Here is a 72,089-nt window from a genome sequence, read left to right as displayed (position 1 = left end):
GTTTTTGCTAAAAATGACAAGAGAAAAAAAAAGAACGACTAGGAAATAACTTGCATCGCCTTATAACTTTTTCACTTGAAAATCTTTAATGCAATAAAGAAAAGTCATTGAATTGCATCAATTACTGTTTCATGAGACATCAGTCTTTTCTGTTACTACCAAAATTAATGTAGCAGCATATCTGTTCTTTCAAAAACCACGACAGGAAACAAGAATAACAACTTTAAGGATTCAGAGGTTAAATGTGTGACTTGAAAAGTGGAAACAAAGAGTTTGATTTTTCATAACCTGGAAGAGCCTATTTTGATACTACACTGTACTACCATGATAATTGTTGAATATGACAATGAAAAAAAAAAATTGTTAACTAGAGGAGACAGATTGTAATGCTTTATTTTGAGTGAAAAGTGACAAATGTAGAAACAAAAGACAGTTAAATCAAAGTCATGATCAGCACAAAACTTTTTAAAAGTTGGAGTAGAAAGCATTTATTTTTTCTTAAACTTCCCTGAATTGCGACTGGCATTCACTGCATTGTGAAGATGAGAAAAGGTTTGTGTGCATCTAATTTTTGCAAAACTTGGCTCTTCACAAAATTTGCAAAAGTTTCATATGTATGCAAATTTCCAGATACAAAAATCAACATTTGAAAATCTCAGATACCTTTGATATTTTAAAATGAAATCAAATACTGTGGAAATTCTTAGCAAACAAGTAGTTTCCACCTACATTGAAACTGCACTATTTATAACTGATGCAACACAAGCAGCTCAAAGGTAACATGACTTATTCATAAACAACTTTAAAACAAGAGTGACATTTGTTTGAAACAAAATGAACATAAAATTCTTTATAGAAATGAACATGATACTTACAGCTGATACAATTTCACTTAAACAAAAAATTAGGTAGAATACATTCAAATGCATTTTTTATCTAATTTGTCTGCTGTTAGCAAATAATAAAATCCAAAATGGTTCAAAATTTTGTGTAGGTTGACTGCACGAAAATAGCAATCTGACATGGAAAGGATATCAAATAGTATATGATTTGTGAATGCAGAACATGTGTATCAGGATGTGAAGATGTAATGAAATGATGAAGTTTTTAATAAGCCTCAGGATACCAACACAGTAACACTACACTAACTTTCAGTGATTTTCTGTAAAAAGGGAAAGCACAAGAAGGACATGTGAATTAAAAGATATACATTGTACATGCATCTTTGCAATCAGCTGGCCAGATGCAGGCAAATGATTGATTGAGTTCAGACCACGCTCTTTGCAGCAATTTCAACCTGTGCCATGACGTGTCATCGCTATTAATTTCGTTGATCTTTCATCCTCACCACTGGGTCTCAGACTGCGACTTGTGGCAAGGTGATTGATATAGGTCTATCACTCAGGGGCTTCACATGGATGTTACAAGCCCAATCTTCGAAGGTAACAAGTGTACTTCAAGAATCTCACCCACGATCTCATCTCTTCACGATACCCAATAGAATCTCATAAACTCGCTGCTCCTAGCGGGCTATCAAGTACTGATATATGATTACCTTTTGGCACACAAAGACAATTCACGCTACTGACAAGACGGGCCTTTCTAGATCCTGGCATGCATGACCTTCGTGGATGCGGTCGTTGTCATGGTGACCCCACAAGGTGTCATGCTCTGCACTGACCGTCCCATTGATGATGGCTCGATCGATGAACTCCAGGGTGCAGGGAGTGGTCTGGCCGAGGCAGGGAGGTCTCTCCAGCTCAAACAGCAGCACGTGGTTGGTGGCGGGACTCACTTGGAGCAAATTTGCGGGGACAAAGAGGGTGACTTGCGGGCCAGCTCGGGGCCAATAGCGGCCTAAGTTGAAGTTGTTGATGAAAGCTTGGCCCTGATCGTATTTAGTTATGAATGCACAAGACAGAAAGGAGAGTTAATACTATTGTAATAACTATATAAGATCTTTTAGTTAATGTTGAAAACTGTGTACAGGGGTCAGGGCATTTGATCATATTTGTTTAGCGAAAGGATGGGTATCTTGTAGATACCGAAACAGCCAATGTGTTTAACACAGAAAGGTACATCATGCAACATGCACATCTAGCTGTCATTTTGCAGTTGCATCCAAAGATGCATGTGGTGAAAGTTAAATTAAAATTTTGACCCTGAGTTACCCACAGATTAAAGGTAAAGCCATGGCAAGGCAATGATTATGATGCAGACCATTTTGTAGTTTTGCAATATTGTTTCACCATTGAAATATTTAACATCTTTAAGGCAAAATACAGTAAAAGCCAACATTCTTACATACATTTTATCAAAAGGTAGACCAGATATTGGAGGGTATGAAACTGGGAACCACACAGATGTCTGTGAAACCATTCAAAGCTAGAAATTCAGACTATGTATTAAACTTCACATGTGTTTCTCAGTATACCGATCTGTCACTATCTATCCATCTATCTATCTATCTATCTATCTATCTATCTATCTATCTATCTATCTATCTATTTATATATCTATTTATCTATCTATCTATCTATCTATCTATCCATCTATCTATGTATCTATCTATCTATCTATCGGTCTATCTATCTACATGTATCTGTCTGTCTATCTATCTTTCGATCCATCCAAAAGAGATATAAAAAGTAAAATAAATATATAGCTATGCAGACAAAATGCACCATTCAATCTTACCTTCGTCCACCCACTGGACTTCATGAATGTGTCCATTGGTGGTGACGTCACGTTGGGAAAGGCCCCGACATAAAACGATGGGACAAAGGTGTTATTGTCACTACCAATCAGCATCCTTTCCTGCACCAGATTTCCTGACTTGTGGTGTATTCGGTTGTATATGCTAACAAGCTTGGGCAGCACATTGTCCAGATCAAGGGAGTAGATTTTCCACGATTTTAGGATTTCGCCGTCGAGAGTGACATTACCCACAATGCCCTGCAAAGGAGCACACATGGAGATACATGGATACAGTTAGATAAAGGACTTCAAAATTGTATGATTTTCTTTTTGTGTGTATGTGTGTGTGTGTGTGACCTCAACTAAATCTTAATTCAACAACTTGACCATGTGGGGAATTCTAACTTGAACCCTACCAAATTTTATATTTACAGAGCACTGTTCATTTCAACAAGAAAGACACTAATGCTGCCTGTTACTTCAAAGGACATCTTTCTTTGCTCATATTCACACAGTATCCTTAAAAAATTACACACAATAGAGGGCAGAGGATTACTGTATACACCAAATATTTAGTGAGATTTTACTTTCGTGAATTTCACGAGTTGGGTGCTATTCACAAAATTAAAGATGCGAAAATATTGACTCTGATCTCGATGTGGATGTGACGTACTCGTGTACATTTCTCTGTTCAGTACTCTACTCCACGATTGCTAATTTACCCACTTGCAAAATCGTCAGGAATTCCCGATTCGTGAAAATTTAGACTCCCGAAATATGGTACATTGGCATATACAGTACTAGACTATGTATGTCTTGTACATACTGAGTTGGTATGAATATAGTTCTATAAGTTCTTTTTTTATTAATGCATGTATTCCTACCTTCGGGTCATTCAATCCTGAGCCATAGTTGACGTGTCCCTGGTTCTCTACAAGAATGTCAAGGGTCATGCCAGTACTTCCTGTGATTGTGATCCTTGTGCAGTTCACTCTGTTCAACGTCCCAAGCCATGTCTGCAATAAAACAAGTCAATACACAGGATGGACATATGGTATCAGCATCATGGAAACTGCTGATATATATACACACAAAGACATACAGATATTCACACAAAGATATACAGAATGCTTATGTAAGTGTATTCCCAGGGAAGTGTAATTGTATGAAAGTAATATATTTGAAGCAGACGTGGAAATGAAATGAAATGAAATGAAATGAAATGAAATGAAATGAAATGAAATGAAATGAAATGAAATGAAATGAAATGAAATGAAATGAAATGAAATGAAATGAAATGAAATGAAATAAAATGAAAAGTATTGAAATAAAATGAAATGAAGTGAAATGAAGGAGGTGCATCTGTCTGCACTCGAGATGTATAACAGTTTGTGTAACATGCACAAGTCAACATTTTCAAGTACTTGCCAGACGTGCATTATTGCACACATGAAGACAAAGACGAAGACAAATGGAAGAAGAAAACAGAGAAGTCCAAGAGCATGACGCAAAAACATGAACAGGAGAAAGAAGACAAAGTAAAAGAAAACGGAGAATACCTAAGGTACACTGTGGAAGAGCAAGAGTAGGAGAATGGGGAAAAAAATACAAAGGGAATGAACAGACAACGATAGAGAAAAGCAAAAAGACCAGAAAGGAAAAACCAAGAAAAGGAAACTGAAAGGGAGGGGGAGGGAAAGGTCACTTACCCCATTCACCATTACATAACCCCTGTCTCTGATGCCTTCGATTGACAGGTTCGTTGGGTTGTTGTAGTCCTGCTGGAGCTGAGTCCGGTACAGCATGAAGCCTTGGTACTGGGAGTGATAAGATTTGAGATGTACAGTTGTTGTTTTGAGGTCAGGGATTAGCCAAGTGTGAGAATTGAATTCTTGACCCATGGCAATTCATGGTCACTCTGGAGTACAGATGATTAGCTACATGTGAGAACTCAGTTCTCAGTCGTTGACATTTCACGGAACATTTTGCTGTTATTAAAAAAGAAAAAGGTGCTGATTCTTTAACAGAATGTTTTAAGGCAGTTACACATACACTGCAAAGCCAGATATGTTCTTATGATCATATGCATACAAAAGAGACCTAGTCTTGAAAAATGAATGGTAGTAATTCTACACAGGGTTTTTTCTCTCTCTATCTTTAGCTATGTACCGTATGTCCAAAAAAAAAAAATTACAACGGGACCCTCCGCAATGATAACTTTTAAAATAGTGAATCAATCCAAATACAATTTTAGGGTACAAAACTATAACTCATTGCCCACATCTTACAGAAAACCCCATCCGATTTGCTTCAGTGGTGAAAGAGAAATGAGGGATTTTGTAGAGCATGTCAGGAATCTCTTCCCTCCAAGTTCTGTCTATTGTGTTTACACACAAGAGCATCCAAGTGCTAAAGAATCAGATTCATGACATGCTTTACAACAATCCACATTTCTCTATGACTGCTTAACCAAATTGATTGGGGTTTTCTGCAAACTAGAGCTAAGATGTTATATTTTAAGACCCTGAAGTACATGGGAGTATTTAGACAGTTCAATCATATTGGGTGTTATCAATGCGAAAATCTGATTGCAATTTTTTTGGGGACATACTGTACAGTAGGTTTGCATGAATCGCTATATATCATAATAGACCAAATGAGAAGGAACCAGCTTTGGATTTTTTGCCTACTTTGTACCAGCCAGTTTCACTACTTAACTGAGTCAAAGCCAGTTCGTGGTAGAGATCCACAATGAACTCTGAACCTGACTGAAATACCTCCACCTCCATTTCTTTCTCTTTGGTCTGATCAATGAGCCTCCAGAAAGACACACACTACAGGGGGACTCCCTTTGTAACAAAGTCATCAGGAGCAGCAATTATCTCTTACTATATCAAAATTTCGCTATAGCCGAACAGCAAAGTATACAAGGATATTTGGAATCATAACTTTGGAACCTGAATTTTGTAATACTTCTATATCACAAAAAGAATTTTGTGGTAGCAGTGTTTGTTATTATGGGAGTACACTGTATGAACAAAGAGGGAAACATTTTTGTTGAGCATATATTATACATTATCAAACAAATATTTTTGAATTTAAGAAAATTAGCCCCACCTCCCACCCCCCCCCCCAAAAAAAATAAAGAAGTGCCCTCACTTGTTGCATCTCCTCCATCGTGATAGGGAAGTCAGTCGAGATAGGTCCGTATGGACACAGCTGGTCTAAAACATCAAAAATGGTTGCAGTAAACTGCATGTCAATCGTCCCGTAGGCGTACTTCTTTGTAGGCGATGGTATCGGTCCAACCGGTATGGGGCTGTACTGCAATGTAAACAGACATCAATAGAGTAAAATTTGAGCTGTTCTTACAACTTTGGCTTCATCGATGTATGTGAAATATGTGTGTGCTTTGACAAATTCTAACTTTTTTTTTGTCTTCATTTCATCACAGACACTACAATGACATTAAATTGTTAAATAAATAAACTTATGAGTTTCAGATGCAAAAGTCACATTCACACCTGTGCAAGGAAATAGAACATGATTCAAAGAAGACCAAAAAAAAGAAAATACCATGGGGTCGATCACAAACAGATACGAGCTTCTTTCATTAACTCTTTATGTGCCATGGTGGAAACCCCCTGTGTGCCACGTTATTCTTAGACACGAAGGTAGTCATGCTTTGAGAAAGAATTCTGTTTTTCCAATTTGTATAACTTCTACAAATTTCTGTTAAGATGGGCATAATAGTAGGCAAAGTTAAAGAGGAATGCCAAGCTTTGTTTCGATATAAATTGTATGACGTCTCTATCTTCAATTTTTTTTTTGAATGACTAGTTGCTACATTACTGTAATGCATGACTTTTGCACATTAAACGGAGACAGAAACTTAGAATGCATGAGCAAATCTAGTTGGAAACATCGCTTGATAGTTGATCACCACATAGAATGCAAGCTGTATATGAGAGGAACAAAAGCACGAGAAACGCTTTCATTGTGCCGCGGGATTAGCAGTGATTAGCGGTTTATTGATCGGTCTTGGCGGCTTTGTTTGTTGAGCAGAATATGCGAAGTTGGCACGCCGTCGACTGAGTCGGAGGTGCGAACGTGGCACATAAAGAGTTAAAAGTAATAAAAGCTGTATAAAACTGAATTTATCTTTATTTTTCAATTTGTAAAATAGGTAGAAGTCCACCTTATTTCTAGGTACACCATACACACAAAGCTTATAGCAATATCTTCGCAAAATAGAAATAAAAGGATCATTATCAAATATACACATGTAACTGGGCCTCAAAAACTTTGTAGGAGTGAAAGTGGGCTGCAGGTCAAAAAAGGTTGAGAAGTGCAGGCTAGGAGCATAACTGAACTTTAGCTACTCAGTGGCTATCAGTGTAATAGTATGCTGCATTGTACTTTATTCAAATTTACATAACACCAGCTCATGGTGTCTACATGAGAAATGTTACACGGTGTAAAGAATGATACACAGAGTAGCATCCTACCTTACTGATGACCTGTCTGATGGCCATGTATTTCTCTGTCGGGTCACCTGCTTCCGTCAGCGGGGCATCGTAGTCATAGCTAGTGGGCTGGGGCCGAAAGGACGGGTAGTTAGCGCCGTTCCAAAAGCCGAAGTTGGTGCCACCTTCAAACATATACCTGTACGAAAAGCAGCAGAATCATACAAGCAAGTGACTGCATTTACATCGCAGATCACCCAGCAAATGGTCATACTCTCAAAAGTCATAGAAATTATATGCATCAATCACAAACAAAAGTGTCCAGCAAAGCTTTGTACTGATAAAAGAGTAAAATTTTCTCACTAGTCAGGAGTTACAATCTGCCATGACTGCTGTGGTCTTTATGATTCCATGGCACCACATATTATGTCTTGTGTCGTTCCAACCACTTACGCCACACTTAAAGTCCCTCCCACTTTGTAATGTCTGTAGTATAAAAGCCACGACATGGTAGGTATGCTGTTCTTTCTTTTGAGGGTTTCCTCTCTATCAAGTTGATCAACATCTAATTTGATATCAGAAAATAAAGTACATGAGCTAGGGTTATGTAATGTACTTGAATACACATGTATCAAAGTATACAATATACAGTTGTACTCACAACGGTTAAGAAGTGTCAGTCAAGTAATTAGATAATGAATCTGCAGATTTTACACAAATAAAATTACACACATCATCTTTTCCTCTCTCACACTGATCATGAGTAGTAGAAATTAGAGCTAATAAGCCAATTTTTAGATAATCAAAATGAAATATATCGTTCTTGCATCAGGCACAGCAAAGTCCCCTCTACTCATTGGTTATAATAATAAGTACTCACATGTTAACACTGGCTCCAAGCTTCAGGAGAGCGTCCAGTGACTTGGCCACAGCTGATGATGAGACTGTCTGGTGTTTGCCTTCCCAGTGGTCAAGCCAGCCAGTGTAATACTCTGAATTGACCTTGGGAAGCAGTAGGGTGTAAGACAACAAATTGTCAATACACAACATTACAATTTTACTGACACAACAAAATTATAGATCAGAATCATATTGAAGACACACAACAAAGATATTCTACTACTGTAAAACGAGGAATTTTCGCGTGCATTTTAATTTCGCGAATTTCGCGAGCGCCAAAATTCGCGAAATTAAAATGCATGTGAAAGTTTTTGTCTACACTACATGCATTGAACACCAGTGGCAGATCGCGAAAATTTCATGCCACGAAAAGGGCTGTCGGCTCCAATTCGCGAAAATTTCATGCCGCGAATACAATATAATCATGTTTTACAGTATTGTATATAAACCACACGAGTGAAAACAGTATGGATGCGTGGAAAATTTATTCCCTCCACCGTTGGTTTGTCTGTTTGCAAAATAACTCAAAAAGTTGGTAAAAGATTTGATTGAAACTTGTGCAAAAAGTTTATGACTCAAGAAACAAATGACTAGATGTTGGTAGTGATTCAGGAATTTACATGGATTTTCAAAGGATTTTGTATCTTTTTTTGCAGATAGGGTCAATGAACTCGAGAGGTCACGCTGCATGTATTTCAGGTTTGCATATGCGCTCTTTACATAGTGCCTGATCTACTTGTAGGAGGCGCCGTGCAGCTGCAAGCTGATGATGTAAACAACGGCTTCTATAATGGGAAACTGGATGATTTTCATCATGAGTGTATGATACACTACTGAGTATAGGTGGGAATTAGCTGCTTGGTGGAGGTTTGCACACTCAGAGTGCTTTTCTAGTTACTATGTCTGATGGACTGGTTTTGCTACAACATGCATTTCCCATAGACACCTGCCAAACTATACTTGGGACTTGCCCTCAACAGGATAATCATTTTTTCTCCTTACTTATGTTATCACTATGAAGAAACTTGTCTTCCTTCATGGAGAAAGGTACTTGACCAATCTTTGTCTTTTGTGTTTTCCGTCTCAAAATTACAGTTCTGTAAACTGAACTGTTCACACTAGATATGTATGTTTATTTTGGCAATACTGATCACAAGACTGTTACAGCTGTGTGAGACTTTGCACACATCATCTGTTGCAAAAAAACCCCAACAAAAGCAACAAAACAACAACAAAAATGTTTTTATGCAGGTTTACTCATTGTGTTGAGCATTGAAGTCTCTGAAATTTGCAATGTTGGAGTGTGAATTGTACGCAGAAATGTAATCAAAATTCAAGATGTATGGGAATACTAAATTAAAACACCCATTCCTTGGCGTACTTGAAATACACCTGAATTTTCACTTACCAAAGGACCCTTTGGCTCAAATTTCCTCATTTCTTTGAAAGCTGAAGATGCATTTGTGCCTAACAAGAAAAAAATAAAGAGATTTTAAAAAATTGTTACATGTTCTCTGGTTTCTTAGAGAATGCATGATAATATAAATTTGTATGAAAACTAAGCGAAATGAATTCAAACAGACTGTATGACACTGTATGACAGCTTAGTACCACAAAACCCAAATTATCCAAATGTATTGCTTACATCATGACATATGTGACAGTGATGGCAATGACTTTTAATGACTGCACTAAAACTGTCATTAGTGTCAAGCATTTTTATCTGTTTTCAGTAATCAATCGAAATTTGACCTAATTGTAAAGTAAGCAAGCCCACTCGGGAGTAGCAATGTGTATTAGTCCAAAATGAAGGTCATGGTGGCATAACAGGAATTCTTTTTTTTTTTTTTTGGGGGGGGGATTAGGTAATCGCTATTCATTGACGATTTGTCTGTAATCTGTTCATCTGCAAGGAAAGCATTCCTGTGTGTGTGCCAACTGGCAAACAAGGCAGAGAAATATCATACACATACACAGTGTTAGCCATAATACAGAAACAGCACTTGTGTTTATGAGCATCAACAGACAACAAGGCTATTTTTACCTCACTTGTTTCATTAATGTTAATAATCCACAGGGAAAGTGCATTTGAACATGTACATTTATGGAAAATGTGCAATATAAATGTATTATTATTATTTTTATTATCATTATAGTCAACACTATCAGTATTATTATTTTCATTATTATCATCATCATTATCATTATCATTATTATCACTATTAGTAGTAGTAGTATCGTTATTATCAATATTACTATTTTTATCATTATCATCTTTATTATCTTCACTATTATTATCATTGTTACCTGCGCCAAAGTCTATGGTGGCATACATGTCCTGCAGCGTGCCGCACTGCAGCATGTGATCGCCCGGTCCGTCGGTGGTGAAGAGGAGAGCACTGTCACCAAGGTTGGTGCGGAAGAGATGGTAGAGCATGCGCTGGTACTCGTGGTCGCAAGTCTCATAGCTGCCATACTCATTCTCCACCTGGATAAAGAACAGGCGGGGGGAGTTTCCTTAGAATTATCATAGTCATGAAAAAGTAGAGAACGTATGTATAATGTAAGCTGGATGAATCAGGAGCTATGAAAACATGGCAACAGCTTCTACTCCCAACTTCTGTGGCTCTAAATTATAGAAGAATGAAAAAAATATATAACGCCCCCCCCCCAAAAAAAAAAAAAAATAAATAAATAAATAAATTAATTAATCAATTTAAAAAAAATAAATAGAAAAAAATAAAAGAATGATAAAAAAACAAATAAGTAAAAAAAAATATATATATAAAAATAAAAATAACTAGAAATGTCGCTTTGGCGACTGGTATGCCTCCGCCATAATGCATGATTTTCCCAATAGGTCTAGATAGTACATGTGGACAATGTGTAATTACATTTTCACAAAATTGGCAAAATATTGAAATGACAAGTTTGTCACAAATGTGTTGAATGTTCACCTTCCTTGACCTAGGTTTAACTGGATGAATAGGAGAGCATGTATCTAGGGATTTAAGGACTTTAACTTGACTTTGACCCATTCATACATTTAGGCATTGAGTAATTTTCAAGGTACAGGTGTGGAGAAAAAGTGCAATTTCTGAATTGAATAGTAAATTGTTACCATTTTCATCTGGCCCTTGACCCTAAAATTCATAAGATAATTACTTTCAGGTAGAACATGCATAATATGTACATGTACTAAGTTTCAAGATACCTTGAGCCACTTCCGAGATATGGAGGAAAAAGTTAGTTCAGCACTTTCACTTGATCTTTGACCTTTTGACCTTTGAGGCAAAAAAAAGAAGAAAAAAAAAACTTTCCGGAGAATTTCTATTAGGTTACACACGCATACACCAAGTGTAAAAAAAATAACCCTGCTGGCATTGCATAAATATGAGGGTAATAGTAAAATTTTGAAGTCTTGCACTTGACCTTTGACCCCTGACCTTTGACCCCATGAACCCTACATTCTCTAGATAATCACTTCCAGTCAGTACATGTATATACTATGTTCCATGAAGATACCTTGAACAATTTTCCAAGGTACAGAGAAAAAAAAGAAGTTTTAATATTTTTACTTGACCTTTTGACCTTTGACCTTTGACCTCATGACCCAAACTTTCACCAGAGAATCTTAATTGGGTAATACATGCATACACTAAGTTTCAAGAAAATATCTTCAGGCATTCAATAGAAATGGTGGAAATAGTGAAATTTTATGTATTTGACCCTGACCTTTTGACCTTTGACCTCATGACCCAAACTTTCACCAGAGAATCTTAATTGGGTAATACATGTATACACTAAGTTTCAAGAAAATCTCTTCAGGCATTCAATAAATATGGTGGAAATAGTGAAATTTTATGTATTTGACCCTGACCTTTTGACCTTTGTCCTTTGACCTCATGACCCAAACTTTCACCAGAGAATCTTAATTGGGTAATACATGTATACACTAAGTTTCAAGAAAATATCTTCAGGCATTCAATAGATATGGTGGAAATAGTGAAATTTTATGTATTTGACCTTGACCTTTTGACCTTGAGCATGTGCACCCAAAAGTTGATAGGCACAACTTCACCCCCTAATACACATACATGCCAAGTTTCATTAGGATACCTCAACAGGTTTCGATAGTTACCTTGTCCACAAAATTCATTACGGACGGACGGAAGGACGGACGGACGGACAACCCGAAAACATAATGCCTCCGGCACCACTTCGTGGCGGAGGCATAAAAATAAAGCTACCATTCCCACGAATACCCAAGCAGGAGTTCCCTGAATGGGTGAGGGTGACCCTCTATTGGCCCCACATCCCAGCTCCCCCACCCCCACAACAATAAAAAAAGTTAACTCGTGTGGCATCATAATTATTTTCTTTATTATCTTCAATATTTGATCTAAAAGTGACAAGATTTAACCAAGATTAACCCACATCCTACAAATATTTGCTGCTCCTATGGGTAACACATTAATCCTCATCAATATTCAGCAGTGGTCACTGATCTTCCCATTTTGAGAGCTTGCCTCATCACACTGGGCCTGATAACTCTATTACTTGCTTTCTCTACAGCCCCATATAGTAGTAAAAATGGTAGTGGACAGAAAAGAAAAGCAAAGAAGAGATTTTGGAGGATAAAAATCCCTTTAAAATATATACACACCTGCACCATAATGATAGGGCCTCCATTCGCATACAGGTATGGCACCAACTTTGGTAGGAGGTAATTCATCCAAACGGTGACTTGCGACATGTACACTGCAAGTTTCATATATGAAATATTATCAATAAGTTTTACATGTTTACTCTATTCATGACATTATAAACAATGGTTGCTCTTCACAGGCAGAGAGAAAGCTAGAGGTGACAGTCATAGCCGTGACTCAGAAATGCACACTGGATTCAACTCATCATCACATTTGCATATTCACTATCAGTCTACTATTATACACAGATTTGAATACATTAGTATTAAAATCAGTCCACATTTAATAGTTAAGTTGATTGGGCACTCACTATCAGTCTACTAGCATAGATATACACAGATTTGAATACATTAGTATTAAAATTGGGTATTCACTATCAGCCTACTAGCATAGATATACACAGATTTGAATACATTTCAATTAGTAAATCAGTCCACATTCAATACTTAAGTCTAATGGATATTTACTATTAGTCTATTAGCATAGGTATATCGGTACACAAATTTGAATACATAAGTTAATCAGTCCACATCTATCGATGCGACTATTTTGATGACGTGTTTGATATCAAGTAAAAGATCACACTATCAGTCTACTAGTAGATATACATGGATTTGAATACAATAGTAAATCAGTCCACAGTGTAGATAAAAAAGTTTGATGATAATTTTGATATATTTAAGTCAAAGATCACCGAATATCATATTCATTATTGATCACACCGTAGAAAAGCCTAAGTCTGTACTCATTTCAGATTCTTGACATGGCAATGGTGAAAAAAACAACTAAAAAATGCTTCTTTACAAGAAAATATTGACAATCATATTCAAATATATGTATAAATGTCCACTCACAATCATTTGATGAGCGTAAGACAATGTCTGGTATTTTCAGAAGCCAAGCGGGAAGACCACCCTGGGATGGAAAAAAAAAGAAGGATGAAGAGAAAACTTGTGAGCTGGAGTGTGGGATCCAGAATCGGCTGGCATGGCCTCTGGCATTTGATACATACACTTACTTTATGTATGTAAATGGTAATTGCAAGTACATCGTAGGGGCCTTTTGGTAACTATCTCTATAATTGTAATGATAACTGTATTGCCTACCAAGTCCCACTCTCCACATATGTATGGTCCAGCCCTGAGAATGACCGCCAGGCCAGTGTCGTTGACCATCTTCAAGAAGGCGAAGAGATCACGGTCCCCGGTAAAATTGTACTCCCCTGGGGAGGGCTCATGGTAGTTCCACATGACGTACCTAGTACACACACATCCACACACAAAAGGAGAACAGAGATGGATATCAAATATTAACTGAAAATTGTAAGAATGTTTGTAGCTGCCGGTCAAATCGTATTACTTGTTTTATGTATCATATATTGTAAAAGTGGAAATTTTTCATGGTGTTGATATTTTAGCGCATTTCGCAAAGTAGCGTGAAAATAAAAGCATACAAATATTTTTCCTTTGCCATATGTTCCAGTACTTATTGTCTTGATTCCATGGAATTAAAAACATGCGTAACTCTTCTTACTGGGCCGAGCAAATAGTGTCCATCATCGCACTCTACCTATTTTGCAGAATTTTTAAGATCAACTTTACCCAGCAAAGTTAATGCTGAAGACAAGCATGGGTTATTTTAATGTATTTTTGGTTTGCCTTCTTACGTTTGCAAAGCATTGAGACCTGCCATCTTCATTTTGTCAAGTCGGTCCTGCCAGTAAAATGCTGGAACACGGCTGTAGTGAAAGCTCCCCGAAATATAGCGAAATGGTTGTCCATCTTTCAGAAATGTGTTGGTGTCATAGTCAATGGAGAAAGATCGCCCAGCTGGTGAGGCCTGCAAGAAAAACAAACAAGCACACAAACAAATGACAAACAAACAAACAAAAAAACAAACAAACAGGAAAGACTTAGAGTAGTAATTCATAGAATAAGTAGTAAATAAATAGTACTGGTAGTAGTAGTAGTAGTAGTAGAAGAAGAAGAAGCTCAGAAGAAGAAGTAGGAGGAATTAGAAGTATTACAACACTTGCGGTAGATTACTAAACATTAGAGTAAAATAAATTTACCCTGTTTGCCGTAGGCTTTGTACAGGGTGCCTATTTTGTGGCAGGGGCCATTTCACTCATTAACTCTTCATGTGCCATGGTGGAAACGCCCTTTGTGCCACATCATTCTGAGACACTACCTGTTTCATGCTTTGAGATAACATTCTGTTTTTCAAATCTATGTAACTTCTACAGATTTATGTTCAGGTGGGCAAATAGTAAGTAAAGTTGTAGAGAAAATGCCAAGCTTTGCTTTGATGTATCATTCTATGACAACTCTATGATTGTTTTTCTTTCACATGACCAGTAGCTACATTACTGCAAAGTCATGACTTTTGCACACAAAACAGTGACAGAAACTCGCACCTCTCAAAACCAGTACAGTAGAGAACATCTCTTGATAGTCAATCACAACATGAAATGCAAGCTATACGTGAGAGGAACGGAAGGGTGAGAAATACTTTCATTGTACTGCGGCATTTGGTGATTTATCGATCGGATTGGGCGGATTAGTGCGTTTGAGCAGAATATGCGAAGTTGGCATGCCATCGACTGAGTCGGACGTGCGAACATGGCACATAAAGAGTTAATGAAAAGGCCCAATATAGGAAACGTTTTACTTCTCATAAAATAACACTTGTGATACGCGATACGACTCATCCTATCTTACCTATGAGTAACTCCTGATCCTGCTCGTGTTCTACACTCCTACAGTGAGAATTATAAATAAGCAAACATGCACATGATTTTCATTCGCTGATTTTAATAATATTGATGAATGAAAGTGTCCCTGTCACAACTGTTATTGAATTAGGCACCCTGCCAAAAACTGGGTATTTCACTCCACGCAGTATAGTAGGACTAGAATCTAATAGCGGAAACCACACACAGCTGCTGCGCTATAGACATAGTATTATTGGAGTGTGCAGCTGCAGTGCTGCTAGCTGCCGGCACGGCAGCGGCTCGATGAGCAGTGATGAGTTCGAGTGAGCATTACTGGATACAGTACACATTATTGAATGGGTAGGACTACGCGCTCCTCCTTGATCGAAAGAACTACAAATATTCAGGACATTCTTACCTGTTTAACAGCTAGAACAAGTATAAAGATGCAGATAAGTAGTTGCGAAATATGTGAACTTGCTGCACCCATGCTGCCCTTCAGAGTTTAAGTTGTAACGTAAGGAGTCGATGCCAGCCGATGTGTTTCGGTGGGTGGGTTCACCATGCAGAGAACATAGAGCTGTATAAATGGCAGAGAACGAGTAAATCACATGATGGTTATGCATGTCACGTGATGACAATAACGGTCATCACCGGAGTTCACTTGCACTGAGGCCACTGAGATTTGCTTGCTACTTCCAAGTCTGTTTCGATAAGCCACTGCCTGGAAGCAAACTTTTTGAAGAACTTGTTCTTGATTTTGGTACTTCGCCCAAAGGAAGGAGGAAATTTAACTTATTAATGAGCAATTATTCCTCAACCATGGTTATCTATCTCAAATTGGGACCACTATGAAATTTTTGACACAATAGTAAATAACTTGTGTGTAGCAAAGAAAGTTCCTAAATATGTTTACTCAATATAATGATAGAGAACTGTGCTTCAACAAAACCGATTTGTTTTTGGTAAGACCTGTCGTTAAATCCAGACTCAGAAATATGGGATACATCCATGTGAGAAAATTTTAAAAGTTCTATTGACACTCGAGTTCGTTCCTTCTATTTCAAGCTATATTATAGAGTAATATAGCACTAAATGATTTTTTTTTTTTTTTTGCGCAAAATCAAAAGGAAGGACTCCCCCAATTGCACATTCTGTCAGAGATTGCCAGAAACTGTTATTCACATATTTATTAAATGTCATCACGTAAAAAACGTTTTGGATGAGATAATTAATGTAATAAATCAAAATACCAAGAAAAATTACAACCCCTCCGTTTTGTTTTTTTCGGGTTTAAAGATGATAAATTTATAACTTATTTTTCCTCATCTTTAAATATTACATTTATTTGTGTAAATTCAGAGGTAACCAACCCTCATTTTAAGCATTTAAGGTGTCCTTAAAAACATGTAAAGAACTTGAGTATCGCATTGCTAATAAGAATGGAAAACTTGTACTTCATTTCCGTAAATGGAGATCTGACATAATTATGATGTCACAAAGGTATGTTATTGCGGTAAGCACTCTGAATTTAGTACATTGAAGCGATATATTGTTAATGACACTGCCATATGCGCCGATTTGTGGTGCCAGTGACAGTGGGTGTGGACCCCCTTGGGCGTTTGGGGGCATCCGCTTGGTTCCACATATAAAATGGTTTACCCATTTGTTATGTATACATGTTTCTGTATGTGGAATCTGGTGGGTTCTCCTGAGGGCGTCCTAAGGGCGACTTGATGCTCTCTGTTATTTCTCTTAAGCTGTTTTTCAAATAATGTACCATTGTATATAAACGTTCTTATTGATTTTATTCTATGCTGCTTTGCTTTGATTTTTTATAATCTGTTGACTTGATTTTTTATTATCTTTTATTAGTAGTAGTATTTTTATTATCTCGCATTTTGATGTGATGTATTTGTAATCCTGTTAATTTGATCAATAAAAATTCAATGAAAAAAGTCTGTTTCGATAAGGAAGTAAGAAAATGCATAGGGTTTCCAAGAAATCGCGGGGCTGCGTTATAGACGAAATAGAATTCAGAACCGAGTTAATTTCAAAAATACATTGCCTTGAATATACGGGCAACTTTGTCCGTTATGGTCGCGATGTGCAGAAACGATGAGAAATGTTTCTCTCATATATAAATGCTAATGAAAAAAATATATATAGGCCTAATCATATATATTATATATGATTGCTCATGAGCCTTTGAGGTCATATCAAACATTAAGACACGACTAGAGCTCCTAGATCTATCTGTTCCCCTTGGCAGCTAGTAGGCCTACGAGCCTATCATAAGATATATTAGGTTTGAATAAGCCATTTGTCCAATTTTCTGTCGGGTTTTGTTTTCCTTATACAGCACTCTAAGAACTATAGGCCTATCGTGTGATGTAGGGCCTTATATGGGATTTCATAATAACTAATGGGGCGTTGTAAGAGAGTCGATCAGTTGAAATCGATTGCACATAGCCATCTGTTGAATTGCAAATCTTGTGATATAGTGCAATTGCAGGTTTCCATTGCGAGAAGCGAGCTTGCAATCAACTTACAAGAGTTCCAGCTGATTTGGGGGAATTTGCAATTATTGATTGCAACTTCCCTGCAACTCCCACTTAGGCGTGTTTATAGACTGATGATCGAAGGCAAAATGAATGTCTTTTATAAAAATGTATTATTTAATTACATTTTTGGTAGTTTGGGCTTTAACCCTACTCTGACGGAGGGGGGGGGGGGGGCATTTTGGCCACCCCCCCCCCCGTCGTCGTTTCACGTGATTTTTCCGCAATGCGTGATGCTCGCCGCGACATTTTATGACTTTTTTTCTTTCAAGTATAGCGCAACTTTTGAGACCAAATTTGTTGCTCCCGAGCATACCGTTTTGAAGCCACTCCCCTTTGAAAAAAAAAAAATTGTCAACCCAAAAATTGCTCAAAAACATGATTTTGTGTACAAATCCAATGTAAATTGTGTTTTTGCAATGAATTCATATACAAATAAATATTTTCACTTTTAATGGCTGATAATGATTTACTTTAGCCTGATTATGCTTTAAAAAGTTTATGCGACAAATTTAGACAAAAAACAACAAAATAAAAAGTAAAAAACAAAGAAATACATAAGAAATTCAATAAACAATTTAATACATAAGAAATAATTATGAAGCCGATTTTTTGCTTCAATATTATTGTTGAAGATATTGGAAAGAATATGTTCACCAAAAATTAGAAGTCTTGGAGCTTTATTTTTTTATTCAGAGGCAAAAAACATATTTTTGTATATATTCTGAGCATAAATTAATAAATATAAAATACATAAATTAACATTTGAAAAATCTAACTATACAGGATTACATTGGCCTCTACCTTAGTGCAAATTTCGCGATCCACGACCGAGATCTGAAGGGGGGGGGGGGGGGACAAAAAGCCCCCCCCCCCCCCCCCGCTGGTTTCAATTCCCTCAAAAAACCCGGTGGGATTGAGCTCATGCAGCACACCAGTAAGGTCAATGATAGCGTTGACAGCAGACACGTCACGAGAGTTGAATGAAGATGGGGGAGGGGGTGGGGGAGCAAGCTTTGCACAATTATTTGCGTATCAAAATTGTTATCTTATAGACCAACTTGAAATGTTTCATATAGATATATATAGATTGGATAGACCTAATATCAAACAAGGCAATGTAAATCATTTAATTGTATAAAAAATGCAAAAATGACATTTCTTATTTTTGATTTTTGGTATACTATAAAATGGTATGTAATATTATTCGAAGATATTGTAGTGGGATATCATTCCTAGCTTATTTCATCATATGTGTGCCTTGCGTTCCTTCACTTCTTTGCACGTGTATGCACCGAAGTTAGTTATCAAAATATGCAAAATTAGACATAACATGCTACCGTAATTGATAAATAATTGATACATGTTTGTGTTTCCTGCATCTATAGCTTAACGTGTCCAGTCGGAGTTTCAAAACAATAAATTTAATAAAATCACTTTCACTGATGATGTGATTTGATAATTATTGTCGTGATTTTAGTTGTGCGATGCGATGATTAAATCTCACTGACAAAATCGTATTTCTTGATCAAATGTCCCTGACAAGATATATTCACTCCAAACAGTAATCCCTCCTTTCGATCAATATATTAATTATGGCACACACACACACACACGCACACTATATATATATATATATATATATATATATATATATATACAATGTATATATATAAAGAAAGAGTCTCAAGTACGCCATGGATCCAACGATTACAAAAAAAAAAATTATTACAAAATTTTCGGTCTGCCTCAGACCTTCGTCAGTGCAAAGACATGTTTGCACTGACGAAGGTCTGAGGCAGACCGAAACTTTTGTAATAAATTTTTTTTTGTAATCGTTGGATCCATGGCGTACTTGAGACTCTTTCTTCTAATAATTACAACATTCGAAGTCCAACACGTGGAAAATTCCAAGATGAACATATATATATATATATATATATATATATATATATATATATATATATGATTTAGCGGATGTAGAAATATTAGTAGAGCATCTCATCAGCAAAGTTTCATGAAAATCGGACAATCCGTTCAAAAGTTACAAATTGTTAAAGTTTCGGTACAGTAGCTGGATATAGAGGACTACAATATTTTGTGATGTCAAACATGGATAACGATGTAAATTTTTTCTATACAGCATGATAAAAAGTAGAGTAATATGTTAGAAGGAATTTGTACTTTCATAAAACATCAAAATTTGAGGACTTTTCTTTTATTTCCTTCATATTGCTTTCCTGATGTGACATCAAGAATAGGTTTATCATTGCAGGCATGTGACTATTCAGCGATCGCGGTACCAAATTTTAAGAGTCATATAAGTTTTGAACGGATTGTCTGTTTTTGTATGTTTGTTTGTTTGTTTGTTTGTTTTAAGCTTCACTCATGTGTTCTAATCATTTCTGCATTCATTATCTTTTTTTAAATCCACATAGAATAATATTTGGGTTTCATTCCCCTACAACCCCGGTTTAATGAACAAAACATGTGTTAAATTAATGTTGAATTTCCAGTGAGAAAGAAAGTCAGAGACAGAAAGAAGAGAGAGAGAGAGAGACAGAGAGAGACAGAGGAGGGAGGAGATAGAGAAAGTTGTCATGTTTTAATCTGATTTGATTTGATTTGATTTCTGAATTTCTTTTTCATACATAAATGTAATACAAAGTCATTTGAACGTATTAATTAAGAACATAATTATTTGAATCTATGACAGTAATGACAGTAAAAACAGATAAATAATCAATTCCAATATTCAGCATTATTCTATCACAATGCAAAATTTCACTCTTGATGTCTCCTACTGTTTAGGTATCGTTTTCATTTAACTTGTCTGAAACATTCTCCTGAAAGAATTGATGCCGTATTGTCTGTTCGCGTAGCAACTCGATTAACCAAGGTTTTATTTTTTCTGATGTTAGAGGTAGCGTTCTCTCCATTCATTGTTCCGCACTTTCGATCTTTTCAACTGAACTTGTGACCGTGCATCACAAAACCAACCAAAAGTTGCACGCACGCACTAATTTTGTGTGACGACTGAAAATCGGTGAAAAGGTTCAACCCAGCCAATATTGAGTTTTTTATATTTTCTGATAGAGAAAATCTTCTACATTACACTAACATTTACGCTAACGAAGAGAATATAGTGTTTTAAGCAATTTTTTCTGAAACAATTTTTTTAAGAACAGTGTGAGTAGGTGTGTCTGTAGAGCCCCCCTTTCATTTGATAAAACCCTCGGTCCACAACCTTCACTTTCAACTCTAGTAACTTTTGAAAGGATGATGCTACTGCTTTGAAAGTTTACATTTATCATCATTACATAACAAAATGTGTTAATAAAGCCTGCTAAATTTTAAGTTAATCTGATATTCTCTTCATTGTAGTTGCCCCAGGAGTTAACATGATATTATTTGTTTCATTCCTCAGACAGCCAGACACGGATCGGTGAAGATTAAGTGCTTGAAAAGATCCTATACTTCATTGCCTTTTTCTTAGTTAGCATTTTCCAGAGTGTGTGCTTTCTTTCCAATACCAAGATAGGTAAGGATAGTCAATTTGAAATGATCTACACACTGTGCATCATTTTAAAGCTTAAAGTCTGCTGTTTCAGAATCTGCTCTTAATAAAAAAAACAAACGCGTCTGGCGAGTTTATGTTGGTTTTGTGATGCAAGGGCAGATAGTCGTGACAGGAACGAAGAGCCAGCGAATGTTGCAGTCGTTTACTTTAATACCTTCAATATCAATATCGAGTTTTCGACCTTTTTACGAGTCTTACGGGAGATCAACATAACACACACACATACACACACCCACACACACACACACATATATGTATATCATACATGTGTATATGTAATATGTATATATATATATATATATATATACATATATATATGTATATATATATATATATAATATATGTATATAAATATTCATCATATTATATTCCACTTACTACTAGTAACTCTACTGTCTGAAAAAAGGAGACTCTTATTTTTGAGCAGCATGAATGAGGCATACGTGAAGCATTATTTTGTCATCGCCTGGAGTTAATTAGTGTTTTTAATTGAGTGATCTAGAATTTATACACGAGATTAAATCATGATCATTCCTAAAAGCGGATTATTCTAAATGGTTGCTTTTGTTGATAACTCATTTTTTTTTCCCTTCACCTTAATAACCTCCTTCACCAGGATTTTGATCCATCAATACAAATACAACTGATACATGTGAATTATAGGATTCAGCAATTTCGTAAACAAAAATATTGGTTTCAGATAATTTTTAGCTTATCTATATATATTTCCACAGCAAATTATACTGAGCGTCTGAAAAAGGACGATGATATTGTAGATGTAATTATGCATTCGATTTTGGTACATGATAGAAATAGGTTCCTGATTTATCTTAGCAAGAATTCAGATCCAGTCGTTTAGTAATTGCATAATAGAGTCAATTAAAGATCATTATGAAACAGAATTCTTCATACAAAAGAAACGACAAATAAATCAGTTATTTATGTGACAGTGACCTGCATTAAATTTTGTTATAATACCTTAAAATTAATAAACAACACTATTTCAAAACAAAATATTACTCATAATTTGATAAACTGTGAAGTGGTGTTATTCAAACTATAGATATTCTGTTACGTGCTTTATACTATCTTGGGGGAAAGAAAGACGTTAGCATGGTGAGAATTTAGGAACAAAGCTATACGGGCCCTGTAACCACGAGATAAAAACTGATATTATTTCTGTGATCAGATTATCCGGTGTCAAGCACAAACATGCCTATATACTGGGGACAATTTTAATTTCTATGAGAAAACAACACTTGTGATAGACGAGTGAAAGCTGTTTACCGTCTCTTACACATTAAAATGAATGAGTACATTCCTTGCTCCAGAAACATGGGTAAATATGACTGATATGATAATTAATAGTATGGTATATATGGGGGGTTCAGTCAACACATATCATGTCTAGGTTCCCAGCCAGTATGAATGACTATTAGGGCCCAGTCCCTATAAGGCACTCCGGAGAAGTTTGCTCGCTATTTTCCTTTGGCGTTCTTAATGTTCACGATGGTCCCTCCATTTTGTCCCATGCGGAAAATTCCTTCTCCACTTGGCGGGTTTCCTTTCAGTATGTCGGTCCTGATGTACACGGAATGAGGGGAAGACCCGGAATTCAGGTCTCGTAACCTCGGGAAGGAGTCGAGAGGGACTGCAAACAAAAGGAGGCAAACAAGATTATTTTTGATGATTTATTAACCTACTGTGGTTCCATGACATTTGCTCCTGCGACAACTGCTCCCATGAAATATAACTGCACGCTAATCCAAACAAAAATTATACCCGCAGACCTAAACCTAGCCCTTATCCGAACCTTCATATCAAACTCAACCTAAAGCATTACCACAATAATTGAAAACCATTTCCGCCCTTGAAGAAAATAAGACTGGAGCAATATGGACGCAGTATAGCAAATGTCATGACCACCTACTGCCGTGACTGCACTTTTCTTTGGGAAAAATTAAAGGCAAATCTTAAAAAGTTTATATCATTACAACCAGAAACTAAAATAGAAGCATGCACCTCAGTTTTTTTTTTCTGTTGGAAACATTTTAAAAGAAAACCTCATAGCAGTAAAACTCAGTCTCCTCTATGTGCTGCTCCTCTTAATACCAGGGTCCTTCGATATGTTTTGCATAGCTCATCAACTACTTCAGTCAAGATGTCAGCGATGAGATTTTCTTTTTAAGAAACGTTACAGTCACTTCGGTTGTTATGTGGGGGTGCCGAAAGAACACCTTTATGATTGATTAGGGAGCTTTAGATTTGCGACGCAGACGTTAAGAGGAAACACAAAACAAAAACAATAACATGTTCTACGCATGCGCACGACTGCTAATCAAAATCGATCTCCCGTTGTCGGAGTTTCCAGGACGGTCAGCTGACAGTTTTGTGACAGTTTAGTGTCCCTTCAAATTCACAACGCAGAGAGCTACTTGTTGCCTTTATGACAACGACGTAATATGCTACTTTATTTTGTGTAGGCTGTGTCTCAGCGAAATCTAAAGTTTACTTTGCAACATGACACACGGTCAACGCAACCGTCGTCTTAACGTTCGCGTTGTAAATCCAAAACTCCCTATTATACAAATGCAAACATTGTTTAATACAAGCTTCTGTTTATACTCCCGACCCCCCTTTTTTGACTCTGCATGATGCGTTTTTATTCATACATAAATCCAAGTAGCATGATTATCCAAGCTGATACAGGTTACTGAATATTGCTATTATTTTCAGGACGCTTGCATGACGGACGACTTTACCAAGTCATGGAATACTACTTTCATTGAGGAAAAGTTTATTATTTGATAATGATATCATCAAGATCTTAGAAATTCTTTTACACGTGACTGAAGTTTGATATTATTTCTTTGAACTTTGCTAGGTAAACAAATTGTAGGTTATTGTCATAGTCTAGAACGCCATTCAAGATTTTCAATAGGGTGACGACATGATAATACTGATTATTCAATGTGGACTCGCTATTTGAAATGTGTTCTGGACTAGACATTACTGATAAAGGTACGTGGATCTTTCAAACTTTGTCTTTAGAAGTGTCTACTTTGTCGATGTTTACAGCGCACGATAATTTTTCTTTGGGGTGAGGCAATATTCTCCATGATACCTATGCCAGACGAACAAACGTATTGGAAAAAGGAGTTTGAACTCCGGGTTTGAATGATGTCTCAACAACGACCTAGAATTTAAAAAAAAAAAGCATAAAGAAAGTTGAAGAATACAAAAAAAAAAAACAACAACAACAAACGGAAAACAAAGTTGCATAGGCCTACTTTTTCCGGGGGTTCTTGGTAATTTTTTAAAGGCTATCGTATCTTCAAGCTATATGCTTATTTGACGACATTCTTGTGCAATCACACTCCCAATACATGCGCCATAATTCAGTCAGATCGTTTGGTTCACTTTATCCCGAATCGTTCCCAATTGACGTGTTCTGTTATTCTTTTCTTTAATCTGTACACGTATATCTCAGTTATGTTCGGATGTACACACTGTATGTTTTATTGTCTCGAAAACAAAAAGAAAAGACTGCATTTTATTTGTAATATATAATCAATGCAGAAAATTTCCAATAAATTCATTTGAATTGAATTATAATGCATTTCTAGTAGATTTTCTAGAACATATTAGTGTAAATCAATTTACTTCTCACCTATTTCAGGGTCTCCAGTATGGACTACGGTTGGATTGCCTTGGCTGTCTGTGGCGCGAACAGATGCATGGAAACACACCACGCCCAGCAGGAGCAACACCTGGGTGAGAATGGCCTTCATTGCATCGATTGGTTGTTAGCTGGAAAAATGAAAATTCCCTCTTTTTTAAACGTTTATTTTTAACACAGTATGATGCAAATCAGAGTCCCTTGTAGTATATGAAGCGTTTGAAGTCTCGTTTTCAGAGGATTTATGCCTTTGGGGCAAGTATCTGCTGGAAACAAGAAAATACATTCTTATGGCAACCGTAACAATTAAACAAAAAAGAATAACCGAAGTGTATATTTTTTTTCTTTGTAGGAAGATGTATCTAATAATTACATCCATTTTTACATGTCTGTTGCATACTACAAAATCATAGAGACATCTTTAACTTAGGAACCAACCATTATTTTCTGCACGTACGATGCATACTACAATATAAACTGCGTATAATAGTTGCAAAAACCCATAGCCAAACACAAATATATAATTTTTGCAGTGTCAAATTACTTGATGTGCAAGACAAGAAGATAAAAATAATGATACACGATATTAGTAAGTGATTATAGGCATGACATGTATAGACCTATACATCGCGTATTTGTTGGGTAGAAATATTGTCTAAATCGACGCTCAGTTCGACAAAATGGTTGTATGAAAATCATTCATACAATATAATGAGTAATGATGTATGTTAGCCATGAGTATACTTCTATTCTCACATGATTACAGTCAACTAAATTGTATGCATTACTGACACTTTGCACTAGTTTTCTATTTTCTCTCATTTTTTTTTACTTAAAATCAATTATGATGCTCTCCTTACTGTGTGGGGTTAACCAGAAGGAGAGTTCGAGCGTTTGAAAGTAAAACAAAGGGGAGAATAACACTATAAACACCTACTGTTGTAGTACTCTGCTGTGTAGGTATACAACTTGGACGATTTTTCTCGATAACATCCTGTATAGGAGTTTACAATTTCCATAATTTTTTTTTTTTTTTTTTTTTTTTTTGGGGGGGGGGACATACTCGGAAAATGTCTATGTACGTATATCAAAGGGCTAAATACTAAGCATGGAAAGGACTGGTATATTATAAAGTTATCTCCCCAAATTGGAAATATATATACAGTATAAAAAAGATTTTTTTTTTGGGGGGGGGAGGAAAATGCACAGGACATAGTATTACGTGTGAATGAAAAAAAAAAAGGTGCAAAACCTCTTGACGGACAAGCAGCACTTTATATCTGAAAATCTCAGATTTTATTCAAACTAAATACACTCTACAAGACCGACGTGATCGAAAAAGTTTGAGATACCACTAGCGGCTGATTCTATTTGCGTCATCGTTATCTATTCATTGTATTTTTATCATATCATTCATTATCTATATTATTATGTATCAAAATATTACAGCGGAACCTGTGGAACAGAGCAATCAAACATGACATGAACCGTCTAAAAGGTTGTGACTAATAATTGAACAAGTCAAATCTTTTAAGATAGTTTCAAGAGAGCTTACGTCTGTTTCAAAATATGTCTCTCTATCGGCTGACAAACTAATAAGCAAAAGGAACTCTTGATGTAGAAATAAATGTCAAGGAAATACATAGATTTATAAACAGATAAACGAAACTGCTATGTGACCGTTTTACCTTGATTTACTACAGCACTGGGAATGAAGATCACAAGTTTTAAAGAGCACATAAAACAATACAACTTCAACACAACTATGGATTTTCAGCTTCCAGGCTTGATTACAAAATTTTACGTTTGAACAACAAGAAAGTACCAATATACCGTTGTCATCTTACCTAGAAAGGAGTTCAGTTTAGCAACGGGCACGCGATAACCGCAGGGACGCAACAAACCACCAAATGGTCCTCGTTAAGTCTATTTTGCTCAACACCAGAGTGTGCTACAAGTAGTTCTTTCTTTTCTCTTGCGCAGTGTAAACCATGCACGCGCACGTATGCATGACCACATCATGCTCTGACCCAAGAAAGGCGTGACGAGTTTTGAAGCCAGCTGGGGAACATCATCTGTTCTCTCACACGAATACGTTCTGCTCGCAAAGTGGCACCGGATATTTGTTGCTCAGTATTTTCATGCTATACAAGGTAAACGTATTACAATATATTGCATAACATCAAATGACTACTGAAAAAAAAACCCCAACCTAACAACAATCCATCCTTTCGGAAAACCGATCGAACGCGCAATATGAAAGATGCGGAAAGACTGAAGTATAAGTCTAAACACAGCAATATTGGTCATGTCATCAAAGCATTCTCAAATTACGTCAGGTAATGACGTCATTGTTTTAGGGGCATCCCAATGAAACGAGTATTCCTTAATTCTCTTCTTCATGAGAAAATATACAGTTTGAATCATTCAGCATTAAGTGATTGAAACGTAAAGGTACTGTTTACCATTGGGAGCAGTGTTTGAAATACTGTATCACATTTGACGCATATGAGTAGGCCAGTTGTACAGCAAAACATCCTACCATGTATGATTTTGCCAAAAAAAGAAAACCACCCTAGAATATAAGGAGTTATCACTATTTTTCTCAATAGACCATTGAATGTAGACGGTTTAGTCTAGAAACTTTTTCATTATAAGTATTGTTCACAATTTGTATATCTAACAATACTTAACATTAATTATATTGATTCAAATTTTTACACTGGTTGTTTCTATCCATATATCTCATATTTTAGAACTATTTTGAAGCACTTTGGCTGGGTTTTTGTTTCATTTGAAAATGGATAATTATGCTTTTACCAATTCAGCACCAATGGCTGGAACAATTTCTGAAATTTGTAATAATTCTATGCAGTAATTGCACAAACCAAAAAAGGGGAGTTGTTGGGAAATTGCATCAGCTGGTTTCACCTTTATGGTCGTGATCATAACACCACCTTATGAGGCAAATGAATCTTAATAATGCAATACATCTTTTAAAAATGATATAAATTTGTACTGCTATGTTTGTATTTCTTCTTTAAAACTAGACCTATCTTTTTGTTTTGCATGGATAGCATTTGGCATTAAGCAGCATTTGCATACCGCTGGGTAAGAGCAAATTGAAAAGAACGCTAATCCACTTTATCAATCCTGTTTGAACAACATGACTAAACCGTGCATTCACAACATGATCTAGCGATAGTTTGGATTTAGCAATACTTGATAATCGAACTGCTTATGTCATGACTTTCTTTCGTACATTCTCCTGTCCTGACGAAGAAATGGGATGTTCACAGACATCTCTTTTTTTCTCTTCTTTCCTTCTTCTTCTTCTTTTCCGCACATCCTCCCTTCTCTTTGTTTTTCGTTTTGTTGTAATGTCATTGTGTTCTTCATTCTTGCCATAATATTGTATCTTTTGTTTACAAATATTTGCATTTTGTCTACTTTGTTTTTGCGTGACCACTGTGCATGTAAGTATATGTATGTATTGTCTCTAGTCAGCATGTCTTCCTTGTAAACACATATCAATGGATATTGTCTGTGTGCAATATTGACATGTTATTCTACTTCTTCTGTACTAACTGTTGACAATACGTTTTTATGATAACAGTTAATAAATAGGTCTATTTCACTCAACGTACACAAATCTGGATACATAATTCAATGTTGTTTGTATATCATTAACCGAGTGATCAACGTCAACAAGCTCTGCTTTTTCGTGGATCACTTGTTTCCATCGCTTTATTTACTTCTTTAGATATCATTTCTGCAAAGTATACATTTATGTTTGTCTTATATCATTAGACAATCATTCGTACATACATTTTGTACTATACTTTATAGCAATCACTTCTTTACGTTTTTGTCTGTATACTTTATGTTATGTATCGTTTGTTATCCGATGAAAATAAAGTAACTGAATTGAAAATTTGAGCCCTTAAGTAAGATTCGTTGTTTTCGTTTTTGCATGTGTACAATGATTTACACTACCATCAGTGAAATAATGAGAAAATGTATAGATTTTCTATTACCATTGGACAATCAATGAGTGTAAACACATTGCCGAACATAGGCTGAAGGTTTAAGATTATGCAATTTTGAAAAACAGGGGTATTTTGCCTGGCATGGTACACTTAACTCTTTGCTTCTCTTGCACACACAGTTTCATATTTACTTTTTTTTTATATGATCTTTATAGATGAAGTCATCCTGGTACGTCATTCACATGAAATTAATGTTAAAGTCTTTTAACGACTTGTCAGTAATTGTTTTGTAAAGGAAACGCTTATCGAGTTTCTGAGTTATATCAAATAAAACAACCAGGATTTCAGGTATACTACCATGTATGCACAGACCACCAGAAGCCAGAGTTTTCAGTCGACGCCAGAATAAACAATTTAACTCCGCTTGATTTTGATACGATGACAAATATAACTCTGTTTGTTTGTTTTGTTTTTTTTTTTGCCATTAGGTCTGTTTGCGTGACCTTACCTGTTAAATCTGACTTCAACCAACTGGGATTTCCCCTCAAACAGTTATGCAGTGAACGACTTAAAGGATAGAGAAATAATCCAATCTCAGTCTTTTTATTCATTTAAGCATAAACTTAAACTAGTTTTTCTGAATTCATATCTATAGCTATTCTTCAATCTTCCTCGACATTCTCTGTTCATACTTCACAATACTGACATTATCGATTTTGTAACATGTGCCTCGCTCGTGATTTCTGTATTATCTCCTGAACTTCCTTTGTACACATTTGGTATCTCTGCTATTGTACACTGCATCTGACTTGTACCTCGCTCGGGTGATCACGCAACTCTCAAGAAGTCTTGTGCCGTGGACATTGTTTTCTTTTTTTTTTCTTTTTCTTTTTACTTTTTGGCGTTTATATTTCTCCAATTCACAAAGTGTCATTCCTTTAATTACATATACCAAGTAAGAAATAATCTCACATCCACATCTGGGAATCTACACTCTACAAGCAATGCTTCTATGTAGATTCCTCATATTTCACATGTTTTATTGTCTTATAAGCTGTACTTGACAATTCATCCGGGCTTTTGTATTGTGATGTTTATGTTTTATGTATTTGTTGAAATGTGGAATATGGAACAATAAAAGCAAAACAAAACAAGGCCATTATGCAATAAAATTAATTGTCAAAAATGACGTGATAATGGTATCAAAGGGCTTATAGGGGTCTATAAACATTCCAAGAGCACTATCCCCTTCTGTCATAGAATGCATTACACTTTGCCTAACAGTATTTGCGCACAGGCTGTCTTTATCACATAATGGCATAGAATGCTTGCTACAAATTGAAGGCAAAACTAACAAAGGGCCATGGTCCATATGGACAATAGATATGGGTGATATGCAAGTTCGACGGAGCTGCTTTAACTTTATGTATTCCTTTCGTCTCGTCACCCGTTACATAGAATAGTTACCTTTTCATAACCATAGCAAAATTTCCCATGATAACGAAGGTCAATACCTCCTCCATAATCTTCTATTTTTTCCGTTTTATTCTATATCATTCGTTTGTATTCTGTACTGATCCTTCCTGTTTGGATGTTCTTCTTCATCTCGAATGATCAAATGATGTGCAGAGTTGATATGATTTATTGACCCCTGCCAGTCACCTGGCGCAAGTCATCGAGAGAGGTCGGCACCACCAGCCCAGTTCGTTTTCTTCAATCCGGGTGTAACGTATAGATTATTAGGTCAGTTGGCTTGGGGACATGCATTATCGTAAAAACAGACGTCATGTGGCTTAATTATGATACATTCGTAGCCATCGCTTTATGCTATGAAGGTATACCAAGACTCCTGCTTCTTCGAGACACATGCGATGATTCAACTCTTTCTGACATGATGATATGGGGTCACTCTAAGGTCACGCCCTCTCTTCCTGTTTGCTTATTGTGCACGAGACTGGGGATTACGCTTGGTTGAACTGGCATCTGGACAAGGACAGGACATGGAACGAGAGGTTTGCGCAGCTGCAGCAGCTGTAGGAGGAGGAGGAGATGGAGGAGGGGGAGGTGGAGATGATGAAGAGGCAATCGGAGGCGGAGGAGGAGAAAAAGAAGAAGAGGTGGTGGAGGAGAAAGAAGGAGATGTTAAGGAGGGAGGATCTCCTGAAGAAGTGGGACGACGCCTTCGAAATAGTGACGAGAAAAATGAAGAACGACGACGAAACGGAGAACTAGAATCTGTTGCTGAAGGAGAAGAGAGGGAGGCAGCTTTGGGGCGAGATGAGGCATCTGACTGGTCCGCGTCGCTATGTGATCCAAGAACATCTTCGTTTCCATGGTCACCGATATGAAGGGATGGTGCCATGGTATCGAAGTTGGGTTGGCTGGCCAATTCTGAAAGACATAAAGAGAAATGATTTTCATTTAGTCATCTCTGTGAAATAAAGAGTAGAGTTGAGAAGATATAGTATGTATTAGAATGATATATATATATATATATATATATATATATATATGTATATCGTCTGTTGAGAATGAGAAGGGCGTTAAGTGGTCTTGAACACTATGGGTTTTGTGGCAACTTAACGCCCTTATCATTCTCAACCGACGATATAATGTTATTTATCTAGCTATATAGTATTATCCATCTACATAATATGTATATATAACATTTATGTATGTATTATATATAGAGAGAGAGATCATAAAGATGTTGTGGGTTTGTATGTAAATTTAAGAGTATTTGTGGATGTATGTATATATATATATGTATATATATATATATATATATATATATATATATATATATATATAATATATATATATAAACTTACACTGGGGTAGAATATTGTCCGTCTGAAGTTAACATAAAGTTATATATCAATATGAAATGATTTGTCTTATGACTCAAGAAACTTGAATCACCTAATAGCTAGAAAGAAAGAGAATTCAAAAGATGAAAAGGGCCTTGCAGCATTAAATGTGCGATCTTATGAGGTAGCATTACTTTCTCATCAGATTACGAATATTACTATAACACCCCTATTCGTGCAGATTCAATGGAAATTATGCTTTCATGTTTCATGTTTATACACTTCACTAACACTTGGACAGAGAAAAAACACACTGTGGGGAAATGGTTTAAGAATACATGAACATCATTGAACATTTAATATAGAAAAAGACATCACTTCAGTGGTGACACAACGGTAAGATTATAGAGGTATGACTTTCAAAATAATTAATGATAACAAAGGCAGATAATCGTTTACAGAACACCGGAGGCTTGCACTTTATATACAAAATTTTGAAAAGCAAGCAAATTTCCTAAAACACAAATATGAGGGTGCAGAATTAAGATTAAGTTTTCTGTTGTTGTTGTTGTTATTTTTTTAACTCAAAGCATTTTCTGTCATTTTGGGTTCATTTGATACTGAGAGTATTGCAAATAAAAAAGGTTAATTCCCTGTGTCAAATACATACACTTTAAATCGAAAGAGAATGTGTCATACTAATACATTGTATGTCAAGACTACAAATGCCACAGGAAAAGTATCACAACTAAGATTATCATTATAAAAGGTTGAAAGAGAGTTAAAGTAAATTGATCATACTAACCAAACATTGTATCTACACGTGACAGCTTTATCTCTTCCGTAAAATAACTCATGTTTATCGATGGTACAGTCTTCGTCACTGATATTTTTGTAATGCTGATTACTTCTCATAATTTTACCGCTTACATTTAACACTAATTGATTTCTAAATTTGGTTACGTGATTCCAAAGGACCTGTCTTGGCAAAACTTGATGAACAATTGTTTTCAGAGTTAAAGAGCCCTTTGCTTGAAAATGGTCGTGCCTTAATGACCACAAACACACACACACACACACACACACACACACACACACACAAACACAAACAAAAACATCAAGGGATGGATGAAAATATGTAAGGATAATGATATTGTGTTATCATTTTCAAACAGTCATTCCAAATCTCTCTGTAGAAAATACCGAAGTACTCAACAAAAACTACTATAATGTGGAGTGGAACCAACCTTCATGTTTATCGTATGGAGTACAGAAACAGACTGAATATTTTTCTACCAGAAGCACATATGGCTTCGTCCTCATGAGTGCCAGGAGTGGTCCCTGGTCAGAATGAAATATGGGGGACAGGTGCTGTCTGGCAGTGGTCAGCCCCCTCCAGTATTCCCAGGGTTTATGCCCCTATTTCATGTGCTTCCATTTCTGCTATGTGGTTACAGGGCATACGGGCAATACATTACATTCCTTCCCCCCTTAACTCTCAGGCAGTGTCACCGAATTATAGACATACAGTCTACCTACACTTAATAGCCTGAATAACGTAGGGGCCTGAACAGTATACACACATAGCAACATCCATAATGTAACTGGTATTACATGTAACTACTACACACCGTACAAGGCGTACATACTTATCTACAGTTTGCTAAACAATTGTTTGAACAATATAATACATGCATATACAACGAAAAGTGTGACATCAGAATAATATAACGAATGATCAAATGGAATTTAGAATGAGTGAGTGGAGTCAGACATTACCCAACAACCGATATTATAACTGTAAAACTCCAAAAGTATTGTTTGTTTTTTGTTTTTTTTTTGTTTTTTGTTTTGTTTAATACTGTTAGTGTTCAGTGTTCTGGAATTGTATAATTCTGACTTCACATTATCCACTTCTGAACCACCCTGGTGTATAGGCTACACCACATTACCAAATTACACCTCATTTGGATTTGTGTACATGTAAATAAGACAGAAACCAGCTTTAACATTAACATTATTTGTACATTATTAATGAATTCTTCATGAACAATGTTCTTGACAAATAAGTCCATGAGTCACTTGTGTGTGTGTGTGTGTGTGTGTCAATATACCAATCCATTCATTAGTCTTGTTTATTATCACTATTATTATTTAATGACATAGCGGAAACCCATATCGATTAGGGGGTCGCCGGTCACGAATACGATATGTTTTTCTCAGAGAAGGGCTTTCCTCCTCTCGTGGTTCATTTGCTACTTCGCGTCCAACCCCCAGAGGGGGGATGGCAATGGTGGGGTTGTCGGTACTGTGGGGGAAGCATGGCCGATGTCAATTCCCCCGGCGTCGTCGCTGGTCAAGCGGTCATCGCTATGCTTCGTCGTTCTCTGCTGTAGGTGACCTGTGTGCCGACGGACAACTCGGTGGTCTTCCAGCTCGATGTCGAAGGACACGGGGCCTCTACAGCCCACTATCTTTCCTCTCAGCCATTTTGGCGTAGCTGACGAGAAGTTTTTGGCACACACTTCTTGTCCCACCACGAAGTTACGCTGCTTTGTGCCGTGATCATGCCCGGCTTTCTGTTTCAACTGCCGGTCGTGAACGCGCAAAGCGACATCGGGTATCATGCGATCGAGGGCCGTTGTCAACCGGCGTCCCATTAGCAGCTGTGATGGTGACACGCCCGTTGAGGAGTGGGGCGTGGTACGATATTTGAGGAGAAATCGCGTGATTCGAGTCTCGATGGATCCCTCTGTCATGCGCCCCATCGCGTCTTTGAAACTCCGGACGGCGCAATCGGCGAGGCCATTTGATGCGGGATGGTACGGGAACGATGTCGTGTGTGAAATTCCATTCTTCCTCAAAAACTCTCCAAATGCCTCGCTCACAAATGCCGGACCGTTGTCCGACACAATTTTATCTGGCAGGCCGTGCGTTGCGAACATGTTGCGCAATTCATCAACTGTAGTCGTCGCATTCATTGAGGCGACTGGAACTACCTCCATCCACTTCGAGTGGGCGTCGACCACGATGAGGAAGAATTTCCCCATAAACGGACCTGCATGGTCGATGTGCAAACGTGACCTCGGACGCGAGGGCCATGACCATGGGTGAAGCGGCTCTTTTGCTGGCATCGCTTGATTTTCTTGGCACCTCGTACATGTTTTCGAAACGCCTTTGATGTCGCTATCCATTTTCGGCCACCATGCAAATGCTCGTGCGAAGCTTTTCATTCGTGCGATCCCCGGGTGACTATCATGAAGTGCGGACAGCACGCGTTGCTGCCCTTGTTTGGGGATGACGATGCGATTTCCCCACATCAGACATCCATCCTGAAGGGAGAGCTCATCTCTCCGCTGCCGAAATGGTTTCAAATCTTCGTCGATATCTTGGTGGACGTCGTGCCATCCACCTTCCACATAGCGATACACACGCGACAATACTGGGTCGCGACGCGTCCACATGCGAATATCTGCCGCTGTGATTGGGGAGGCCTCGAGCGTTTTCATTAGGAGTACTGTTTCAGCCGGCATCGGAATCGACGATGCAGCCGATGGCAGTGGCAACCGGCTGAGTGCATCGGCATTGGCGTAGGCTGCCGTCGGTTTGAAATAGTTGGGGGCCTAAGGGCTCAAAATGGGCTGTTTGGTTCAAATTCTTCCAAAAGCACCAAATTTGGCTCATAGCTCCCTTGTACCATACTCTTTCGATTTTTGATGGGCGCCAAGACTAAAAACCCTTGGGGCCGCCATATTGGTGAAATCCAATATGGCCGCCATCCGGGTTAAAGGTCAACTGCAGTTACAAATTGAAAAGGTTGATCAAAGTAATGAATCCTATGTGGAAGGGTTTACGGGATTAGAGAATGTGATTCTAAATGTCACTTCTGCAATTCAAGGTCACTAATAACCTCTCAAAGTCACTCTCAAGGTCAAATAAGGGTCAAATCAGGCATTTCGGGCATTTTTGGAAATGGCGTCTGTGAGCATTCAACTGGAATCTACTGGTACACCTATTTTGTCCCATTTGTCAATTCTTCCATACTTCTTCATTGGTCAATTAGGGCGAAGAGCGGTTCCATCCCCCTACATATCAATAATTATTATGACAAATAAATGAAAAATTATATATATAATATATATATGTTATATATATATATATATATATATATATATATATAGTGAAAACTTTGAGCACAGAAAATGGGTTTCCATCGGTTTCGTTTTCTTTTCTCATTTTCTTTGCTCAAAGTTTCGCTATTTATCATTTGTTTCTGGTCAGTTTTCCCTTTCTTTGTTTCAATATACATATATATAGTGTAACGAGGTTTTCAACACTCATGGATGTTGGCGTACCTTTCACGCATCATTCACCTGCACACACACCGGCAGTCGTTGAAAATCAAAGTCCCATTCCACACAAGTCGTATGTGAACCTTGGTGTCCGCTGGACTTTTATTCAGCCGAAAATGATGTGTACAGTTGGAGTGAAATGATTCTTCACTCAATGAGCTACTTGAAGATGTCGAGTTGTAACTAACTATTTTGGGGTCTTGCACCCTGGTTTTGTTTCAGGCTCTCAAGCTTCATGCATATGATTATTTTACTGAGTCCGCCCCTCTTGGAAACCAAATTAAGATGTAACATCAAATATGGCACATAGATGTCCCTCCCCTTGCCGACACAATTAACCAATCATATAGATGACCATTGGTCATCTGATGAATAATTATGAAGTGGACACTCCACAAGGCACTGTCAGCAAAATAAAGACTAGTGTCAGCACAATAAAGACTAGTGTCAGCACCTAGGGACTAATGTCAGCACATTACCCCCTTGTCAACTTAAAGCTAGTACTCATGGGGCAGATAAAACTGTCACTCCTCATCTTGTTTTGACCAGTGTCAGACTTCCACCAGTTATACCTTTTCTTTACAACTGGTATTCCCTTGACTCGATTCCAGGTGCCTACAGCTGACCATTTAAACAAGTGTGATCCCTCTCATCGAATTCAGGATACCTTATGTAACGTGCAAAGAAGGGTCATATCAGCATTTTGAGACACTTTCTTATTCTGTACATTGTCTACCAGGAACACTTTGTTATTATGTACATTGTCTCCCAGAAACAATTTGTTATTATATACATTGTCTCCCAAAATGAAGCTTCTCATCAATTTCAGCATTTCTCATTTTCGAGAAAGACACTCATCAGCAGTTTGGCTTCTCTTCTACTTTGGATGGTCTGCCTGGACCGATCTGCAGCTCTATGTCCAAGCACAATAATGTGCAATGAATATGTTATTAGTCATATTCATTATGATAGGCCCTATATTCCTTTAATATGCTTCGTCACAGACATCCCCCTACCCAAGACAATGAAAAGGGAATGGAATGCAGTTGAAAGTTTTCACTTCATTAAGACCCTTTTCATACCCAAATTAGAATAGTTGGATGGATACTTGCGAGTCACTGTTCTGTATGAAATGAAACAATCATTATTACATCATAAATCACGAAATCACATAAACATTATTACTCATGCATTTGTACATAACACCAGAAGCATAATCGATCATATTTCTTGAGTCAGTGCATATTTTGTCACATTTAATGACGACACACTTCCAGTTTTCAAAGTGTCCATGCTAGTTCAATATGCATGTGTGTTCGGGTTCATCGCTGATTATTCGAATCTCTTGACTTCTAGTTACTCAGTCTCTTGATGCACGGTTTCCTTTGGATAGCAATGTTCAACATGTTATGTCTAGGGTACAATTGTGAGCTCTCTTTCACTATTGGCAAGGCAGAGTTGACACACATAATTATTTCATTCAAACGGTAGGTATTGCATGCTTACCGGGCCTAGTCTGGCTTTATAACATGTATATATTTCCCATGATCGGTTGCTTTAGGAGTTGAAATTAGCCAGTTACACGAATACCTAACTTTGCCCTTTTTTTTTTTTTTTTGTCAACATACAATTAGCATACATGAACACTTACAGTTATATCTTAACTGAAAATATGACATACAAGTACTACCTCATCCGCCATCTTAGTCATGTCATGCCATTTCAGATATATTACATTCTAGACAAACCGTCTGCATTCCCATTTTTGCTACCGCTCCTGTGCTCAAGTTTCATTGAGTGTGTCTGTAGTGCCAGACTCCATCTCATCAGTCTTGGGTTTTGATTTTTCATCGTGTGGAGCCATTTCAAAGGATTGTGATCGGTCTGTACGAGGAACTGTCGTCCAAACAAGTATGGCTGGAATTTTTGGATGCTCCACACGATTGCCATACACTCTTTCTCGATAGTGGCATATTTTTGCTCTCTTGGCAGTAACTTTCTGCTTATGTATGCCACTGGGTGATCATCACCTTCATCATCCCTTTGACTCAAAACTGCTCCAATTCCCCTTTCTGAGGCATCTACCTGTACGATGAATTCTTTGGAGAAGTCAGGATTTTTGAGCACAGGTGAGCAAGCAAGGGACTTCTTCAGGGACTCAAATGCCTGGCCACATTCGTTGTTCCACCTAACTAGTCTCGGTTCACTTTTACGAGTGAGGTCCGAGAGTGGGGCTGCCACTTTGCTATAGTTTGGAATGAACTTCCTGTAGTAGCCTGTTAGGCCCAAGAAGGCTCTGACATCCGTCTTTGTTGCAGGCTGCGGGTAATTCATTACTGCCTCCACTTTAGCTGGTTCGGGTTTCACACAACCCCCTCCCAAAACAAACCCCAGATAGAGTACCTCCCTTCTGGCGACTTTACACTTACTGGGTTTTGCTGTTAGGCCTGCTGCTCTCAACCTTTCTAGCACTTCCCGAACATGGACCAGATGCTGCTCCCAAGATTCACTGTAGATGATAATGTCATCTATGTACGCAGTCGCAAACTTGCTTAATCCACGCAGCACCTGATCTACAAGCCGCTGAAAGGTGGCTGGCGCGCCCTGCATCCCAAAAGGCATCACATTGAATTGAAAGAGGCCAAAGGGTGTAATAAATGCAGACTTTCTCTTTGCATCGTCGGTTAGGGGAACTTGCCAGTACCCTTTTGTCAGGTCGATCGTGGTCATAAACTTGGCCTTTCCTAGCTCGTCTATGATGGCTTCTATATTGGGCATTGGGTATGCATCAAATTCAGTCACTTGGTTAAGTTTGCGATAATCGACGCAAAGTCGAAGGGTGTCATCTTTCTTTCTAACAATCACAAGGGGGCTAGCATATGGGGAATCGGAAGGGGAGATGATTCCCGCATCCAACATCTCATCTAGTTCTTTCTTTACTGTATCTTTTAATGCATGTGGGAGTCGGTATGCCCTCTGTCTGATTGGGCGGTCATTTGTAGTGATTAAGTCATGTCTCACTACATCCGTCCGTCCAGGTTTGTCACTAAGGATGTCGCTATACTCCCCCACTATGTCAGTCACTTGTTTCGTCTGTGCATCTGAGAGGTAGTCTGGTATCTTGATCTCAGATGGGGACGCTTCACAGGTCATTGACTCGATGTCCTCATCTAATTCCTCACACTCTGCACTTTCAACATCTATGTAAAATGTGCTCTCCCGCTCTCGCCACTCACGTAGCATGTTTGTATGAAACACGCGGTGTTTCTTTCTTTTGTCCCCCATCTCAATCACATAGTTAACGTCACTCAGCTTTTGTACCACTGGATAGGGGCCCTGCCATTTAGCCATTAGCTTATTAGTGCTGCATGGGAGTAGCACCAGCACTTTTTGGCCTACATTCAGGTCTTTTGCTCTGGCTTTCCTATCATACCACACTTGTTGTTTCTTCTGGGCCATGGCTAGGTTTGTCTGGGCTGCTTTCGTGATTGCGGCCAGATTTTCTCTGCTCCTTAGCACATACGTCACTATGCTCTCTTGTGAGGGAATTTCACCTGTCCAGGTCTCCCGAATGATATCTAGGGGTCCCCTTACTCTGTGCCCATACAAAAGTTCAAATGGGGAGAATCCCGTTGATTCTTGGGGAACCTCTCGGTATGCAAACAACACATAGGGGATGAGTTCATCCCAGGTCACATCCCCTTCTGTAGTGTACGGTTTCAGCATCCCCTTCAAAGTCCCATTAAATCTCTCTACCAGTCCGTTGGCTTGGGGGTGATAAGGGCTGGTCCTTAGCTGCTTGATACCCAGACTACTACACAGCTGTTTCATTAGGAGGGACATAAAGTTTGACCCCTGATCTGTTAAGAGCTCGTCTGGAATCCCTACTCGGCTGAAGATCTTTATCAGTTCGTCTGCCACCTTTTCAGCCTCTACTGAGGGGAGGGGTACTGCCTCGGGATAACGTGTTGCGTAATCACAGAGGACAAGGATGTATTTATTGCCCTTTTTGCTTCTTGGTAAGGGGCCCACAATATCCATAGCAACCTTCCTGAATGGCCTGCCGATCACTGGGACTGACACTAGTTTTGCCTTCCCTCCCCGGTACTGACTTGCACACTTTTGGCATGGACCACATGTTTTGCAAAATTCTGCTACATCCCGGAATATCCCTGGCCAATAGAAATTTTGCATCAGCCTCTGTTGTGTTTTACCAACCCCCAAATGACCTGCCGTTAGATTGTCATGTGCAATATGTAGCAGCTTTCCTCTGTACTGCTTAGGGACTACTATTTGTCTGTATCCCTCCCCTTGGGCTTGATTTGCACCAGACCATTTACGCATGAGCACCCCCTTGTCCACATAAAAGTAGCATTTCGTGTTTCCATCCTCCTCCTCTACTTTCTCCCAAATTGACTTTAGGCCTATGTCCTCTTGCTGGGCTTGAATTAATTCTGTTACCCCCATGTCTAATTGGCTGTGTCCTCTACTTCTTGAGTCTATGGATTCTTTCTTCCCCATCTGTTCTCCTGCTTTGTGGCTACTTTCTTCCCCCTCGTGAGATTCCCCATCCATGGGAGCTTTGTCAGCATCAACTACTTCATCATTTCCCTCATTCATGCTGAATAAGTCTCTCACACGAACTTGGGAGTTCTCCCTCTCTGTTCTCTCGTTTTCTACCTTTTCTTTTTCCACGCGAGCCTGGCTCCGTGTTACTACCAAGCCCTCTTCCTTTCCACTCACTACGGGCATTTTCAACTCGGGGTCTTCTTCATGGACAAGTTCATTGCCCAGTATCATGTCTACTTCAATATCATCGACTACTCCCACACGAATCCACTTCTGAATACCATAGGCATCACTCGTCAGATGTACTCTGGCCACTGGTAGCTCTTTCTTAATGAATAAACCCCTAACATGGATTGTCTCTCCTGGGATAATGAGGTCAGGGTCTACTACGTCTACTCTAGCAAGGGAATGGGTGCAGCCTGAATCACGCAATAGGCTCACCTTTCTTCCTCCTAGCATAGCCTGGCTAGTGTATGCCTCTAAGAATTTGTGGGGTCTAGATCTACAGAAGTATGCAGGGCCTTGTTTTGCATCCCTTTCCTCCTTTGGGGTAGATTTTTGAGCGTTCTGACAGTTTACTGCTATGTGCCCTAGCTTGCCACACTTATAGCACTGTATCTTCCCCCGACTGCCTTTCTGTTCTTGGTCGTGTACCGGTTTCTGGGGTATGTTTTCCCCTTTCCCGCTCCCAAAACTGGGCTTTCCTCCAGATTTAGGGAATGATCTGAGGTCCTGTCTGCCTCCTGTGTATCCCTGGGGCTTTCCCATTCCTTTTCTACTCTGCACATATTGGTCTGCGAGCCTCGCCATGGCCTGAAGTGTTGGCGGCTCATGATCCCGGAGCCATACTCTTAAGTCATAGGGGACTTGCTTCAACATTTGCTCCATAAGGATTTGCTCCTTCAATTTGTCAACATCTGTGTCTGCTCCCGCCCCCTCTAGCCAACGCCCTAACAGGTCGGAGAGCTTCACAGAGAATTCGGTGTACGTCTCTTCTTTGTCAACTCTCAACTCTCTAAACTTGACCCGGTACGCATCTGGGGTCAGGTCATATCTACGCAGTATGGCTGCTTTCACCGCGTCGTAGTCCCTACTACTCTCTAATGACAGTCTGGCATATGCTCCTCTGGCCTTTCCTGACAACAGTGGGGCCAGTTGTAGTGCCCATATATCCCTAGGCCAGTTATTCAAATGGGCCATCTTTTCAAAAGTACGCAGGAATACATCTACATCCTCCCCTTCTTTGTAAAAGGGAAGTTGCCGCCTAATACCTCCCTCCACCACGCTTGCATTTCCAGGTGCTGCGCCAGGCAGGTTTTCACGCTTTTCTTTTTCTAGCTCTGCTAGCCGCACTTGCATTCTCAACTTTTCTAATTCAAAGCGCATGCGCGTTTCTTCTAAAGACTCTTTGCGTGCAGCAGCATTTTGGGCCTCATCCCCATCTGTGCTAACAACATTCGCCTCTGGCTGAGATGAAACTTGCCCTTTATTTGCCTCTTCTATGCTCTGAACCAACTGATTTCTATTCAGTCCTTCATGTGGCAGCCCCAACTCTTCACACTTTTGCCTCAACTCTTGCATTCTTAACTGACTTAAGTTGCTTTCCCCCTCCATGTTAATACAGTCTTAACAACAACCTGTCACAACACTTAGGATATAACAGTGATTATTTGTAGTACTGTTTACCCCCTCTGCCTTGCCGTGAAATTGACCGAGAGAAGCTCACTTACCCCCTACGATAAGACTTTTGCTCTCCCTGTCAATCGTCCCTGGCGATGTGTTGTGGTCACCCTGCTCAGCTGTCTGCTGCTCCGTGTAGTCTCGTCCCTCCTGGGTCCCAGACTCCGTCCTGACGGCACCGTCCACGTCCTCGTCTCAGCCCGTCCCTGGACCGGCGTCTGTCTGCAACCTGGTCAGCCCAATGTCGGAAGCGTTGAAGACATCACAACTGCGTTGCAGACGACTGACTTCATGCAGCTCAGCTTAGCTTTTCAAATTGTTCTCTCAATGTTGGGACTCGCCAAACTTCTGAGTCTCAAGAAACTGTTCTATAACAGCGACATCACAACCAGCATGGTTGCTACTCGGCTACTCAGGTGATATTTCTGGATCACACAGAAACAGTCTCAACTGATGGTTGCTTGCTTGCAATTTCATGGGAGTTCATCCCACCGCTGCCACCAAGTGTAACGAGGTTTTCAACACTCATGGATGTTGGCGTACCTTTCACGCATCATTCACCTGCACACACACCGGCAGTCGTTGAAAATCAAAGTCCCATTCCACACAAGTCGTATGTGAACCTTGGTGTCCGCTGGACTTTTATTCAGCCGAAAATGATGTGTACAGTTGGAGTGAAATGATTCTTCACTCAATGAGCTACTTGAAGATGTCGAGTTGTAACTAACTATTTTGGGGTCTTGCACCCTGGTTTTGTTTCAGGCTCTCAAGCTTCATGCATATGATTATTTTACTGAGTCCGCCCCTCTTGGAAACCAAATTAAGATGTAACATCAAATATGGCACATAGATGTCCCTCCCCTTGCCGACACAATTAACCAATCATATAGATGACCATTGGTCATCTGATGAATAATTATGAAGTGGACACTCCACAAGGCACTGTCAGCAAAATAAAGACTAGTGTCAGCACAATAAAGACTAGTGTCAGCACCTAGGGACTAATGTCAGCACATTACCCCCTTGTCAACTTAAAGCTAGTACTCATGGGGCAGATAAAACTGTCACTCCTCATCTTGTTTTGACCAGTGTCAGACTTCCACCAGTTATACCTTTTCTTTACAACTGGTATTCCCTTGACTCGATTCCAGGTGCCTACAGCTGACCATTTAAACAAGTGTGATCCCTCTCATCGAATTCAGGATACCTTATGTAACGTGCAAAGAAGGGTCATATCAGCATTTTGAGACACTTTCTTATTCTGTACATTGTCTACCAGGAACACTTTGTTATTATGTACATTGTCTCCCAGAAACAATTTGTTATTATATACATTGTCTCCCAAAATGAAGCTTCTCAGCAATTTCAGCATTTCTCATTTTCGAGAAAGACACTCATCAGCAGTTTGGCTTCTCTTCTACTTTGGATGGTCTGCCTGGACCGATCTGCAGCTCTATGTCCAAGCACAATAATGTGCAATGAATATGTTATTAGTCATATTCATTATGATAGGCCCTATATTCCTTTAATATGCTTCGTCACAATATATATATATATATATATATACAGTATACTAAGTATATATATATACTACATAATTATGTTTAAATGCGGCCACCATCGATCCTATTCCAAGTTGCTGAATCATGGTGCAATGGCAAAGAGGGTAGTAAACACACCTAATCTTATTTTGTCTTCATTTTTCCTTCTGACGAGATAGTTTGATAGCCCGTATGCAACTAGATGGTCTGTTTGTAAAGCTGGCCAGTTGTATGTGTACTTGGGGTGGACCACTTTACCGGTTTATGCACCTTGAGTTTTCCGATAACGGAATGCCGATTCGGGATCTTTTCATGCGTCTGGGTTTGTGATTCTTTCACACAAGGGACTTCCACTTTTTATATCCAAGTGATGAGGTGCAAAGTGTTGTGCCTCTACTAGAGGGGACGGTATGACAGCACACACCATTGCTCAGTGGCTAGACTTGAGATAAGTGGGATTCGAACCCGCGCCGGAACACAAGTCCCTAGACGGCAAGCCATATGCTACCGACTGAGCCACCTCGTCACCTTTCATGGTCAATTATATAACTTTCCAGCTGACAAGCGATATGGTTCTCCTCCTGCTGAAATTGGTGTATGCCTGCTCTCCCTTGGCAAGACAGCGTCTGCTTCTTCAGTGAAGGAAGCAATGGCCGAAGCTTCCAGGGAATCAAGTTCCTCAATCCAGGTCAGACCAGTTTTCTAGGGGCAGTAAACTAAATTTGATCATTAAAGTCCTTTAATGGTAGTATCTTATCAGAGTAGGTGAAGACAATTCAGCTGAAGGTTTTTTTCTTATCTTTTTTTATTCTCTTTTTATCAAACGAAACCGTTTCTTTACTGAAAGCGCAAATGACTAGGGAAACTGAACACCTATTGATGTTGTATGGGATACTGATCCTGAAGAAAATAATCTTAACATTTTTGCGCAGCAACACTGTGCAGTCCTCTGACAAGAGATGGTGATGGCACCACTCAAATCTCAAATTATGATTGGAAGAGCGTAGCGGCTTCCTGAAAATTAAGATTGAAAAATAAAGAACTGCCCTCATTTATCAGCGCACAGATATCCAAGAATAAATGGGACGGACACCTCGTCCTGAGCACCTGATTCGAGACGGAAATATCCAACAGGAACTGTGATCTCACAATCCTTCAGCTTTCCAACAACTTAGATGCGATCTCCGCAAAGATCCTTACAAAGGATGGCATAATGTTTTCTGAAAGCATTTTCTGAAAACAGTATACAATCGCACGGATGAGCATAACATCACATTTTTGGTATAGTGTGCTTTTTTTTAATCCCTTTGATCTGAGGGAGTTACGGGTGGGTCGTGGTGTTGAAAAGATAAAGGCCTTTTCAGCTCTTTCCTGTACAGCATACCTCTCTTCCAGAGCCCAACATCAGGCACTGACAGGGTGCGACATTACTTCAGACTTGCTTTGATGTGGCATGCAAAATGCCTAAGTAGTATGGGTCAGCAAACCAGAGCTCACAGACACATTAACTACTTTAATAATCGTGCTCATGTCCAGCAAGGACTGATGAGCAACAAGGTTTATGGGGCAGCCAGCGTCAACGAGGGTAGGCATCATCTCGTCATAACGTGGGAGCAGATCATCAGAAACTACCCTATCTGCTCAAGCGGCGCTGTATCAACATTTCGAAGATGAGTGCTGCTGCAAGTGAGTTTCTACTAGAATCATGACAGCATGGGTCATGATGTGATCCCTGACTTCAGGGAGTGGAGTTGGAGGAAAGATGGCACAGGTACATGGCAATTACTAGTACTATCAGCCACCCTCCGCAGTGCTTCAGTACCAAATTTCATTCTTCTGCACCGCAGCTGTTTCAAGGCATGCATTGGGAGGTGGAAAACATGGATATGAAAAAAAAAATAATGAAATGAATGAATGAATGAATGAATGAATGAATGAATGGATGGATGAATGAAGGTGAAAATGCACAATGTAGAGCAGGTGTCAGACGAGCCATGGTCAGTAGTTTGATATTGCTGCAAATTTAAAGGGGGGGGGGGGAGAGAGGGGATTGAGGGCCTATCTGACGGGAGGAGACACTGTCGCAATGCCAGCGTCTCGAAGAAATTATTTTCGCTGTCACAACTAATGCAATTTCCAGGGCGACGTCCAAGACGTCTTCAAACAAAGGGACAACTTATTTGCTTGGAAGTCACGGGGATGTTGGCACGGCTTTTGCAGTCGCAGGGACTTATCAGAGACGTCTTTTCTCAGCGACTTCTCCCTTTCGTTGCCATTATGTTATTACGGTCTCCACAAGATGCGGGGACATCTCGAAGATGTTGCAGACAAATTTAGTCCCCACGACATGGACACAGTGATGGACACTTCGCAGAAACGTCTCGGAGACAAGCTGGAAGACGGAAATAGTCCCTTCAAAAATCGAAAATGTTCGATTCTCCTGGGAATCCTGGAGATTGGTCTCATCTCCAGGAGACGTGCGTCGTAGAGATGTTGCGGAGAGTAGAGTTGCAACCTATAGTCTTCAGACCAACGAGATACCAACTTATAAAGTCTTGTGATATCATACCAATTTGCGTCCAAGCACTTTGGATAGAATCTTAATAGACCCTAGAAGGTGTCATGAAAGTTGTACTATAGCATGTCTAATCTGTACCCTGTTAATGGTGTCACTGGTGGCACCTGTGAAATAATATGCTTTTTCCCTACATGGCGTCACCAGGACCGTCATGTTCTCTGAACGGCATATTTAGCTGTGGAGGCACAATAAAAAGGACTTTAGAATCGAACTTTGATACACAAGTTCGAAAATAGCAAATTGATGCCAACCTGATGTACTAAAAACTCTCTTAAACACGACAGATTTTTTTCTTTTTTCATCCGGATTAGGAGTGATCTTCATAATTATTATTCCATTGAATTTAAATCTGAATCATGAATATATATATTGTGATTGAGGATCCCTGAACTGCAACAGAGAAATAAAAACACTTCTCTTTTTAGTGGCAACGTCAAGGACGCTGGTAATATAGAGAGTAGCCCCTCCCCCTATTGCTAAACTATTAATATATTCGGTAGCAATAGGATTCTATTTCTCATAATATATGTATGTTTTTAATTACATTCCTTGCAGATGAAGATGAAAATAATAATCCAATAATCATATCCTGAAAACTCTTTAAAAGGGCATTACCCACAATTCTATCTAGCTCTTTTGGCTGTCATTAAAGCAGATGCAAATATACTGAATTCCGCAAATATGACCAGTCGGTGAGGATATTTCCTCTTACCGCCTGTAATGTAAAAATAATTAATGGAATGATTGTGATATGAACTATGATATTCCATAGGGAGACCTTATAAGAACCTTTAGGGAGACCTTATAAGGAAAAGTTGACATCAGACCATAAAAACAACTTCAGAATCGAATTCCTTGACCCATAAAACCTCTAAAGCTGACTTTTCAAATTATTGTAACACTTTAAAGGTTTTTAATTGTTATACTGGCCTTTAAACGTAGGTGGCAGCCATATTGGATTTTGCAAATATGCCGCCCCGAAGGGCGCCCTTCACAAGAAATACGCCTTGTTTTCAGCCGTCGACAACTGCAATTCTATTACTAAGGCTGGCATTCCTGGAATATTGTCCATGGGCAAGCCATTTTTTTCAATAAACTGTTATGAATACAATGGCTTGACCCCTAAATGACCTTAAGGTGACCTTATAAGGAAAAATTGACTTCAGACCATAAAAACAACTTCAGATTCGAATTCCTTGACCCAGAAAACGTCTTAACCTGACTTTTTAAATGATTGTAACCCTTTTATGTTTTCAAATGCAAGCGACCTTTAAACCTATATGGCGGCCATATTGGACTTTGCCAATATGGCCGCCCCAGAAGGCGCCCTTCTTGGCGCCCTTCAAAAATCGAAATAGTATGGTTTGGGCTACATGTGTGCCAAATTTTGGTGCTTTTGGAAAAATTTGAACCAAAAATCCCTTGCGCCCCCCACTAAAACGCAAAGTGTACTCGTAACTCGCGAGTGTGAGGGCCCACCGTTGGATTCGTGCTGATGCCTGAGCGGGAATGGGTCGATTTTCATTGAACAGACCGAGGAGCGGCTTGTGGTCGGTTACAAGGGTGAACTTTCGACCGCAAAGAAAAGAGTGGAAACACGTCACCCCAAACACGCACGCCAAGCCCTCCTTCACAATCTGTGCGTACTTCCGTTTAGCAGGGGCTAATGTGCGGGAGGCAAATGCGATCGGCTTCTCCGCACCGTCGTCCATGCGGTGCGCGAGCACGGCACCTATCCCATACTGGGACGCATCGCAGGATACAACTAATTCCTTGGTCGGGTCGAAGTGGGTCAACACTTGAGAGCTGAGAAACAGTTCTTTCGCTTTCGTGAAAGCTGCTTGTTCATCAGCTCCCTATTTCCACGCACTGCCTTTTCTCAATAAGGCATGAAGGGGTGCGAGCGTCGTCGATAGCTTGGACAGAAACTTCCCATAGTATGTCAAGAGACCGAGGAAGGAACGCAGCTCAGTCACATTTCCCGGAGCACGAGCTTCTTGGATAGCTCGCACTCTGCTAGCGGTTGGGTGCAATCCCTGCTCATCGATCACGTGTCCGAGGTACTCGACAGAACGCTGCATAAATTGACACTTTGCCTTTTTCAGGCGCAGCCCAGCCTGCTCCAGCCGGTTGAGTACCATATCGAGGGTGGCCAGGTGTTCGTGGTCATCCTTGCCTGTCACCAACACGTTATCGAGGTGCACGGTGACGCGTGGAATGTCACGAAGAAGATTTTCCATCACTCGCAGGAAGATTCCCGGTGCTGATGCTACTCGAAACGGTAGCCGGTTGAAACGATACAGGCCTTTGTGTGTATTTATTAACACATATTTTCGCGATTCCTCGTCAAGCACGATTTGATTGTAGGCCTGGGACAGATCCAATTTCGAAAATTTCTGTCCCCCACTCAATGAAGCGAACAAATCTTCAATTTTTGGTATTGGATATCTATCCAACTTTGCCGCACGATTCACTGTTTGTTTGAAATCACCACATATACGCACAGACTTCTTATCTGCTTTTAGTACCGGTACAATGGGCAATGCCAATTCTGAAAATTGTACTGCCTCGATGATGCCATCGTTCTCGAGTTTTTGAAGCTCCTGTTCCACCAGTGATCTCATCGCGTACGGCACCACTCTCGCTTTGTAGAATCGAGGCTGTGCATCAGCCTCCACATGTAGCTTCGCCACGGTCCCCTGCAGGCAGCCCAGCTCCTCTCTAAAGACGTTCTCATGCCTATGGAGGAGGTCGTTGACGTCGGTAGCACGAACAGCGTGGATCTGGGGCCAGTCCAACTTAATTTGTCTCAGCCAATCCCTGCCGAGAAGACACGGTCCGACAGCATTTACTTCTATCAGCGTCAGATTGTATGTTTTCTGTCCATATTCGACTGCGACGTGGATCTCCCCTTTGATGTCGAGAAGTTCTCCCGTGTATGTGCGAAGTTTTGTTGACGACGGCCTGAGGGCTTTTCCGGGCCAACATTTCTCAAATTTGCTGGCGGGAACCAGGGACAGCGACGCCCCTGTGTCAACCTTAATTTCCGTCTCGACGTCATCGATCAGTACTGTCACTGTCATTGGAGGGTTAAACCCAGTCTTTACATTAAAAAGCGGATATGTTTGCGAAGTACCCTCCTTCTCAGGACGGTCCACACAGTCCTCGCTGGTTGGTGCGTCTTCCTCATCCACCATGCGCACATTGTCGTTTCGGCGACTACGGCACACTCGTACGATGTGGCCTGTCTTCCCGCATATGTTGTTTCTGAACCTGCAGGTGTCAGGAGAGTGAGTAGCACCACATCGGTAACATGCCTTCCGCGGGGCTGTTGCGACGGGGCACGCCCAGTACTGGACTTCGGCGAACTCGATGTCGATTGGAATTTGTGTACTTCCCCCTGCCCAGCTGCCGAAGACGCCTGCGCACGCTTCAGGTCTTTGACATTGGCGTTGGCCGTTTCGATCCCCTGAGCGATGTCGATCGCTCCCTTGAGATCCAACTTCTGTTCGGAGAGGAGGCGACGCTGAATATTGTCATCATTTATGCCGCAAACGAGGCGATCCCTTAGCATCATGTCGAGCTGCTGGCCATAATTGCAGTGCTCGGCTAACGAACGGAGGGATGCCACGAAGTCAACCACAGACTCCCCCTCGCTCCGAAAACGGCTGTTGAACTTACAGCGTTGAACAATTTCACTCGGGACGGGGTTATAGTGACTTTTCATAAGGGCACAGAGTTTGTGAAATGATTTATCTCCTAGTTTCGCGGGAGACACGAGATTCCTTAAAAGGCTGTAGGCCTTTGCGCCGATGACGGTAAGAAGGATGGCCCGCTGCTTACCGGAGTCTGTAATACCATTAGCACCAAAATAGTGCTCAAGTCTCTCAGTTTATTGGTCCCACCCCTCCTGGTCGGGACAAAATTCATCCACTTTCCCGATCAAAGCCATAGTCACGCGTATGTCCGCATAATCCTCGTTCGCCAGTGTAGAAAATACCGAAGTACTCAACAAAAACTACTATAATGTGGAGTGGAACCAACCTTCATGTTTATCGTATGGAGTACAGAAACAGACTGAATATTTTTCTACCAGAAGCACATGGCTTCGTCCTCATGAGTGCCAGGAGTGGTCCCTGGTCAGAATGAAATATGGGGGACAGGTGCTGTCTGGCAGTGGTCAGCCCCCTCCAGTATTCCCAGGGTTTACGCCCCTATTTCATGTGCTTCCATTTCTGCTATGTGGTTACAGGGCATAATTATGGGCAATACATTACACTCTCCATCAATATTAATGGGTATGAGGCAAAGTTTGGCAGACCTTGCACCCTCAGCAAAGGCAATCTATACAGAACAAAAGTGGCCTGAATTGGAACGCTTCTTTTTGGCATGTTTTCCTTAGTGTCTGCTAACTTGATACATTATTTCCTCCCGTTACAGCAACGAAATGAAATAAATGACATTTAAAGAATTCAAACATGTAATAAACAATACAGGAATGCTCAGTTGTACTACGCAGTGCCCATTGCTGCTCAACATAACATAATGTTCTCTTCAAGTTACGATGCCTGAGACTTGGTCTTTACTGGATCAATATTGGCTTCTCATAGGTGCTTACCCGACAAGATTATTTCAAGTTGTCGAAAGTGGTCCAGACACTCTTGTGCCTTGTCCGATATTCCTTTGACCCCTTCTTGAACAATGGCCGGGAGTTTGAAGTTGGTGGAAAAGTTCATCTTTGACACCGCGTTGAACCATTGCTCAAAAGTTGTGATGATTTCTTCATCCGTACCGGTGTCTAGTATTTCCTTTCCACGTTGAGTCATATCGTTACATTGTGCCACCTGTTCCCTCTCAAATGTTATAATATCCTGCAGTTGCTCATTCAAGGTACTTTTGCGAGACTTTAGCGAAGCAAAGAGATCGTTTAGTCTTTCAAGAGCAATAAGCGCTGATGGTTCGAAGATCGCGATGCCTCTTTTACATTCCTCATCACATGCATTCATTATCCTTTCTTTGATTCCGAGTGATGTCTCACTTTTTTCAAAAAATTGGCGCATTGTTTCGGCTATCTCGAGGGCAACTGTCTTTGCTAGACGTACTTGTGAAGAGTGTTCGTGATGATTTTCCATGGTGCATTCGCTGCAAATGAATTCCTCGCAATTCATACAGAAATACTTTTTTAGGATGGGCTGATGCTTGTCGCACACAGAGTCATCTACTTTGGAGTTCTTATTTTTAAGTGTTTCTGCCATCCTGTTAACTATGCTGTTTGGAATCAACGCCGCCGCTCCACGGGTCACGTCTATCATCGTTTCCTGGCGGCATTCGGGGCACCTTACCGTGCTTCCACCGTCGGCCAAGTCGTCGATGCAACTCGCACAAAATGTATGCGAACACGACAGACATCGAGGGTCATCGAAGATATCCATACAGATGGGACACTCGAGATGATGCTCCATTGCTCCTTCCTTCGTCGCCATATTGTGATATTGTAGCTTTGGACTACCGGTTCAGAGAAAAAATTAGGAAAACTCATTAGCCTATACCTACTGACGAATCGTACTTGTGATCGAAGAATAGGTAGATACTCTGTTTCTATACAGTCTATATGCAACACGGCGTTTCTCCCAGCGACTCACGGCCGAATAGATTTTGAAGTGATTTTCCATATACTCACTGATATCATTAATGGCTTTCTGCTAAGGACAAATTGCACAAAGCACAGATGGTCGATCAAAGGTTGCCTACTTAAGATTTCTGAGTATAGATACTGTTCTGTTTCTCTAGAACCATGAGGACCACCACGTTACATTTAAATTATTCCCTTCCGCTTCCTTAAATTTATTAAAACACTCAAAGCTATTGGGCCTTGTGTCAACGAGCTTTGTATGTTAATAAATGTTTGCATAAATACTTGAATTTTGCACTTATGTTTGTAGAATCATGTTCGTTAGTATGTGTTCACGTAACAAAAGGAAAAAAAAAAAAACATTGCTGTGCTGGTGTGTTTTGGATAGAAGTTGTTATATCTATGTATGGTTTGCATTTACACCCCATTCGGAGTACAGGAATATGTTTATAATGATGAATGATTCAAACAGAATATAGACGTTAGATATTATGTATGTTTATATTGCGTAGAAAACACCATCCGGAGTACAGGACTGTTTGTAAGATGGATCATTCAGATACAACGGACAATACACACTAAGAATATAGTAGCTATTCTAACTTCATGGTTTCAATACTTATTTTTTTTTTTTTTTTGTGAAAATGAAAGCCAGTATGAATAAAGTTTCATTCAATCATACGTTAGTAAATACCTATATCGAGCATTATTTAAATCCGGGATAACGAAAGTCAACACATGCTGGTACTGCGTCTCTTTCGTCCTTCTCTCTCTCTCTCTCTCTCTCTCTCTCTCTTTTATCGTTTGCAGACTTCTTTTCCCCTTTGGGGTTACAGCACAGATTAGGTTAACATACTTATAGTAAAGTGACATTATCAAAAATTAAGACAGAATGTCGCTCATTTCTGGTGATCATTGTATACAAAAGTTGTATAGCCCCTGCACAACCCCTATGTAATGGTTCCTCTCTAAAGAGATGGTAATGTGGATTATGGGTGACCCTAAAGGTTGCGTCTTCTCGTTTCTCTTAATAGAAAGCTTTAGATTTGCCGCGCGGACGTTTGAGACAACGCTTGAGCTGGACGTTCTCCTCTCCCCTGCGTCGTGTTGAAAAGTAGCTTTAGATTACGCTGGGACGCAACTTACAAAAAATAAAATGGCGCCCCCATAGGATCGTTATGCATCAAGTAGCTCTCTACGTCGTGAATTGAGCGGACGTAAAAATATCCCAGAACGCGTCGTGAAAAACGCGTTTAGCGCATGCTCAGAACATTTCTTTTCTCTCTCTCTCTCTCTCTCTCTCTGTACGTCCCCGTCGCGAAAATCTAAAGCTCACTAATACACTCTCTGTGTACATGGTGTAGGAAAATCAGGAGTACTGGGTACGTGCGGTTCTTGTCGGGGATGGGGTAGGAAGCTGCGGGGTAACAAGGAAGGACAACTAGAGGGAGATGTAGAGGAGGACGAGGGACGAAGAAATGAGAGGAAAACAGTTCTTGAGAAGGGAGGAGGAGACAGAAATAGACAGTACGAAATGTTGAGGATGGATATGTTTGAAATTATGATTTAAATGTTTTCTGTTAAATTCCCTCTGGGATATTCATTTTCAGTAGCTAAGTAAGAACAACTTCAAGGTTCATCACTATCGTCATTATCATTTAATAGAACACATCATTTAGTCATTAAAGAAATGAAATACGCAATGTTATCTGCACAATCCTTGCTCAGCTGCGTCAAGCCATCAACTGTCCAAAGCACCTCCTCAATTCCATCTTCCGTTTCTTTTGTTCAGCATGTCGATAGGTATAAATTCTCTCTCTTTCCTTTTATTCTGTCTTGCCCTCATTCCTTTCAAATTATTGCGTGTTATGTTGTTGTGTTTCCCTTGTTTTTTTTAGTCTTGTTTTAGTTATTTTTGTGTTAAGTATTTGTAATGAGATATTTTCATACAATTCTTTGAGTAATCTAAAGTGTACAAGCATGATTTTTAGAGGACCTCTCAGTTCTTTTTTTCCCCTCGAAACAAAACTTTGTACTTTGCTGGTATGCATACATTGTGATATTTGTTAACTATCATTTATTTCTCACACAGTCGAATGTAAGCCTGTAATACAATTCCTGACTTATTGTAAGATAAGTTTTGTTTGAAAAAAAAGAGAGTAAAATTGCATTGAATTGAATTTATAATTTACAGATAAACGGCGACAAGGGATATTATTAAGAGCAAGTTCAGAGAGAATGGAAGGATGAGAATGACGAAGAGAGTCGAGTCGAGGAGAATTAGAAAGAGGAGCCGACAGGTCCGAATGATCCAAGAACGTCATCCTTTTCATGTTCACGGACATGCAAAGATTATGGCATGATAACAAAGGATAGTACTGGTTGTGAATTCAAAATACAGCGAAAGAGTATATATATATATATATATATATATATATATATATATAATGTGTGTGTGTGTGCGTGAAAGATGTGAGGGTGGATTTGAATTTTCCATGTGTTGGTTTTCATTTTTCAAGTTGCAAATTATTGGGAGTATAGTTCTTTCAGTGGCACAGCTGTAATCTCTCCCTCATTAATTGTGTTATAACAACTATGGGTCCTAAATGCCTGAAAAGGATAAAAGCCATCAATAAAATTACAAAAAGTACGAAAACATTTTGTCATTTATTTGCAAAAAAATCAACATCCTTTTGAAAAAGATCCTTCCGCTTTATGGGCATTACAATGGGAACTTTTAAAGTATAACTGAATCTTTCCATGTCTCAATTAAATACGGCAAGACAAAATTTACCCAAGAGAGGATAAATGAGATATTGGAAGTAAAGATGGAAGTGGTCAAAGAAAAAGAAGAAAAAAATGATTGACAAGAAATTAAAAGTAAATATGATATACCCATCATTTTGCTGTATCCACCGCTTTATTTTTTTACCTATCACTTTAAAACCTACCAGACATATTATCTTTAGCACTTGTGGTTTTTATTGTTTTTACCACTGAGACGTCATTATATGACATTGATTATATTTATCCTTGTTTGTTTTGTTGCATTAGTTTATTTCTTTATGATTTTTTCCAGGTACATTAATGACCAAAAACACTTACAAAGTATGGAAATATATTCAAAATAGTAACTTGCATGTGAATAGTCAATTTAACAAGGAGGTGTTCATTCTTACTTATAGCATCGTATATTTCAAAAGTGCTTACCGCGTTATTAAGGATATTTAAGGATTAGTTCACTGGATCATTATTCAATTCTGGCGCTTACCTTCCAATATTGATTTAAGTTGCTGAAGGTGGGTCAAACATTTTTGTGCGATGTTAGATATTCCTTTGACCTCGCAAAGATCGCTGAGCGCGATTTGGGAGTCTGTGGAAGATTCAATCATCGCAATCGTGTTGAACCACTGGTGAAAAGTGACGATGATGTCCTCATCCGTCCCGTTGCTAAGCAACTCCTTTCCAAGTTGAGTCATGTCCTTGTAATGTGCAACCTGTTCTCTCTGAGCATTGACTACTTTCTGCATTTGGTCGTTTAAATTACTTTTACGAAACTTCAGCGATGCAAAAAGATCGTTGATTTTTTCAAGAGAGTTTTGTGTTGATAGATCGAAGATAGCGATACCTTTTTGACACTCCCTATCTAATGTCTTCATTATTTTTTGTCTGAATTTAAGTGCTGTCTCACAGTTTTCGAACATTTGCCGCATTGTTTCGATTATCTGGAAGACAACTGTTTTTGCGAGAATAACTTGGTTGGAGTGTGCTTGATGATTTTCCATGGTGCATTCGCTGCATATGAGCTCCTCGCAATTTAGACAGAAATACTTTTTCAGGTTAGGTTGATGCTTGTCGCACACAGAGTCATTTACACTGGAATTCTTATTTTTCAGTGTTTTTGCCATCCTGTTAACGATGCTGTTCGGATTCAACGCCGCCGCTCCACCGGTCACGTCTATCATCGTTTCCTGGCGGCATTCGGGGCACCTTACCGTGCTTCCACCGTCGGCTAAGCTGTCGATACAACCTGCGCAAAATGTGTGCGAACACGACAGACACCGAGCGTCTTCAAAGATGTCCATGCAGATAGGGCACTCGAGCTGCTGCGCCATTGTTCCGTCTGTACCCTTAGCCATATCGCGAAATACTTGTCGTAATAATACGGTCTCAACCTGGGCAAGAAGCAGACAGCCGCTACAAATCTTTGCCAGGCGTGGGACTAACTACTATAGTAGAGTGCTTGGTCTGTCTTATTGTGACTTTCCGAAAAAAACAACACACCACTCAATGCGCCCAAAATCTTCATATTGTGAAGGAACTGAAGCGACAGCAGTTTACAAGTCGTGAGTGAACCTGCATTTTTTTTTTTTTTTGGTGTTTCTGAAATAGTTTATAGCCGTGTTTTAAGGGACTGGGATAAAGCACAGCTAGCCGACCAAAGGTTACGTTTAGGAGAGAAAGAGAGAGAGAGAGAGAGAGAGAGAGAGAGAAGAAAAACTATCCGCATACTTTTTTTTTAGGAATAGGGAATAGTTTGTGTACATTTATGTATCTGATTGTCGTCATTTTTTTTTTTTTTTTTTGGTCTAGATTTAGTGGAGGGTGCTCACACACTCCAACAGCTAAGCTACTGAATGGGCATGCACACGCATGTTGTTGTTGTGTGTTTTTTTTTTTCCTTCAGAATATTGCAGGAACACTAGCATTCTCAAGCGCTGAAATCACAATCTTGCAAAGACAAACAATACATATTAGTGCATGTATCCAGGAAAACAAAGGGATTTTGTATTATTATGAGAACATATTAGAATATCAAAGGAGAACTAACTCTCTTATACGTCTTCAAGATTATAAACAAAAATTAAAATGATATTGAATCTAAATACAACCTTAGTGACAAGTCCCTATAGAGGTTCTACATAAACAAATGATGGAGGTTTAGAAGTAACCTCTTTTCTTTGAATATTCCAGACAGTTTTCTTTTGAACTGGTTCTCTCTTGGTTCACAAATCCGCGTAACAGAAGAAACATTGAGGTTATGCCTGAATGAACTGATTAAATGAAACAATAACGATGCTACAACAATTACATTTCCTTACATCAATCGATACGATAAAAATTGTAGGCCTACATCGATAAAGTTAGTCTCACAAGGTGAGTGTAAATAAAAAAAAAAGAATTAGTGACTATGAATGTACACGGTGTACCTTTCTAGTGGAAAATGTAGAAAACCATTTTGTTCTACGGGTAACAACAAAACGTAGACAAATCTCACAAACATTCCTTTCCTTTTCATTTCATTTCTCAAATAAAATTCACCACTTGATCGTGATCTGGTTCATTTTATCCTTGGTACAAGCATGGGTTTGTTGCAATTGGACAAAATTCAATTCTTAAGTTTCGACGCAGTCATCGCTGAATGAGAAGACTATTACAATTTTTGACGTCATGTACGAAGAACGCTATAAAGAAAATTTAAAGAAAATTCGATAAAACTCTTTAAAATTCTTTTATAAAAAGGATACATTTACTCGACCTGTTATTTACACAGTTATGTCAAGGGCAATATTATTCCCTTTGCTTCCTGAAATGGGTAATAGGTGCTGTTTCATTTTGAAAGAAAAGTTAAAATATGTTGAAAATTCGCAAGTCGTTGTTCATGCGTGACGTCACCATGGTGCCTGGGTGTAACGATCTCGCGAATCCATCTCTACAGCAGTGACCGTGGAATGTTCTTAATATATGTGTATATGTGTATCATGTGTGTGTGTATGTTTGGGGGGGGGGGTGCAGCTGCAGTGGTCAAGGGTCAATAACCCCCCTCCCCTCCCCCACTTCGATGAGAATTATCTCCTGACGGAACCCTCGGAAGGTCATAGGTTACGTTATGATATACATTTCAAAGATAAAATTGAGCCAATCTTAGAAAACACGATGCATTGTTATGTTTCCTGATTACACAATGATATAGTGACTCGGACCCGAGTGTAATTGAGAGATTATTCAAAAGCGAAGACTGTCAAATGAAAAAAAAAAAAAAAAGCTCATAGATAATTATCGTACTTGAAATATGGACAAAACATAATTTTTGCTTGTTGCCTCTTTCCAAAGGCTTGCCCTTTACGCGCCCGAAGTTAACATTATGTGGACAATATACAAATTAAGCAGGTTCAGACTGTGAAATACTTGGGTGTGATATTCGACCAAAAATTAACTTGGCAAGACCATATTAATACAAATTAAGACAGAATTTATTGAATAATTACATTGCGTAAGTCCATTGAAAATTCCTTCTATCTTATTTTTGTGCCTTTTGCTGCTGCGTTGGTTGTTGTCATTCAAATCAGTGGAGCCTTACTGTTTGCGCTCTGAAATTCCTCCACATCATCAGTACTCTTCTTCCTACCGTAAGACTTCGGAAATGTTTTTTTTTTTTTTTTTGGTTTTGTTTTTTGTACTCACCTGGCTGGTAATTCTTTTTTGAATGTTAGTACTTGTATGTTCACTCTATAGGCTTTCCATGCCTCTTCTGAGCACTCGGATGTTGAGTTGTTCTTTTTTTCAGCATTATTCAAATCGTATTATTACACCATTTATCTTGTCAATATTGCTAAACCAACTGTTCCTACGTCTGCAGAATGTGGTTGTCTGTTTATCACTATCTGTATTGAGAAGATTCTGTCATTGCCCGGGCATTTTTACCTTTCATTTTTGTTTTCTTCATTTTGGTCTTATGTTGCACCCGTGCTCCTCATCCATATTTTACACTCTGTTCAGAATTTGAGAACCACGCTCAACAAGCTCGCTTTTGAGTAGGTTCCATCATGTTTCTTTAGCGTTATACATAGAGCCAAACCTACAAAGATTGACCGTCATGTTTTAAATGTTTACATTAATTTACTGTTCATCCAAGCCGGATACTATGATTCAGTTCATTTCATTATATTTGATGTACATTCCTTCACTGAGAAATATGAAAATAGATTGAATTGAATTGAATTGAATTGAATTGAATTGAATTGAATTGAATTGAATTGAATTGAATATTACACATCTACGTATTCACTTGGACAGATTAGGTCTCTTCCCAAGAGTAAGGAATTGTTTAAGTCAGGACAGTGCGAAAATACTTGAAAATTCCCTTTTATTGTCATACTTTGTGATGTAAAGACTAGTACTGCTACCAACAAAACAGAGAAAACCTTGTTAAAGAACATAAGCAAAAGACCACAATAATACTAATAGAAAATATGCATAACCCCAACACTTTAACTGCTGAAAAGTACAGCAATAGATTCCTATTTGGAAGAACGATGGTTCTTCAGTAAAGCTAAATTGATGTATAATATCCTTTAAGGCACTTCACCAGCATATCTCATATACGTAAGACTTTGACTCATGGCTTCAGTATACAAGAAATTCACAAAATAACGGACTCATTTTACCAAGAGTCAGTACTAAGAGCAGAGGAAATGTGTTTTCATTTTCTTGAACAGTCTTGTGGAAAGTATCACACACATGCATTTGAAATTCAACTAGTCAGATAATTACACTCAGCAAAAAAAAAAGAAAGTATAAACACTTTTTTGTGGTCGTATTTCTCGTAGGCGATTTTGATAAAAATCAATGTATATACCATATCAAAGGTAATCTAATTGGCTAACAGGTTCATTAAAAAGAAACCTTTACGCATGAGTAAGCACATTCGTTTTTGTCCTCCAAGGCACAAAAATCAAAAATGGCAAAAATTGACATGTTAGAAAAAGAACAGTTTAACACAATGAGAGACATGAATGAAATAGCAAAATATAAGTTTTGGCTCTCTTTATCTCTGTATAACCTCTAAAGCAAAGTGGGAAACTAAAGGGGGGAAATAAGAATTTTCTGTCAAGTCAAACTTGACATTACATAGGGAATAATAAGCAGAGCAGAATTTCTTTATTTATTTCTGTTTACATATAGTGATTTAAGAATTCATGAGACAAATTCAAGAGCCACACATCATTTACAATTTCCTAATTTCAAAAAAGTTCAAATTTCTATCATTTCATGTTAATTATTACTTCTTCTCTTATTTCATTTGAATTTAGATTTGACAAAAGATTCTTTATTTCCTCCATAATTTTTAGCCCTCATTGATCATTTTGGCTTTAAAAATATCATAGAGATCAGTGGTTTATTTTTATGCCTCCGCCACGAAGTGTCGCCGGAGGCATTATGTTTTCGGGTTGTCTGTCCGTCCGTCCGTCCGTCCGTAACCAATTTTGTGGACAGCGTATCTGAAAAACCGTTGGAGGTATCCTAATGAAACTTGGTATGTATATATATTAGGTGGTGAGGTTGTGCCTATCAACTTTTGGGTGCACATGCTCAAGGTCAAAGGTCAAAAGGTCAAGGTAAAATGCTCAAAATTTCACTATTTCCCCTATATCTCTGCAATGGCTGGAGGTATTTTCTTGAAAATTGGTGTATACATGCACTACCAAATAAAGATTCCTCCGAGAGAGTTTTGGGTCATGAGGTCAAATGTCAAGGGTCAAAAGTCAAGTGAAAATGTTAAAATTTCACTTTTTTTCTCCATATCTCACAAATATTTAAAGGTATCTTCATGGAACTTAGTATATACTGACTGACAGTGATCATGTAGGGAATTTATGGGTCATGGGTCAAAGTTCAGGGGTCAAAGGTCGAGGTCAACTCATCAAATTGTCATTATTTCCTTTTTATCTATACAATGCCTGCAGGATTTTTTTCTTGAAACTTAGTGTATGCATGTCTTATCCAATACAGATTCTCTTGGAAGTTTCTTGCCAAAAGGTCAAAGGCCAAAAGGCCAAAAGTCAAGTGAAAGTGCTAAATTTCACTTTCTTCTTTAAACTTATAAAGGGGTCAAAAGTTGGGTACAAATCCTGTGGAGCCGGGAAATGTGCAAACGCCGGGAAATGTGCAAACGCCTGGAAATGTGTAAACGTCTCGCCGGGAAATGTGCAAACGCCCGGAAATGTGCAAACGTCTTGCCGGGAAATGTGCAAATCTCTAAATTTCATCAACGGGAAATGTGCAAACGTGACGCCGGGAAATGTGCAAATGTTCAATTTTGCCGGGAAATGTGCAAAACGTCGCCGGGAAATGTGCAAACCATTCATTTCACCTATATTATGTAGAGATGGAAGAGAAACTCTCAATCAAAGCTGCGCACGAACCATTACCATCTTTACCACCTGTCTTAGCGACCATCTGTCTTTTTATGCCTCCGCCACGAAGTGGTACCGGAGGCATTATGTTTTCGGGTTGTCCGTCCGTCCGTACGTACGTCCGTCCGCTTTCGTTTACGCGGTAACTTGAGTAATATTGACTGGAATTTTACCAAACTTCGTCCAAGTATAAAGTATGATGGGGCAATTATTTGATAAGATTTTGGGTGAAATCGGCCCAAGGTCAGAGGTCAAAGGTCAAGGTCAAATCATAAAATTGTATCCGTTTACGCGATAACTCAAGACTGGATCTAGCAAATTTCACCAAACTTTGTCGGAGGATGATGTATGATGGGGCAATTACTTGGTAAGTATTCTAGTGAAATCGGACAGAGGTCAAAGGTCAAAGATCAAGGTCAAATCCTAAAATTTATCTGTTTACGTGATAACTCAAAACTGGATGAAGCAGCTTTCACCAAACTTGGTCCAAGGATGATGTATGATGAGACAATTAGTTGAGTAGATCTTAGTGACATTGGCAAGAGGTCAAAGGTCAAAAGGTCAAGGTCAAATGCTAAACATGTTGCTATTTCCCCCATATCTATGCAATGCCCAAAGGTATTTTCTTGAAACTTAGTGTAGACATGTACTACTGCATAAAGATTCTCCAAAGAGAGTTTCATGTCATAAGAACAAAGGTCAAAAGGTCAAAGGTGAGGTGAAAATGTTGCAATATCACTTTTCGCGCAAATGGTTCAATGTATCTTCATGGAACTTGGTGCATACGCATGTACTGACTGGCAGGGATTATCTAGGGAATTTAGGGGTCGTGGATCAATAGTCAGGGGTCAAAGGTCAAGGTCAACTCCTCAAAATTTTACTATTTCCCTCATATACTAGTATATGCAATGCTTGCATTATTAGTTTTAAAACTTAATATATACGTGCATTACCTAATGGAGATTTTCCGGGAAATTTCCAACCAGAAGGTCAAAGGTCAAAGGTTAAGGGTCAAGGGCCAGGTTTCAATGCCCCCCCCCCAAAAAAAAACTATTTTGTACTGTAATTACATTCTTTTTTCATACCTTGGAAATTACTCAATGCATAAACTTATAAATGGGTCCGTCAGAAGTCAAGTAAAAATTCTCAATTCCCTAAATATGTGTACCTACACTCTTAGACAATTATAGCAAACCCAGTTCAAGGAAAGTGAACATTCAAGATATTTCTGACAAACCTGTCATTTCAGTATTTTGCCAGTTATGTGAAACTATCATCACACATTGTGAAGACATTGTACTATACACCTATTGGGAGAATCATGCATTATGGCGGAGGCATCAGTCGCCATAGCGACATTTCTATTTTTTTTATTACATTTTCAGCATTTTCTTGCAAACCTTACGATTTTTCACCAGATTTGGCAGATAATATCTTAATGGTGATATGATCAAAATGAGCCCCCCCCCCCCCACACACACACACACCAGTCCTAAGAAAGGGGGGGGGGAGGAGTTGAAGCCTAAGAGTCCCTATACCATGTATAAACGCTTGATTTTTTTTTTCTTCATCTGTCGAACCGAAAAAGAAAGAGCTAAGTTAGTGCTATGAAGACATTAATGACTAAAATTTCATGTTTGATTATGGCGGACCCAGGGGTGTCCTGATCGGGGGTGAGGGGAGGAGGAGGATTTTCCACACTTTCAGCAGATTCTCGAAAAATCTAGGATTTTCACCCAACTTGTGAAATACAGTCATATTTATGGTAATATAATCTTGATTTGTTAAAATGCGCCCCCCCCCCCCATCGCCGAAGGGGGGGGGGGGGTTGAAGCTTCAACGTCCGTAAACTCTGGAATTTAATCTTCTTCTGTCAAACAAATAAAGATAGAGCTAAGTTAGTGTTATGAAGACACAGCGTTAATGAATAAGATTTCGTGTTTCGTTATGGCGCGGATCAAGGGGTCTCCAGATCGAGGGGGTGAGGGCAAAGAGAGGAATTGTCCACATTTTCAGCATCTTCTTGAAAAATCTACGACAGATTTTCACCAAAATTGGCAGCTTGCCTCTTTACGGTGATATGCACTTAATTTGTTAAAATGAGCCCCCTCCCATACACACACACACACACACACACTGCTTAAGGGGGGTTGAAGCCTCGGCGTCCCTAAACTCAATTTTTATCTTCTTCTGTCAAACCTGGAAAAGAGAGCTTAGTTAGTGCTATGAAGACATTGAAATTCTATTTCACGTTTGATTGTGGCGGATCGAGGGGTGTCTTTATCGGGGAGGGGGGGTTGTGGGGGAGGAGGGGGATTTTCGCATATTTTGCATCCTCTTGAGAAATCTTTGACGAATTTCCACGGAACGTGAGAGGTAGCATCTCTAGGGTAATAGAATCCCACTTTGTTCGAAGGGGCAACAAGTCCAAGTTGTTCCCCTTCCCCAAAGCTAGGGATAAGACCAGGGTAGCCCCCACGTCATTTAGTAAGCAGAAGTGAAATTTCATCAAAGTATAGATCTACCTTCTAAAAATGTGAGAAGATTGTGTTCTATTACTCTTGGTTGTATAGAAAATTTCTTTAAAAAGTATGTATTCCGGTTTTTTTTTTTCATATGTATATAGGGTTTTCAATAAAATTCTGAATTCCACCCGAACGACCCCACCCCCCTCGTGTTGGTCCATTTCAAGTTCAAGGGGCGGAGATGAGGGGGGGGGGGGCTCCATCTCCTCCCACTTTAGAGTTGGGGCAGTGCTCATTTAGACAAATTGAGGTCATATCACCAGATAAATACGTTACGCTACGTTTCAAGCTTGGCAAATATCTAGTATATAAGGGTTTCAAGAAGAAGCTGAATATGTGACAAATCCGCCTCCGCCGCACTTAACATTAATATTCATGAATTAACTTTCCATAACAGGCACCAGCACTCTATTACCTCCATTATTTTTGTACAGAAGTTTTTTTTTTTTTTAAGCTGATATATAATTTTATTATCCGAGGGATGCGTCTTGAGTTTTCAGGAAAAAGACAAAAAATGTGAAAATTAAGCCTCCTTCCTACCCACTCACCTTTTTGGGCATTCCTTCATCTGTCATAGTAAACTTGAGCCTACATCATGCATTAACTGTATTTACAGTACTATCACCATAAAGATGCTATGGCCAAGTTTGGTGAAAATTCGTCATAGATTTTTCAAGAAGATGGAGAAAATTGTGAAAATCCCCCTCCTCCCCCTGGTTACAGTTCGTTATTCCGAAGGTTCGTTATTCCGAAGGCTCTTTATTCCTAAGATTCGTTATTCCGAAGGTTCATTGTTCCGAATTTCATTTACGGATTAACCAGTCTTCGGAATAACGAACCTTCGGAATAACGCCACAAATTTTCGGATTAACGAACCCTTTTTCATTTTCGGATTAACGAACCTCTGGGTATAGGGACTTTGCGTATTTCGGATTAACGACCCTTTGGAATAACGTACCTTCGGAACAGCGAACCTTCGGAATAACGAACAGCACCCCCTCCCCCTCACCCTCACCTACCCCCGATCAGAGCACACCTAGACCCGCCATAATCAAACACGAGATTTCGGTCATTAATGTCTTTACAGCACTAACTTTTTCGGTTCGACAGAAGTAAAAAAAAAAAAAAAAAAAAAATCAAGAGAATAGGGACTCTGAGGGTTCAACCCCCCCCCTCCTCGTCGGCGGGGGGGGGGGGGGGGTTCAATTAAAAAAAAATAAGACCGAATCACCATAAATATACTATCTGCCAAGTTTGGCAAATATCCGTCATATATCTTACAAGACTATGCAGAAAATGTGGAAAATCCCCCTCACACCCCTTATCAGCGCACTCCTGGACCCGTCATAATCAAACCTGAAATTTTAGTAACTGTAGTGTCTTCATATAACGTAGTTCCATATTCTTCGGTTCAACAGAAGAAGATTACAGATTCCAGAGTTTAGGGACCTAAAACTTCAACTCCTCCCCCCCCCCCCCCCTGGCGGTGAGAGGGGGTGGAGCTCAGTTTACCATAATCAAAAGGCCATATCACCGTAAAGATGGTATCTGCCAAGTTTGGTGAAAATCCTTCTTGGGATTTATCAAGAAGATGCAGTAAATGTGTACAATCCCCCTCCTCTCCATCACTTCCCCTCCCCCCACCCCCAATCAGGGCACCCCTGGATCTGCCATAATCAAACATGAAATTTCAGTCATACAAGGCACTAACTTAGCTCTATCTTCTTCTTTTTGTTTGTACGACAGAAAAAGATTATTAAAAATCCAGAGTTTAGAGACTCTGAGGCTTCAACTGGGGGCAATTTCAATTCATAAAATCATATCACCGTAATGACGCTATCTGACAAGTTTCGTGAAAATCTGTCCTAGACTTTTCAAGAAGATACTGACAATGTAGAAAATCCCTCTCCTCCCCTCACCCCTTCCCCCGCGATCCGGACACCCCTGAATCCGTCATAATCAAGCATGCAATTTCAGTCATTAATGTCTTCATAGCACTAGTTTAGGGACTCTGAGGCTTCAATTTGAAGACTCCTCCCCACTTATGGCCCCGTGCCCTGCATCCCTGGATCTGCCATTAAACGTGAAGTCCTGTCATCAATATCTTTAACCCTAAAAGGGCGAGGGGGGGGGGGGGCGGAATCCGCCCCCTCTCCACGTTTCGCGCTATAAATCTGTAACGCGAGAAGGCCTCGTCGCGAGGCTTCTTCATTTTCTTTGTTCAAGTCTCGCGCAACTTTTGAGACCAAATTTGCAACGTCCGCGCATACTTTTGCGAAGCCACGCCCATTTTTGTAACGGAATGTCGCCCCAAAACGGGCACGATTTTGTGTACGTTTCCTATGGAAAACAATGTTCTGTCATGAAAGTCATAGAAACCTGATTATTTTTACAATTAATCACTTTCATTTATTAATTTTGTGCTAATTATGGTAGAAGAGTGGTCAGTGACAATTTCCAATGAAAAAACAAAGAAAAAACAAAAGTTGAAAAACAACGAAATACATAAGAAATTCTGAAAACAATGAAATAGATAAGAATTGAAATGAGTTTTGGAAGTTTTTGTGAGGTACAATTGTTGAATATGCAAAAACAGATTTACAGATCAAAAATTAGACTCTCAATGCTTTTAATTAGGCTAAAACATCATCTTAAGCTTAATTTGCATAATTAATTAATTAAAATTATAAATTGATTGTTCACAAAATCTTATGACACAATCCCTTAGATTATGACGTGGGTCTCACGCATGAGAAATTTCATCGCTATCGCACCACCAATGGCCGAGATCTCATGGGGGGGGGGGGGGGAGGGGGGGCGTAATCCATCCCCCTCCCCCCCCCCCCCCCCCCCGGTCTGAGCATAGCCAAAAAAGTCCGGTCCCTTTAGGGTTAAAAAACCATCCTAGCTCATTCTTATTTGGTTATATAATACAAGAAGAATTTCGATAATACCGTAGTTCTGGGACTTAATTGAGCCCCCCTCCCCTTTTTCGGGGGGGGGGGGTGGCTGCTATATAAACAAATTGAGATCCCATTGCCATAATCGTGCTACCTGCCAACTTTGTTGAGCCCCCCTCCCCTTTTTCGGGGGGGGGTGGCTGCTATATAAACAAATTGAGATCCCATTGCCATAATCGTGCTACCTGCCAACTTTGTTGAAAATCTGTCAAGGATTTCATTAAGAAAATCTAAATAGTGGAAGTTCATGGGCAGTTTTGATATGGAGTTTATCTACTATCTTTATACACAATATCGCTAAAGTAAATGATTTGCACATTTCCCGGCGACGTTTTGCACATTTCCCGGCAAAATTGAACTTTTGCACATTTCCCGGCGTCATGTTTGCACATTTCCCGGCGAGACGTTTGCACATTTCCCGGCGTTTGCACATTTCCTGGCAAGACGTTTGCACATTTCCCGGCGTTTGCACATTTCCCGGCGACACGTTTGCACAATTCCCGGCGTTTGCACATTTCCCGGCTCCACATTTCCTGGCTCCACAAATCCCCAAATACCTGCACTCTTATTAGACAGTATAGCCATTCATCCAAATAAACCTAGTTCAAGGAAAGTGAGCATTCAATGCATTTGTGACAAACCTGTCATTCTTAATATTTTGCCAGTTATGTGAAACTGTCATCACACGTTGTCAAGACATTGTGCTATAGACCTATTCGGAGAACCATGCATTATGGCGGAGGCATACCAGTCGCCATAGCGACATTTCTATTCTCACTTTACATTGTGTCATATATGCATGATTATATGTATGTATATTGTGGTTTTGCATTAGTTTTCCACAACCATCCTTACTGACTGATTTGCTTTCTTTAACTTGTAACCCTTCAGTTGATATTTCATGTTATTCCTTCTCTCACGGCAGTGGTTATGCCATGCTTTAAAAAAATGAACTTTTCTTTAAATTTATTCCTCCAGAAAAGGGTATACAAGTTAAAGATGCCATGTCATGCAGTGGGTGATTTCAAGTTTGATGCTAGCACTGGCGCTGGTGATATCTATCAGACGATTGGATTAAATTGAGCTCTAACACCAACAGTCAGATTAATGCAAATAATACCGATCATGATAGTAGACCCCAACACGAGTTTCATCTTCACATCACAGCTAAAAACTAAAAACGATAATTGTGCTTGGTTCAATATGAAAAGATGCCGCCATGAATGGTTTGTATTAGACAAGCAATGTGGAAGAAACATTAAAGTGCCACAAATTTTGTAACATCCAAAAAAAAAATATGATCTTATTTTGTTTTGTTTTTGTTGTTGTTGTCTTCAGACATTCATTTTTGTGGCCAGGTCTAGAGTGTAAGCCAAAGTGTAAGCGTACCTTCCAAGGGTGACAATTACATGAGCATTCACTATGCTCATACAAACCTACAGTTGTACATGCCGTTGATGCGAGTATAGTAGAGAGGACAATGTGCACTGACCTGAAAATATGAGACTCTCACACGTATTGCAATGCTAGCACCAACATTGAACTTGAAATGACAAATTTGATAATCCAGGGGGCTGCATGTATTAGCCAAAAGGTGGAAAAAAAGCATGTACAGTGCAAATTACCAGTCAGAAAGGTCAGTTCAGCAGGCAACATTCAGCACCATGCCCATTGTTCGCTACCAGAACAAGGTCATAGTTTGCGGTCAACCTGCTTACACTGACTGATTATGCCTACGCCACAAGTGGTGCCGGAGGCATTATGTTCTCGAGTTATCCATCCGTAATGAATTTTGCGGACAGCGTAACTAAAAAACCTTTTGAAGTATCCTAATGAAACTTGGCATGTAAGTGTATTAGGGGTTGAAGTTGTGCCTATCAACTTTTGAGTGCACTTGCTGAAAGTCAAAGATCAAAAGGTCAAGGTCAAATGCTTAAAATTTCAATATTTCCCCCATATCTATGCAATGCCAGCAGGATTATCATTTTTTTTAACTTGGTGTATACATGTATAACCCAATAGAGATTCTCTGGGATTTTTTCCCCGGAAAGGTCAAAGGTCAAAAGGTCAAAGATCAAGTGAAAGTGCTGAACTTACTTCTTCCTCCAAATCTCAGAAGTGAATTTTAGTGTCAAAGGCCGGATGAAAATTGTAACAATTTACTAATCAATACAGAAATTGCACTTTTTCTCCACACCTTGAAAATTACTCAGTGCATAAACTTATGAAAGGGTCAAAGTCAAGTTAGACCTTAAATCCCCAAATAAGTGCTCTCCTATTCATCCAATTAAACCAAGGTCAAGGAAGGTGAACATTCAACACATTTGCGACAAACATGTCATTTGATTATTTTACCAATTTTGGGAAAATGTACTGTCCACATGTACTATAGACCTATCAGGAGAATAATGCATTACGGCGGAGGCATACCAGTCACCATAGCGACATTTCTAGTTGAAACTTGATTCATGTTTCTTTTTGTGTGATATTTGTTGTTTGTTCTTATTGTTCTATGGGAAAGCACATACGCATGAATGACAACTTGCTCAGTTTTGCAATTTTTACTTTTGTGCCCTGGAAGAGAAAAGCAAAGGTGTTCACTCATGCGTAAAATTTCCCTTTTTAGTTGACCTACCAGGTTGATAGCCAATTGAATTACTTTTGATATGGTATGTAATACATTAGCTTATAGCCAAATATTCTATGAGAAATCTAAACTTGAAAAAGTGTTTACTTTCTTTTTTTGCTGAGTATGTAGAGTGTACCTGAAATACGCTCTAGCATTCATTAATTTTGCACTCCATAAATTCTTTTATTACTTTTATAAGTATCTGTATTCTCTATCTCTTTGTTTTATGTGAATAGGGCACTGGGAGAACAATGCTCAGACCATATATAAAGTGGCTATAGACCCTGAATAAATAAGACCAAAGTATAATGACAATAATGATAATAACAATAATGATAATTGTGAGAGTGGGTGGGTTTCAAAAATTTCCGGTGACGTAGTGCTCAGATGACGTATAAAGTGGCTATAGACCCTGAATAAACAAGACCAAAGTATAATGATAACAATAATAATGACAATAATAATAATTGTGAGAGTGGGTGAGTTTCAAAAATTTCAGGTGACTTATTTTTTATCCGCTCATGAGCATCCAAGTTGTCTTCCATAGAAGCTTGCGTGGATGATGGGCTATCGGATGCCCCTTCCGGTTGTTCCGTGGGAGAAGAGTAGGTCTGCTTCCAACTTGCGTGTGACGACGAAGGACTCGCTAAATCATGAAATTCATATTCATCGACATATTCCGTACGTGACGGTGAACTATTTAGCCGGTGTCTCTCGAGGGGCGATAGACCTGTCTCCTGCGACCATTCTCCAGCGGCATCGTCGTGTGCCCTCGACGCAAAGACCTCTCTTGCTTGCAGTTCTAAAAAGAGGAAACATACAAAATAGTCATGTTACCAATGCCTTTCTTACGGCTTCTGTGCATATGACATGACAAAAAAAAAGTTTGATATACGATTTCACGTTTGACACGGGGCACTTGGAAATGATGGGATGATAGTTACAGTAACTCGGGAAAACAAGATAAAGATCTTAACATGCTACATCCTAATTTCTCTGTTCTAGACACAATAGCAGTCCGAGTCAAGGTTAATTAAAATGATATGATTTGATACTCAATCCTGCTGGAAACAGGATTGTCCGATTTCTCTTAAACTTTCACTAATGTTTTCCATGAAATGCTGCATTTTGTCAATCTACATATGTATTTGCTTTCATTAATGGTTATAGCGTAACACTGTGAGCATGCTACCTTGTTTTTATAATCTTACCTGACAGCACTAATTCAAGTAAACGGTAAGATGATATGATTTGACACTCGACCCTGCTGAAAACAGGATCGTCCGATTTCTCTTAAACTTTCACGAATGTTTTCTGTGAAATGCTGCATTCACTCAATCGACATGAATATTCGGTTTCATCCCTAGTTAAAGCGTATACTGTGTGCATGCTGCCCTTGTTTTTATAATCTTACCTGACAGCACTGATTCAAGTTTTCTAAGATGAATAAGGCAAGAGCGAGCTGTGTCTTCTATAGTTCTAGACTCTCCCTCCATCATGTCCATACTTGAAATCGTAGAAAATCGTAGGTCATTAGCCTTCATCTCTTCTGACCACTGCTGGAAGTTTGTAATGATTTCCTCTTCATTGCCTTGGGCTAACAAGTCCCATCCTCGCTTGCAGGACTTAGAAAACTCATCCGCCTTCTTTTTCTCGACTTCCATCACCTCCTGTATTTGACGGTCGAATTTGTGCATCAGGATCTCAAGTGAAATGAATAACTGGTCGAATTTGATCTTACCTTCGTTGAGAGACATTTTCACATGCGGGTGTCCCGTAGGATATTTCTTTGGCAGATCACGGATGATTTCTGTATGTTGTCTCTGCTTGGTGATACTGTCGCTAAGAATCTGTTTCATCGTCTGGGTGTTCGCCGAGACAATTTTCTTCACACTGCTAACTTTACTCGGATGCTTTTTATGATCTTCCATAACACATTCGCTGCAGATGAATTCCTGGCATTTTTTGCAGAAATAATTCTTGCGGATTGGTCGATGCTTCTTGCAGACTGGATCTTTCCCTTTTGTAAAGTCGTTACTAGTGGTGACATTCTTATTTTGCAATGCCTCGACCATCCTGTTAACCAGAATATTTGACTTCAGAGTTGATGTCCCCGACTTTCTGTCGATAACCGTCACTTGGCGACACACGGGACATGTAATTTCACTTCCACCGCGGGCAAGATTTTCTACGCACTTTGTGCAGAAGGTGTGGAGACATTTCAGGTACTTGGCGTCGTTGAAAGTTTCCATGCATACGGGACATTCAAGATAATCTTCTATCGCGACATCGTAAGCCGCCATTTTGCAATTTGCGATTTTC

The 72,089-nt window shown here is 39.2% G+C and overlaps 4 protein-coding genes across 4 annotated transcripts; all 4 read right to left on the bottom strand.

Moving 5' to 3' along the window:
- Positions 1-1,576: 1,576 nt before the first annotated feature.
- LOC140245681 (beta-galactosidase-like) lies at positions 1,577-15,975 on the bottom strand. Its single transcript, XM_072325223.1, has 14 exons — positions 15,904-15,975; positions 14,439-14,611; positions 13,879-14,029; positions 13,627-13,687; positions 12,730-12,824; positions 10,371-10,551; positions 9,472-9,530; positions 8,044-8,165; positions 7,206-7,362; positions 5,857-6,021; positions 4,407-4,514; positions 3,582-3,713; positions 2,698-2,955; positions 1,577-1,888 (listed from the first exon to the last, which is right to left on the bottom strand). The coding sequence occupies exons 1-14, from the start codon at positions 15,973-15,975 to the stop codon at positions 1,577-1,579; spliced, it is 2,046 nt and encodes a 681-aa protein (XP_072181324.1).
- A 15,258-nt stretch (positions 15,976-31,233) lies between these two features.
- Positions 31,234-52,307, bottom strand: LOC140245657 (E3 ubiquitin-protein ligase TRIM31-like). The gene is made up of 2 exons (XM_072325203.1): positions 51,443-52,307; positions 31,234-31,685 (listed from the first exon to the last, which is right to left on the bottom strand). The coding sequence occupies exons 1-2, from the start codon at positions 52,305-52,307 to the stop codon at positions 31,234-31,236; spliced, it is 1,317 nt and encodes a 438-aa protein (XP_072181304.1).
- A 1,474-nt stretch (positions 52,308-53,781) lies between these two features.
- Positions 53,782-56,571, bottom strand: LOC140245680 (tripartite motif-containing protein 2-like). Its single transcript, XM_072325222.1, has 2 exons — positions 55,728-56,571; positions 53,782-53,873 (listed from the first exon to the last, which is right to left on the bottom strand). The coding sequence occupies exons 1-2, from the start codon at positions 56,569-56,571 to the stop codon at positions 53,782-53,784; spliced, it is 936 nt and encodes a 311-aa protein (XP_072181323.1).
- Positions 56,572-69,015: 12,444 nt separating this feature from the next.
- On the bottom strand, positions 69,016-72,070 carry LOC140245679 (uncharacterized). Its single transcript, XM_072325221.1, has 3 exons — positions 71,182-72,070; positions 70,453-70,569; positions 69,016-69,035 (listed from the first exon to the last, which is right to left on the bottom strand). The coding sequence occupies exons 1-3, from the start codon at positions 72,068-72,070 to the stop codon at positions 69,016-69,018; spliced, it is 1,026 nt and encodes a 341-aa protein (XP_072181322.1).
- Between the last annotated feature and the right edge of the window lie 19 nt (positions 72,071-72,089).

This window comes from Diadema setosum (genome assembly GCF_964275005.1).
Source record: "Diadema setosum chromosome 20 unlocalized genomic scaffold, eeDiaSeto1 Scaffold_20_unloc_1, whole genome shotgun sequence".
Taxonomy (NCBI): Eukaryota; Metazoa; Echinodermata; class Echinoidea; order Diadematoida; family Diadematidae; genus Diadema; species Diadema setosum.
This window is presented reverse-complemented; position numbering and strand designations above follow the sequence as displayed.

What these genes read in the sequence shown, in the direction of transcription:
- LOC140245657 (XM_072325203.1), bottom strand. Translation starts at nt 52,307, where the DNA reads ATGGCGACGAAGGAAGGAGCAATGGAGCATCATCTCGAGTGTCCCATC. An exon ending in ACTTGAAATAATCTTGTCGG is followed by an intron (nt 31,686 to 51,442) that starts GTAAGCACCTAT and finishes TATGTCTTTCAG; the next exon opens with AATTGGCCAGCCAACCCAAC.
- LOC140245680 (XM_072325222.1), bottom strand. Translation starts at nt 56,571, where the DNA reads ATGGCGCAGCAGCTCGAGTGCCCTATCTGCATGGACATCTTTGAAGAC. An exon ending in ACTTAAATCAATATTGGAAG is followed by an intron (nt 53,874 to 55,727) that starts GTAAGCGCCAGA and finishes GTTACCCCGCAG; the next exon opens with CTTCCTACCCCATCCCCGAC.
- LOC140245679 (XM_072325221.1), bottom strand. Translation starts at nt 72,070, where the DNA reads ATGGCGGCTTACGATGTCGCGATAGAAGATTATCTTGAATGTCCCGTA. An exon ending in ACTTGAATCAGTGCTGTCAG is followed by an intron (nt 70,570 to 71,181) that starts GTAAGATTATAA and finishes TCCTCTTTTTAG; the next exon opens with AACTGCAAGCAAGAGAGGTC. An exon ending in GCTAAATAGTTCACCGTCAC is followed by an intron (nt 69,036 to 70,452) that starts GTACGGAATATG and finishes TTTGACTTTCAG; the next exon opens with CAAGTGCACTCAAAAGTTGA.
- LOC140245681 (XM_072325223.1), bottom strand. Translation starts at nt 15,975, where the DNA reads ATGGGTGCAGCAAGTTCACATATTTCGCAACTACTTATCTGCATCTTT. An exon ending in CGATGGAGGAGATGCAACAA is followed by an intron (nt 4,515 to 5,856) that starts GTGAGGGCACTT and finishes TATCACTCCCAG; the next exon opens with TACCAAGGCTTCATGCTGTA. An exon ending in CAGGATTGAATGACCCGAAG is followed by an intron (nt 2,956 to 3,581) that starts GTAGGAATACAT and finishes GCTCCTTTGCAG; the next exon opens with GGCATTGTGGGTAATGTCAC.